The following is a 72,089-nucleotide window of genomic DNA, read 5'->3' as shown; positions in this document are numbered from 1 at the left end:
ACATGTGACTAGTTAAGTATTTTTGTGAGAATTTAGCGAGGGGGACCATAGATTGAAGTTCAGTCGAGCACTTGCCATGAAAATAGCGATAGAGCAGAGAAGCTGCGAGGGAAGAGAAAAAGGCATCACCTACTAAGTTTGGAAGCCGGTTTTGAACTCCATCAAGGCAGATTAGAATTCGCCGAACAGCTCATGCCCAGATGTGACAACAGAACTCCATTAGGATGCACACGGTTTTTATACAGAGACGATTGCATAGACAGTGAAATACCTATTAGAGCAGTAGAATGACCCAACTATTTTTCCTGCAATCCTGGAAACAAATTTGATGTAGGTGTTCCATTTGAGATCAGGAGTGAATGTCAGCCCTAGAAGATTGTCAAGACACGAAGCTTTCTCGAAACGAGAGCCATATAGTTCAAGTGGAGTGTGATAAAGGCCAGAGCGATTATGATGAAAGGAGAGATGCTTAATTTGCGATGTATTCAAATTAACCAGCGACTTTTTACCCATTGCACGACGTTCTCAAGATGAAAAGAAAGGAAATCAAATATATCTTTGTTATTGCTGGCCTTTGAAGTGTTGCCATAGATTGTGATGTCGTCCGTATGAATGTCAATGAATGATCTAAGAATGTTGGTTGGTTGTTTTTATTTTACGGCATATCAACCCTTTTCAGATTATTTAATGCCGAATCAGGTGATTTTGAAGAACAATTTTTAATAGAGTATATTTGTTTGCTTTTTTTTTAAAAGTTAGTTTCTATTTAACCCATAGTTGGGACCCTAACATGTACTATCAGTTCGGGTCAGTGTGGACCTGGGAGCAATGGCAATTAAAGGGTGGCTCCACACTCCCCAAACCCTCGCAAGCTGGGGCCCTCACCATCGGATATAGTTTAAGGTCATATCTAGGACCAGTCTAAGAATGTGATTTGAGAGATCATTGATGAACATCAAGAAAAGGATTGGACCTAAAATGAGGGATGCCAGAGTTCAGAAATTTCCCATTTATTGCATTGTGATAACCTTCTGACACTTTTGTATATAAATATAATGAAATATAAATTTTGACGAATCTTTATTTTCTCGGAATTATTCAGTTTCGAAATCCCAGATATGATTTTGAAACAATTATCAGACTTAAAAAGAACGTTTGATTAAGGCAACCCGAATCATAGTGGTATACCTCGCCATCAACTATCTGTATTTCTTTCTAATATAACAGCCTTGAGAGTGTTAGGTAGAAAACCTCTTTTCTTTTGAAGAATAAAACGAAGTAACCGTCCTTTTTCTCACGTGTCAATCGGAAATTGTAGAAAAAAATATTGTTGTTTTGAAGTTGACGAAAAGTAAAATGAACACACCATAAAAGTCAGGTATTGGTTAATTGGTAAGCACACTAGATTTGCTCTAAAAATCGCTAAACATGTATTGCCTTACCTGTTTCATTATAACAAAATTCATATATGGGTTCGTATATAGTACATTTGATTATTTAACATAATAATATAATTTGCTAAAAAACGCATATTTAGAATATATATATATATATATATATATATATATATATATATATACACACAGATATATATATATATATATATATATATATATATATATATATATATATATAAGAATCATAGAATGCTATACAATGGGAGAAGTGCAAATATATTGATTGGTGTTAAGAAAAAGGTTTTTAAAACATGTTTACATTTTTATTAATTGCTGTTAACAAATGAACTGTCTAAAATGCTAATGTGTGCAACCGTATATTATAATGTATTTCGAGGTAAAACCACTTTATCGAGTGGGAAGTACTATGTTTCTATTAAAGTAGCGTTTATGTCCACAGCATTTGCATAAAATCTGATACACGTAAACTTTGATACACCGTGACTTTAATAAGGAGTCTTACCTCCAAACATATGGAACACGAGTGTACTGACAGCACCTTAACTCTTGGTTTCCTTATGTTGTCTTTTAGTTCTCACATTCCATATGCGCTGTGTCTGACAAAGGGAGAAGCTTTGCTGTTTTGCCGCAGCGTATATTATGATTATCGTCCTACAACATCGCTGTTTATTAGATCTATACTCGTAGTAATTTTTTTTTCTGCTTTTGCTATTAAAAACTTCACTTTCTATTCATTTAAAAAGAAAATACAACTTTGTTATATATGGGTCATTGAATTGCATTCGTTTGCAAAAGATCTAGCTAATTTGCATATTCTTTTAAACATTCAATTTGATCAATTCCCTACTAATTTTTTAGGTTTTCTTATGGGATGATCATTTTTAGTTAATTATTATTATATTCATGCAGATATTCTACATGATTTATACTTGCGTAATATTTGCATAAAAAGCTCATAATAAACACAGATATCCGTCTATATATCTTTATGTATGTATGTATATTACTTTAAATATATTGCCTACCAAACACCTCTGTCCGTTTTTTGTCTGCAGACATGAAACTTTATATATAGGGTATTCGAATCTATGCGATACTTTATATATGGGTTTTAGCAGGGGGAAATTGGTGCAAAAGTGTGAAAATAAAAAAAAAAATTGAATTTACCAAGCGAAGGTCGAACGACGTTATTACGAATATGCATGCGCAACGTAATAGCTATTGGTTCATTTTTTCTTTTTAGCATTGCAGCAAACATGTCCACATAGCTCAGACATTAACGTCAAAGGAAAAAGGAAATCGTAAGCTAAAGATTTTGATTTCGATTCTTGTTGGTTGCGCAACTTTTTAAAAACTTTTAAAATCATTACTATATATTGAGTTCAGTATCATATTATGATAAAATACGAAGTCGGCATTAATGAAAATATATTTAAGCGTATTTTACGACCGAGCAATGTCGGATGGCCTGCTAGTTTATGTATATTTGTAATGATCTAATAAAAACTGTTTCATTACTGTGTAATTTCGCAGAAACAAGCAAATACGACATAAATGGGAAAGGAACATAAAATCCGACTCGACTTTCTTTTTCTTGTTTTAGCAAAATACATTTATTGCCATTACTTTCCAAACAATGCAAACCGGAAATATGCTACACGTCTAAATACCCTATATACTAAATTTCAACTTTGTAGACCAAATATTCAAATAAAAGTTTGGTAAAGACTTTTCTCGCAGAATCTTTTTAATTCTTTATTTTATCAAATCAACAAAACAGCAACTTCATCTCCTCTTGTTTTTGTTTTGTTGCGGTATATATTGGGAAGCCACACATAATGGGGACTCATAACAAAAAGGATACCATTTATATAGATTAATCACACGACGACGATTGTGATGATTCTTGGGGACTTCATATTATTACGGAGCTGGGACTTTTATACAGTTCTTATTTACACAGAGGAGGGGACTCATTACTTGGAAGGGGATTTATACAAGAGTTCGCTTATAGATAAATATACAAAACACATTTACCTTTTCAGTTAGTTGTATGGACGACACGAATACTACACTTACAAATTATAGATAATTTCTTTATTCCTCAACCGGCCGATTAGGATGTCAGGAATTCAAACTTGCATAACTACATGGTCTCTCTCTTTTACCCTTCGCCTCTTAGGGGCTCCCCGCCTCCAACTGATTCTATCACTGTGCGTGATTGTGATCATCTCTTGATTATCTCTAACTTCGAACCCTCGATTCAATATATTGAGTAATTACTTTTTTTATGACGTCAGAAGTCTACTGTCGACCAACGTAACAATTTTCATGTGTATTTTGCATATGTCTGTCCAAACACATTTTTGGCAAACAAAGAAAACTCCAATTTTAATTGTTCAATATCTAATCTATTTTTAATTCATGAATTAGCATTGTCCATTCTTTTAACTGACCTATTTAATGCCCAGTTATTCTAAAAGAATGGACAATCGCTCTTTTTCTAATCTAAATAATATTTAGTTATTTCTAAAAGAATTAACACTCGAATATATTCCTAGGATTTCAATTATCCATTATCTTTTAACACTTGCCTACAGGGTTCGATTCTAGCCTTTTCCTAATATAATTTTCACTTATCTAGTCTGTCTTCTTACTTACATGAGAAGGAGACAGCCCTTCACATGTAGCAGTTATGCAATTCCATGCTTTCTCGACGCCAGCGTAAAGTCTCTCGCTTTCACCACGGGGTCACTAATCCGTCACGCATTTTACTTTTTCCTTCTGGCGACGTGGTGTATTTTTCTATCGCTGCACACGAATAAAGAACAAAACAAAACAAACAAAAAAACAAAACAAAACCGTCAGATCACCTGCTTTGCTCGACCGCATGCTGTTCTTTTTTTCTTGTTTTTCTTATGACGGCTTTAACGGCTGTTGTTGCTAATACCTTCGCTAGCCAGCTCCCTCGGCTGCAGCTGATATTTTCTCACACAGGCACATACTCGCTCTGTTACACATGCGGCAGAACTCAGAATCCAAACAAAAACTATACTTGTTTGACCGGATCTGTCCATCCTTGTAAAATCTCAGATGTTGTGATAATCTCAATTTTTTAATTTACTAAAAAATATCTATTTACATTTAATTTATTTATATGTTATTTTGTAATTTATTTTATTTTTACTTGAATTTAATTTTCTGTATTTCTGTTTTTAAAAGTTTATTTTCTTTTGCTTTTTTCAATTATGCGATTTTCTAAACTGGCAACCCCTCCCCTCTCTACATCATGGCTAAAGTCCACACCAACGTCGATGTAGTTCGGAGTCGGACAGTCGAAAGATATTCGCCTGCGCAGAATAGTGATGAATCGTAAAAACTTTGGCGGATTGCCTGGCAGAAAAATCTATCATTGTATATCATAACGTCTAGTACGGACAAAGTGCCGTGAATGTGAGCGTTTGATGAGACGGACGCGGAGGGCGGAGTTGAAGCAACGAAAATTACGAGCAGGTAAGGGTATTGGGGGTGCAGGGATTGTTGTTGTTGCAGCGGGTGGCGATCGCAGTAAGAAATAAGAGGCTGTCGAGTTTTTAGATGAGGAGGTACATTATACAAACGGTCGGTAGAGTACAATAGTCATCGGAGTCAACCGATCGAAAAAGTAAAAAAAAAAAAAGAAAAAAAAAAGAAAGAAGAGAAACTCCCAGTACGCAATACTAGCCAACTTATCTTGGTTTACTGAGCAAGAAAGTTTGTCCTCGGCGTCTTCGTTCAGAATTTTACTTTGACTTTTCTTGTTTTTATTCTACAGCCTGTTTTATTTCCAAGCCAATGTCGGCAGATTATCATTTTATATAACAGGGAGTTTTTCCTTTGCGTAAATGTTTAAGCAAAATTTTAAAATTTTAGCTGCGTGTTCAATCGTTTCTTTCTGTTTCGTACGTTTCTTTTTTACAAAGGATTCACCACATATCAAGTCCCGGGTGTCACTAAAGGATATGGGTTAATGTGTGTATTGTCATTATGACAGTAGTGTAGTAATCGTTTGTGGTAGAAGAACTTGTTTACGCTGGACTTGAAGAAGACAATATTATAGTCAGATGGAAAGCATACCAGCAGAACAGAGATCCACAGACGGGCGGTTCTAGGAAATAAGCTTTGTTAATGGGATCCACGATTATATTAAGGCATCGGTAGAGAGTGGGGAAATTTATTGGAGTGTTTTTAGCTAGACGAGTATTTTATGTGAGAGATTTGACAAGGGGACGCTATATATTGGCGCTCAGTCGAACACTTGCCATAAAAATGAGGATAGAACAATACTTCTTCCGACGTAATCATTTCGCTTGCATAAAAACTATAACGGATGAGACTGGTCGCAGGCCACCAAAGAGTCAGCATGACCTTTGGTGCAACTCCGGCTTTGGGAAGTATCGTGGAGCACTGTCGGCGTCTAACCACTGAGCTAGGCGTCGCCGGTTGTCGTAAATAACCCACCTTTCATCGCAAGTCACAACTCGGTCGAGAAACCGGTCGTTCTCGTTGCGTTAAAGAAGGAAATATTGCACGTTATAACGACGTGCACTTTGATTTTCGTTCAAGTCATAAAACATCAATTTATCAAGGCTTTGGGTCTTTCCAATCTCTATCAAGTAGTCAGAAATCATTGTATTCGTTAGGTCTAATTCAGAAGCTAGTTGTCGAACACTTGTGCGTGGTTTGACTTCTAAGACTTTTAATTCTTCGTTGTCAACATCCTATGGCCGACCGCTACGCTCATAATATTCCAAACCGTCGTCTTCGCCACGAAATTTCTTAAAGCACCACTGTCCTGTGCATTCAGTAGTGGTTTCTAGGCCAAACACTTTGGTGATATCGCCAGTTGTTTTAGAGATTTGTGTGTAAATTTATTTTTTTCAATCTTATATTCAACGTTCTGAAACGAAGACACAATTGTTTTAAAACGATTGTTACTAGATAAAGCGAAAAACGCTTTTTACAATGATATATAAAGTAAAACTATTATCACGAAAACTTATTTGAAAATACCTCATTTGAAATAAAAATTAAAAATTGCGCAAGAATATGCTTGCCCTCCTTATATTATTATAGAATAACCCCTCCATTTATTATCTATAATATAAATCTCACATGTCTGTTTAAATGTATGTATGTATGTATGTATGTATGTATGTATGTATGTATGTCTCTCGAAAACTTTTGACAGAGGCGACGGATCCTGACAAGATCGGTATCATTTGGGAGCTCGACGTCTCGGACGACAAATATCGAAAAATTGAGCAAAAAAAAAAAAACTAATTCCCTCACTAAAAACTCGGCCGTTATGTACAAGGAGGGGTCGACTCTTTTCGCCGACATTTTAGCAGGTCATCATCATCATTGGATTTACTTTGATTAATTTCAACGCTTTTGACTTCCGGTCGCGTCATGAAGACATCGGGTTCTAGTCTGCCTGCTACAATTTTTTCCTGCCCAACACACACTTTCAAACACCCGGACAACACTGGAACCCAGGCTAGTTATATAATACGAGGAATAATTTGTACAATGAACTTACTCGCAAAAAAAAAAAAATAAATAAATAAGAATAATTTCGTTCATCAGATTACGTCTGTATTGCATCAGCTGAGATTTGAGCTTGACTATTGATGAACTTGTCACTTCTGATTAATATTTAGTTTTAAAATATGCTAATAAAGAAATGATTTGCGGCGACTTTAAATTATACCTCACCCTTTATCGTAAATTGAACTCATTAATAAGAAAAAATATAATAAAATGGTGATGTAACAAGAGCTGGACCTGTCAATCTTTAGACAAATGCTTTACCACTAAACTATAGATTATAATATAACTGTTGTTTTTTTTAAGAAAAATAATTTGCTAAACTTTTAATATTTTCCGTGCCGATGTTACGTAAAATTATTTTTCTTATCTATAAAGGAGAAAAGCTGTCTTTAATATCGGATTTTTTTGATTTTTGGTACTTATTGGATGGATGTCTGTACAAATCCTATCTAAGAACACTGTCAGACATGTAAATTAGTTTTGTGTGAAATTTGCAAAAGATACGCTCAGCGGTTTTGGAATAGATGAGGAAGAAACTCACAGACACAGACAAACACACAGTGACTTTAATATAAGAGTAGAGATATAGTAATGACTTGGGTGCTATCCGCTAGAATCGAAACTGAAGCGTTTAGGACTCAAACCGTCGACGTTATCTATCGTACCCATATCGACAGACGGATAGAATAGTATAAAACTTTAAGCGAAGAGTATTTTGCTTCATGCGCAAAAGCAACATCATAAATAAAATATTTTATTCGGCTTATTTCTACTAAACAATTGATCACGTAGAAGTTATTTTTACAGGCTAAAAACGAAACTGTTCCTCAAGTATAACTCCCTTACACATATCAAATTTAAAGTTTAAGGACCAAAGATTATGAGAGGAGTTAGGTAACAAACTCATATATATATATATATATATATATATATATATATATATATGTGTGTGTGTGTGTATATATATATATATATATGTATATATATATATATATATATATATATTACAGAAAAAAAGGGCTGTCCCTTTTCCTGTAAGAAGAACATTAGATAAGTGGAAAATGAGATTAGGATAGACCGGAATTCGAACTTTGTAAGCATAGTTCAGAAATAGATTCAGAAAATGGAATGTAAAAATTTCGCATTGTAAATTTCATATAAAATACTTAGATATGTTTGTATTGTAAAAAGAATTTAATTGTGCATTTTTTCATAGAAAGCGAATTAAAAGGTCAGCTAAAAAATAATGAACAATACAATTAAAACATATTGAAAAATAAGTTAGGTTGAAAAATAGGTTAGTGAGAATTCTTTGTTGCAGAAGTGTGTTTTTGAAATGTATGTTTAAGCCACGTAAGTCGATCATGTTTTGAGAGCACACGTCTGACGTCATACCAAAAATGAATTATCAATATAGTCGAGAAGATAAGAGGGAGTTGAGTCCGGATCGAACAATCAGCATAGTCGGTCGAATGAGCTGACATGATCAGAAGAGGACCCCTTTATTGTATTTTAACGCCAGGAATTCAAAGTTATAATTAAGGAGGTACATTAAAATGGAAAGAAACATGACATAGGAAAATAAAATGAAACGTTAATTGAGACAGATGGTTGGCCTAGAATTTTGTTAGAATTTTAGAGAGGGGACAAAATAGAAAATTACGTAAACGGGTATTTTGAGAGATTTTCAGATGTGATAAGCCAAAAGAAGGAAATTTCCTTTTTGATATTTGCTTTTTGTTATTTTTTAAATGTCCATAAACATTTTTCGTAAAATGTGTAGCTTGCCAGGTAAGCATTAGAAATGCCCTATTAGAAAAATAATGGATCCGGCGGAATAGGGTGCTTATAAAGCATACCGCAAGTGATGGCACCAAGCAGAGTGATAAGTCTTGGCTAAATAAATTAAAAAGGAAGGCGGTGAAGGATACGAGAATTCCTTAGGGTACCAAAAGGATTATAAGAGTCAGTCCCACAGGAAAATCACATATAGCATCAAAAGGGAGAGAAAAGTAAAATATACAGTAAGTACGTAGGAAGATATAACCTTATATTTTTTTTAGAGATGCATGAATGCGGGATATCTCTGCCGGATCTTGGACGCTCTGATGAAAAAAAAGAAGAAAAATCACAGAAATCTGGCCATAGTTAGAATTTAGTGCGCAAATAGCAATTTTTGGCGCAATAGATGAGGATTATTTAGTTACGAGTGATGTTTTCTAAGTCTTTATCGAAGTTCCAAGAGTCCAAGCAAGAAAATCTGAGTGGCGAAAAGGTATATTTATAATTAGAAGCCAACCACAAAGATTTAAGTAAATGAGCCTTGGGTATGTCCCCAAAGAAATAAGATAGTTAGAAAATGAAACAAAGCTCTAATTAGTTTTGTAGCTTAATGACCAATTAGTAACTAGCGCTACAAGAATATATACAAAATCTGCATGAATTAAAATACTATATTTAAGCGTATTTTACGATTAGGCAAAGCTAGATTGCGTGATAGTACATATATATGTATATATATATATGTGTGTATGTATGTGTATGTGCATATATACATGCATATATATACACATATATATATGCATATATATATGCATATATACACATATATATATATATGTGTGTGTGTGTGTGTGTGTGTGTGTGTGTGTGGAACCATGTCTACAAAACTACTCCATCAATTTTTAACATCTATTAATCGGACCACAGAAAGAAATGCACTTAGTTTTTACCTGGTAAAAATGTTTCTAAGGGGTTCAATGGGAAAAAATGTGTAGGGATAGTTCGACGTCATTTATACGCTCAACGCATTCGCAAATATACATGTATACTTTTCACTGCAATAATTTGTAAAACAATAATATACATGTTTCGTTAACTCTAATGGTAGAGAAATAAAAGTTTTGGCTCTGGTTCTAACTACCCAACCATTTTACTTTGAACTGCTATTGGGTACAATATAACAATTAGTTGATGATTTGCTCTACAATAATAAAAACGAAATCGGCATAAGTTAAAAGATCACATTTAAGCGTATTTTACGACCAAGGTACAGCGTACTAATATATATATATATATATATATATATATATATATATATGTGTGTGTGTGTGTGTGTGTGTGTGTGTTATTTGACGTGCAAGTTGTTGCGGAATTTTTAATTTTGATTTAAAATAAAATAGTTTGCGTATAGTATCCTTACTTTACACATCATTTTAAAGAGCGTTTTTCGACTTTTCGAATCGTGTAAATGACAATCGTTTTAAAAAATGTCTTCTTTTCAGAAAGTTTATAAAAAGATGGACAAACCAAATTCGCACACTTTGCTTATTTTAATTACAGCTAGGCTGAAAATCTGCTGAAACTGATCGCGGTATCAACGAAGCGTTTGGTCTAGGAACCCCTACAGCGTGCACAGAACAATAGTAGTTTAAGAAATCTCGTGGCGGCGACGAGAGTTCTTAAGATAATGCACGTAGTTAACGGCCATCGGATGTTGCAACGATTAATTAAGAGCCTTAGGGGAAGCCAATCCACAGAAACTGTTCGATGACTTGCTCCTGAATTAGACGATTTCTAACCACTTGAGAAAGACAATAATACTTTATAAATGTATTCCTCACGAATTGAACGACAGCCAAAAGAAACTCCATTATGAAGTGTCATCTTTGATACTTTTACGCAGCAAGAACGACCCGTCTCTTGACCGAGTTGTTACTTGTGGTCAAGGTTGGTTCTTTACGATAATCGGCGACGCTCAGCTCAGTCGTTAGACGCTTCACAGCACTTTCTGAAGCCAGAATTGAACAAAAAGGCCATGCTGACTCATCCATTACTGTTTTTGCATGCAAGCGAAACCATTACGGCGGGGAAGTACTGTCAACAAATGGATGTAATGCATCAGAAACAGACTACAGTATTATTCAACAGAAAAAAAGCATGATTCTTGTCCACGACAGTATCCGACGTACGTTACAAACTGACTCTGCAGAACTTGAAGGAATTGAACTACGAAATTCTTCCTCATCCACTATACTCCCTAGACCTCAAACCTACCGACTACCATATTTGTAACAACTTCCTGCGTGAGAAATGCTTAAAAAACGTAAGCGATATCAAAAACGTGTTCAACGACTTTACATTACTGGTATGAATATATTTGTTTTGCGTTGGTAAAAGAATGTTGATTCTGATAGTGTTTATTTTGATTAAGAAATTTTTCTCTTAGCCGAGATATGTTCATCTGAATTTAAAAGATAAAAACCAGATCCTTTCGTGAACTTAGTATATATACATATACATATGTACACACACACACACACACACACACACACACACACACACACATATATATATAGTATGTTCTGTATGCACCAGGATTTATCGGAATTTGATTGTAAATTATTGGAACTTTGAAATTCGATCTGTACAAGAAAATGGAAGTAATCCGATACAATCGAACGAAACCGATGCAATTCGTCTTTGGTAGGAATATTCCATTAATCTTCTTTTAGCTGCAAATCCAAGAATAACGAAGACAGAACAAGAAAGAAACTTTGTATCTCAAAGAGTAACCTTTGATTTTTATCATTGTTACAAAGTACAGTATATATTTATAGCTATTGCGATTTCTCGAACGAAGCTGAACCTAAAAATTAGTAAAAGTAAGTTTAACCTTGGCAGATCGACTTCGCAAACTAGTGGGAGATTATCTTTTTTTATACCTTGTAAACATTTTGTTACAGAAGAGACGTTGCCGGTCCTTTCCTTCTTTGACAGGATTTCCATGGTAGATGCTCAACTCAGCTTAAAGATATGGTTTCCGACTCTCGTAAAACTCTTTCAGCAAGAACTTGTAATACTACAAACATCCTCTCCCTTCCTCTTAATATATATATATATATATATATATATATATATATATATATATATATATATATATGTATATATATATATATATCTCAAAGAGAGTTTCTTCCAGGAATTTTCAACCCGTGGAACACGTTACTGTAGGAATGTTTCTTTACAGACTATAACATGGTATTAGTATTATTTCTATTCTCTGTCCTACTATTCTCATTCTCAGTGCTATTTTCACAAAGTTTCTGACAATGTAATCTCTGACCTTCTACAGGTGTGTTCTGTCGAACTCGGGAATCAAGATATACTTGAAGAAGGTCGGAGATTACATAGGCAGAAACGCAAAAATAACACTCAAGATGAGAATACTAAACCAACGAATTCGAATAACACGAGTCTAATGTAAACAAATATCTGTCGATTCGTGCAGTGAATTAATCATAGTTTGAAATCATTTTATAGTATTTATCCACCATTAAACTGAAAATCTCAGTAGCACTTTCTTGAGTTACTTGTGACCTTAGTATTTGGTGGAGCATTACAACATATAAAGTACTTGGTAATCTCCCACTGCAAGAACTATGACATCAGGGTCGGAAAATTGAATTATTCAAGTCAGCACTTCACAGGAGGGGAACTCTTTCTTTCCAAAAAGTGCCAAGCAGACCGATCGGTATTCCTGTTATGGGCGCATCCAGTGATTAGCAATAAATAAAATAGCACAGGAGAATGGACCTCCTAGAACTGCACATAACCAGAATTACACCGCAATCTACAGAGACCAAGTCATTACAGGAATCGTCTAATCTGTTGATTTTGTGACTGAGAATAAAACTCGTCTAATCTGGATTGCCACATAGAAATAAAGTGCGTAAATGTATTCGATCCTTCTGTTGTTTCAAATGGAAAAAAAACTAGTTTTAACGATTGCTTACAAAAGATTTTCGATTTTCCCGTTATTTTTAATATCTTTATTCCTCTTTGCCTGTTTGTATGTGTGTTTGTATGTCTGTTGTTCTGCCAGTTCCACTTTTTCTCGGAAACCACTGGGCCGTTCAGTTCGATACACAGTTAGAGATTAATAGGGGTTTATACGGATTTATGGTCACTGCAACACCACATTTACTTTAGACGTTTTCTCAGCTACTACTGAGCCAATCTAGTTGTAATTAGTGGCATCTTTGTTATAATTAAGTGCAGCAAACTAAGTATTATGGTATCATTTTGCTGCACAGTTTGGACTTAATAGAGTTTAGTATTTAATGAAAACGCGAATCATATTTAACCATCAATTTAGTTTAAACTCTAATCAAAGTGCGCTAACATTTAACCGTGTTTAACGGACTAAAATCACACACACACACACACGCACACACACACACACACATATATATAGATAAATAGATAGATAGAAAGAGAGAGAAAGAGAGAGAGAGAGAGAGAATGTTAACTTAGAAAACAGGGAATCTGTCAATGAAAAAAGAACAAAGCCATCCTAATCTACCCGATTAAGCGAAGCAAGTTATAAAAAAGACAAGGAGATAAGAATTAAAGTTGTAATTAAAACCTTATTACACTATACCGCCAATAAGGTTAAAGACGATTACAATAAGTAAAGTGGAAATTAGGAGAAATATCTTCTTTAGTCCATGACATTTCAAAGCTAAATGCTTCTCCTCAGACGAGGAGAAAATCAGAATTATACTAAAATATGGGCAAATTAAATAACACCGATTTAAAATACAATTTAGATTTTAAATAGAGAAATTAGGGGAATATACGATGGAAGGGGAGCAAGGTGAGAGTATTTGAAAGGAACGGAGTTAGGTAGAAAATATTTCATAAAATAAAAAAAAAATGTAAAGCATTGCTAGGTAAAAAGAAGGAATAAAATGGGGAATAGAAAAGCATTTAGCTTTGAAATGGTGTGGACCAAAGATATTTTTCTTCTGTATATTACCGAAGTTAAGCAATGTTAATTCTTGTTAGTACCGGGTGAGTGAACATTTTAGAATACCAGGCGTTATATGGAGGACGTCGTCACCTTGCAAGCACCGCAAAACTTCCTGCTGATTTATCCCTTTTCAGTTTATACATAAGACTGAGCTCGTCACTTGTATATTAGATATTCCCTAGACGTTTACTGCTTCGAAGCATCTCGGTTTAACTAGTTGTATTTTTGTATTGTTGTTACAAGGAAAGGTCCCGTTTTCTTGTAAGTAAGAAAAACATGAGATAAGTAAAAATGAGATGAGCTAGACTGAGATTCGAACCTTGTAAGCAAGGTTCGGAAATAGGTTCAGAAATGGAATGTAGAATTCGCATTGTTCAATTTAATACAGAATAGTAGATATGTTTGAATAAAAGTAATTTTGATTGTTCAATTTTTTTTTATGAAAACTGAATTAAAATAAGGTCAGTTAGAAGAACGAACAATAGCAAATTTAAATATGTTGAAAATGAAGTTAGGTCAAAAAATAGGCTAGGAACATTCTTTATTGGCAGAAGTGTGTTTTGGAAATGTATGTTTAAGCCACGTGAGTCCAGGCCACGTGGTTCAGCACGTTTGAAGTCATACATGACGTCATACCAGAACATGAGTTCTCAATATAGTATGCTAGTTTTAGATAGACAGGGACCGAGTTGGACAGACGGGAGACAGAGCTGACATTGTTCAGAAGAGGGTCCCCCTTTAGAAGCGAAGGGTTAGAAAGTTTTAATCATGTAGTCGACTTTGAATTCTTGGATGTCATCATCACTGCAACAGGCCAAATGTAAAAGAACATTTTTGTTTTTATTTTGTAACTGCGTCATCGTGTTGTGTCATTCTTCAACAATTAAAGGTAATGTGAAACATCCTTTATATGGACACAGTGTCCACTCATCGTTATAATGAATTTTGTGTATACACCATCTAAGTAATGTGTCCCCCTCTCTATCATAAGTAATGACAGTCCCCTCCTGTGTTATAAGAACGGATAGCCCTCCTCTCTTAATATATGATATGAGAACCACAGACTGTAAAATGTATAACTGTCTCCCTCACTCCTCTCTCTTCTCCCCCTCATCAATATACATGTCCTCCTCCCTCTACTCCCCCTCATCAATATACATGTCCTCCTCTCTCTACTCCCCCTCATCAATATACATGTCCGCCATCTCTAGTAAATATGAATGTCCCCATCCGACTCTCTCTCTCTAATAATGTCAACCTATGCAACATTGTTTATACCCTTTCTATGCTTATCCATTGTCTCTTAAAACAGAAAAGAATCCGTATGTCCATTATCCACTACATCTAAAACAAAAATACTGCACAATTAAGTTGCCTCTCTAAGGAGATAAGACTGAAAAACATGGACGAGGCATTGTTAGCCGCGTCATCAAATGGGATTTTTTTCTCCCTGAGGAGACACTGGATAGTCGAAACTCAAAATGTCGAACCACCAGAAGAAAGGGATAAACGGTTTAGTACGTTTTTCGTTAAGATGGTGGTTAGACAACAAGCCTGCGTTTTCGTACGGTTTCTTTTCAATTGATGTAAATAGCAGTTGATGTCATTATCGACGAGGAGAATTCTCCGGTGGTGGGACGATTGAAGACGATCATGCTGTTGTAATTGCTCTTGACAAAGCAAACAAACACATTTTGGGGTTCTTTAATCGACAAAGTTGGTAAAATGATTGGCGCTGAGATTTTATATGAGATGAGCACGACGAAATCGATGAGCAATTCCGAAGGCGCAACGTTTCATCTGTTATGTTAATAAACAACAACGATGCACGGTAATAAGGATGTTTAAATCTATCTATCTATCTATCTATCTATCTATCTATTTTTATCTCTTTCTCTCTATATATACGTAAAAAATAATCATTTCTTTTATACATACAGACTCTAATATTTCATGCTTACGCAATCGTCGGTGTAGGTGTCAATTCTACCGATCGAGAGATTCAGATCCAGCCACAAAGCCACCTTTGATTCAATTTGATAAGCCTTTATCTTCGGCAGGGTATACCCGAGCCAGCTTAGATATCGTTTGCAGATTATTTAGAATTTTACCTGTTGCTAAATGCTTTCTTTGGTTTCTTGTTTATTTGTTAGATCCGTCCATTTGATCGATACAATATTTCTACAGGATGGAACGATAAAATTGTCGCCCTGAAAAAGACATCCTGATTCCATTTCAGTTTGATGAAAACCGGTTTTCTTTTTTTGTTGGAGACCATCTACTAGTTGGCCAGTTGGGTACAATGCTCAGTGAGCGATATCGGAGATGCGCCGCTATACAACTCATACACTCTACCGATCCAAGTTATGACAACAGGACCATTGCCAGCACCCTCAAAATGCATCGCTGGATTGCCAGAAATAACGTGGACATGTCTAGGGTAATGAAAAACAAGGTGCGACCACGGTTATTGTCTTTGATGTGGTTTCAAGTGAGATCCACATCATGCCACTTCATATCTTCGAAATCGACTTGAAAGTCAACATCAAAATTGCAAATGGATGTGCAACTGCTGGCAGCCCAAGGCGTGGCAGTAGGACTCAGCGCCGGCCCACAAGTCCAAAGATACTCAGAAGGACTGCTAGCTACAGCTGTGCACCCTTCTCTCACTGGCCTCTCTTTTCCTCCGACTTGAACCCGATGGACTACTTTGTTTGGACATATCTTGAAAACATCACCAATATGACCTCCCACAACACCAAAACAAACCTGGTCCTCGCTATCTACCGAGTATTCGCCGAACTGCCGCAGGCGCTTGTTGAAAAGGCATGCTCGTAGTTTCGGACCCGTATCAAGGCGGTAATGTAGGCTGAAAGCGACTACATTGAATAGATGTCATCTCTACTACATAATCAAGTTACCTGACTTGTCTTTTTTAATAAAAGTTTGGAAATAAAGCTGTGTTTTTAGGGCAACAAATTTATCGTTGCATCATGTATGACACTGAGAATCAAACGCATCTAATTTCTTGGCTGATTTTGAGTCTTACGTTTATATAACAATGTGGACAACCTGTTGATGATGTAAAATCCTAATTTAGATCTAAGGGTGATGGTTTGTAACTGTAAATCTTGCAAAGCTGGTTAAATGCTGCTGAGGCTCCAGAAGATATCTCACTACTGATGCAATTCTCTATCTATATAAAAGCCAAGTACGCCCAAGGATGGAATACTGTTGCCATATCTGGGCAGGAGCTGCTAAAAACAGCCTATCCTGCCTTGACAGAGTACAAAATAGACTTCGTGGCTTAGTGGGGGATGCCCTTTTCTCTACCCTGCAACCTCTCTCCCACAGAAGAGACGTTGCGAGCCTATCCTTGTTTTATCGTTATTTCCATGGCAGGTGCTCATCTGAACTCCAATCTCTGGTCCCCCCTCGCCAATCTTTCACGAAAAACACCCGTCTAGCTGAATCCACTGTGAAAAATTTCCCCCACTCTATATCTGTGCCTAAATCAAAACGCGGATTCCATGAACAAAGCTTCTTTCTTAGAACTGCACGCCTGTGTAACTCTGTTCCGTCTGCCTGCTTCCCACCGGACTACAACTTGGATGTCTTCAAGTCCAACGTTCACAAATGCCTAATGAACCGCCCCCTTAAGTAAACACTTCATCAAATCTCAACACTAACGTAATGTACTTGCAATAACCCTTATCCCTGAGTGGCTTCCGGGCCTTGATAACTCATGGCCCAAATATATTCCTTGTTTGTACAGATTCCTTAGTAGTTGATAAGTGGTAACTCCAAATAAAAAATAAGTAAAACATTGTGCATCTAAAATTGCCTAAGAAACGATTTTCTATTGGAATTAATTAAAATTTGCAAATAAAAGCCAACATCTATTACACAGCACTTGGAATGAAACGTATCTAACTAAAGATAGGTGACCCTTATCCTCGAGTAGCCTTTGTGCCTGAATAAGTAGTGACTCCCTTTAAAAAGATAGGCGTGTTGCTATTCATATAATGAATTAGATTCCCCCCGGCTCCATATACTGGCCCGAACGGACATGTGACATGATAGATCCGCAAGTTTTGAGATGCTATTAGCGAAAGTGGATTTTCGGGGAAATGTTTTTGATAAATGCCTTCACTTATTTGCAATATGTCAAGAGAAAGTCAGTTTGATGTCAAAGTTAATGTAAGCCCCCAAATGCATCAACGTTTATAAGGAGCAACTGTAGCAGTAAAAATATATCTTACCGTTTTTCATTTCTGGTTTTTGTCGCGGGGAGCATCATGTAATCTTTTATTTGATAAAATGTCAAAACATGTTTTGGGAGACGGCAAGTCGAAATAAGACATATTGAGATCATCTCAGTTATTTTTGGTTTATCTTAGACTAGCATTTCAGCCCGGCGTTGCCCTGGTGTTTGGATGTGTATGTTGAGCATAAAAAGCGGTAAATTATTTTTTAATTTGACCTCTATTATGAGCCCTTAACACTTATTGTTTTGAGCTTAAATCAAGTTATTAAGTTTGATCCATGTCAAATCTTTTTACTTTGACCCCTTAACAGCCAAATTTCTGACCGACCAAGGATTACAAAGATTTTCCCAAATCTCACTACCCTGTATATACAAATTTCGAGTCTGTAAACTGAAAATTGACAGAGTTATTGCGTAGGAAAATGTACACAGACAAACACACAGACACGTCCACTTTTATAGATTAGCAAAAATATATAAGTACTTGCATGAGTGCCCGGCGTTGCACGGGTATTTGGAGTTGTATGTTGAGCAAAAAAAAAAAAAAAGCGGTCAATTTTTAAAAAACCTTTGACCCCTATTGTGCCCCCTTAAAATTTACTATTTAAGCCTCTAATAAAGTGATTAAGTTAGATCCGTGTCCAAGGAACTTATATCTAAAATTTCAAGTGTGTAGACCCAAAACTGTCGGAGGAGTTTGGTAGAGTTCTCAAACGTCAAATCGTAGAACTTTGACCCCTTAATCGCCAAATGTCTGGCCAAAAACCGATCATCTCGATTTTCCCAAATCTCAGTACCCAGTATATCAAATTTCGAGTCTGTAGACTAAAGACTGACAGAGTTATTGCATAGGGAAATGTACACACACAGACACACATACACACACAGACATACACTTTCACTTTTATAGATATATAGAGTTGGTATTTGTCTGTCTGAAGCATACACTATTAAATTATCATATTTTAGATCGGTGTAACCGTTTTAGTCGATTAAAAATTCAATCTTGAAAATGGCAAATTGTGACAATTTTTATTTCAATTTTCAATTCAATGTAGCCCTTAGTTCTGTTGTCCCGAAACTGTCCTCGTATGAGTTATTTTTATTTCAAGGCATAGTCTAATATCTATTGCATTATCGCAAAACAAAACTTAAACATTGCCTCCTTCTTAAGAGGCTACATCGGCATAAATATGCGACCGCTGGTGTTTCTAATATTTCTACCAGTACAACATGACTGGGGTGTGATTTATGGCATAGGCAGTTACTCTTCTTTCCAAACACCAAACTAGATCCTCTTTTAAACATGATTGGCTATCTGTAACGAATTACGTAAGATCATAAACATTTTACAAATACACTTTGTAGATATTCGCTAGAAGATTTTGAACTTTTGTTTCAGACTAGCAGTGCTATCAGGCGTTTCCAAGGGCAACATTTTAAAGTATTTTTATTAAAATTTATATCGTCACCTTTATTTTTTCTGTTATCATTTCCAACACTGTATTTCTCTTTTGCTCAACCAATTTCTATCTAACTAGGCATCCACATACTCGTAGGCAGATATACTTTATAATATAGAGTTCTCGAGGTAGCATTTTCGTTTAAATTAGTATATAATGACACTGAAGCACTGACCCCTTATGTTTAAACTTACCCCTGTTGAAGTCTAAAAATATATGATTTTTTTTTAAAATTAGATATAATCTATCCAGGGCAACGCCAATCATAAATATACCAACTTTGTGGGTGTTTGATTTGTAGTTTTAATATTTCGCTGATATTTCGCTGCACACACAAATATATATACACACAGACAATTGCATCTTATGGAATAGCTGTTCGCTCAATCTTTGTTTACAAAAAGTGACTTTTGATCAGCATAATAATATTTCTAATCTTTGGTGATGTCCTGAAGAGTACGAAACGCGTTAGAATGTCTTTTTTATTTTTCAGTAATTTATCTTTTGTATATATATACTAGCCTGTGTGCCCGGGGTTGCCCGGATGTTTGGAGGTGTGTGTTGAAACAAAAGTTAGTAGTAGGCAGGCAGGCTGGAACCTGTACCGGGAAGGAGGAAAAGAACGTGAAAAAAAGTGACATCATTGCTATTGCGCCAATCGCTAAACCGGAAGTGATGAATGTTTAAATTATGTCTAGACAATCGAAAAACGGGAATGACTTTCGAAAATATCGGCGAAAAAAAAGCGATCCCTCCTTATAGAAAAGTGCCCAGATGAAGGAAGTAATGTTTTTAGTCAATTTTTCGATATTTGTCGTCCGAGGGGTCGAGCTTCAAAACGATACCAATTTTTTAAAAGTCTGTCGCTTCTGTCGAAAGTTTTAGGCATACGTACATACCTACATTCAAACAGACAGAGGAGATATATATTTTTGATGTCATAAATTCTCCAATTCCTCATTCCTTTCCATCTCAATAATCCTCATAGCGGCTAATCCATTTCCCATTGTGTATTTCATCGAACTCGTAGTGTTTGAATACACTTAGTAGAGCTTCATACTACGAAAAGTTTTCGTACAAAAATCGGCTCAAGATTCAATTATTTATTAAAATGAGCAGGACCTGTGGAAATTCCCCAACTGAGTCTTTCATATGTAATATATTACTGTTGGACATATTGTAGACGTTCTGTGTGATTGTGACTACTACGATATTATTGTAGCCCTTTTATTAAAACTGTAAAAATACTTATCTAAGTAATCTGGTTTATGTAGTGTCAGAATATATCTGGTTATTACGGTTTATCGTCAATATACTTATAAGAGTTTGTGACATATTTCCATTGTATGGACGCCTGGCGTAAACGGAAACCGCACGACATCATTATGCCAGCTTTAGACAGCACATATACTGCCCTTGGATCCTAGCCAGAAGTAAAAAGCAGTAAAACAAAGGCGCCATCATTTGTTTTTATTTGATTATTTTATATTGTGTCTTTCGCGATCGGGAGATCCTATTTATTAAAAAGAAGAGTAGAAGGCGACAACATTCTATGAACATTAAATTAACACATCTATATATTAATCTAATGTTCGTAGTATGTTATAACTTTGTTGTCTCCTTTTTAATAATAATAATAATAATAATAATAATATATATATATATATATATATATATATATATATATATATATATATATATGTATATATATATCATGTAGTCCGTCAATCTTGACGATGTCTAGTTGGCGCCTCAGTGTTTTATCCCTCGGTATTGGCGTAGTCTCACTCCATCGCCACAGGACTTCCCACCTTGGATCTAAACTTGCTTGCGCAGTTTAGGTGCAGTATCTGTTGCGCATCCGATAGACACCCTCTGAACCTCCAATGCTCATGTCCAGTAGAGAGAACCAGCGACGACTGGCAGAAGAGGAGGCCGCAGCTTCTGTCCGAAAGTAATCTCAGGGAGGTAAACAGTCGCCCTTTCGTGTCCGCTACTCCGCCTTTGCTTTCTGAATGAGGTTCCATAGCCTTTTAAGGAAAACTGCAAGGCAGCAGTAGGATTTGAAGTCAGAGTTCCCGTCTCTTAGACTTTTGCTATGATAAGGCCCACAAGGCAGTGGTGTTTGATTTTGGGGTTGGTTCCCCTAGTCTTCGCCCAACCAAGGGCACCCACAAGACAGTGGGGTAGGGGTTGGTAGTGTGCTAGGGCATGTCCACACATCGGTGGGCCATAACGCATTACCTCTGAGGTCCCCTACTACTCCAAGATCTCCTACAAGTTTAGCATGGGGCCAAAAGGCACCCAGTCACCGTGTGTGGCCAACGTAGAGGTACTGTCGGAGTCTTGATGATGGAGAGGCTATGTACTGGCAGGGAAGACTTATGCATAGCTGCTCCCTTTTCACCATGAGGTTAGGCAGCGGTGTTAGCTGGATGCGAGAAGGCATGCAATCATTAACTTAACACTAACTTATACCTAACACACAGACGCATCGCACATCCCTACTGGATAAAAAATCCAGATGCACACACACACACACACACACACACACATATATGTTTACACTAATACGAAAGATTGCCTTTCACTTATCTGATACAGGAATAAAATTGTGACGAAAAGTAGAAAAACGGTTGTCCAGAACAGAACATAAATTAAAGACAATCAGTTTATTCATATCTCTTATCCATCTCATTAGGACAGGAAGTGACTCACTATGTTAGTCAATAAACACACTCACGTATTAAGCAACTACCAACGTCTTGCTGATTTTTTTTACGAACGAATATTAGTCGGTTTCTCATGCACACTGAATTCAGGCAAATATTTTCTCCATCGTCCTTTATTTTACTTTTTTTTTGGGGGGGGGGTTACTGTTTATCAACGCCAGTGGGCAACTGTATGTTAAGCTTTAATGAGTGTTAGGTAGATGGTGTGACAACAGTGATGATTAGTAATGCTGCATCTTGGTTAAAGTTAAACAATATAAGAGGATGATTTAACAAGAACTTATTTGCATTAGACTTGTACACGACCATGTTGTTGTCAGCTGGGAAGCAGCTTCATGGTATTGTGTTCCAGAGAATCATAATTCGAGCAAAGAAACTTTTCTCATGGGATTTTCGTTTAGTTTTAGGCACGGATAGAAAGTAAGAGCACATTGTTGACAATTGTTGAAACTAGAAAAGTATATGTTTCGAATGTTTACGGTGATGTGCCAGAGGTAGAAGCTCAGTCGAGCACCTACCATAAAAGTAGGGATGAAGTAGAAACAGACGCGAAACGTATTTTCTGTGAGAAAGATAAAGAAAGTAGGGAGGCAATAATGTCCATGCTCACAAGATTTTGTATGCTGTCAATGAGATAAGCGGACTCTCTGTCTAGATGTCCAATCGCTCTGCCTAGATGTGGAGAGCGAGTGCTACATTGAAGGACATATTTGGCTCTTGTACAGGCTAAGGGTTGCGTCTGGAATGAAAGACTTTCTTGAACTTTAAGAATGATGCAATCATTTTTACAGCGATTTCAGCAACTGATCTGATGTAGATCTTCCATGTCAGGTAATTGCGTATACAGTGATTTTTCTGTTTTCACCGCAACACATCTTATATGAATATTGCATTATTATTTAAACGTGTATTTGTGTTGGATGATCCTAACTATGCCCCCCCCACAAAGACGCAGACGCCATTTATACGATATATGTAACTTTCAACATCGAACTATCCCAAGCAGCTTCAGAACGCCGCCGATCAGGAAGAAAAAGAGAGTTTATGAATCATTTAAGTATCGATCCACAAAGGTGAGAGGGGTGCTATGGGAACTTATCTATTCACTAGTAATGGGCTCTTCTGATCATTATAAACCATCTCAAGTCTAATACTACTGGATAATTTTCACGACTGGACGCGAGACTACAGACTGTTTAACAAATAGTCCAGAAAATACCTACAACCTTTTCTTTGTATTCACTTTCTATGTTTTGACTTATTTACAACACATATTGGACGTAAGGGGCTACTACTTGGGACTATGGCTAAGAATGATTAAGATGTTTGTTTCCGTTACATTTGAACTTCTGCATATCAGTACACTTTGAGAAGCAGATGGCAGGAAGGGAATTCCAAAGTCTAGCCGTTTTAGGAAAGAAGCTATTAGAGTAGAAAACTTTCTGACATTTAGGGAGATAAACAATGAAGAGGTGTGATTTTGCTGCTAAGCGGGGTTGTTGGGTATATATACGTCTAAACATTTAAAATCTTACATAAAGTGTATTCACACGTAGGGCAAGTTATGAACATAGGGCCCGAGCAAAGCCGGGCTGAACTGCTAGTATATATTTACAAAGGCATAAATGATTGCAGTCATTAGAAGTTTTCTAATACAGTAGAAAGAGCAAACCTGATTCGACCGTATTTTAAATGTGATAAAATATTTTGATTCTATTTTATTACGCATTTATTTTCCCATGATTTTTGAATCGATTATGTCTGACTGAATTAATTAAATTCGATTAATTGATCTGTGATTTCTATTATTCATAATGAATTCATTATTACATCTTAATATTATATATAGATTAGGTATTTTCAACTAATCGATGCTTTATTATATAACATAATTTTACGCCATCCATCCCCTTTTTAAAGAAGATAGCGAAAACGTCGAATATATTTAAATCATACGTACGACATATAAACATGGGAGCAAAAAAAAAAAACAAAGTTGTAAAATATTTTTGGATTCGTCGGACTAATGTCCTCATTTGGATTAATGTTTTCAAAACGTTGTCAACCCCACAATGTTTCTATCAGACTCGGGAATGTTTCCGACGAACTCGATAATGTTTTTGTCGAATTCGGAAAAGTTTCTGTTGAACTCAAGAATGTTTTCTACGAACTCGATAATGTTTCTGCCGATCTTGAGAATGTTTTTGTCGAATTCGGGAATATTTTTTGTGATAATCAAAAATGCTAATGTCGAAGTCGAGAATGTTTATTTCGAACTCAAGAATGTTTTGTCGAACGCAAGAATGTTTTGTTGAACTCAAAAATGTTTGTATAGAAATCAAAAAAGGTTTTTGTAGAACTCGAAAATGTTTTTGTAGAACTCGAGAATGTTTTTGTAGAACTCGAGAATGTTCCTGTCGAATCCAAAAATATTTCCTTCAAACTCGAGAATGTTGCAGTTAAACTCAATAATGTTCGTGTCGAACTTGAGAATGTTTCTTTGGAAATGTTTCTGTCGAATTGAAATGTTTCTGTCGAATTGAAAATGTTTCTATCGAACTCGAGAATGTTTCTGTTAACCACGATAATGTCTCTTGAAAATGAATATCACAAAATCTTATAGAACATTGATATACAAACGGATAAATCCATTGTAGATTTTACTGTTTTACAGAGCACAAACTGAAAATTAAGACGGAGCAAATACACTGAACTGGACAGTGAGCTCAAAGGAACCTGGAAAATAAAGAAAGTCATGATAACATCACTTATAGTTGGAGTGCTAGGAACAAAACCGAAAAACTTTGAAAAAAATTGGAGAGATTGGAATCAGAGGGATGGCTGTTAAGATACAGCAAATAGCAATAATGAACACTGCTGAAATGTCAAAGAAAACCCCTTGAATGCGGAGACTAATACACATGACCTACAGGCACAAACTGGACATGCAGAAAATGCTATTGCTTTAAAATCATGAAACTGAAAGTGTATATTTGTAAGTAAGCCTCTACTTTCCCTTGATTTTTTAATGAATTTATTTTAATTTATTTTTATTTTTTTATTTAGTTTTTTCTCAAGTGTGTGTGTCATGAAAAAATGCCGCCATACTACATAAGCGAGGAAGGTCGAGGAAGATGGAAAGACTGAAAGAAGAAAGCACATTGGATTAGTACAAAGAAGAATGGAACCGTCGGGGAGGCTTTTTGCCACCCAAATTCCAGTGAAGGCGAACGATCGCCGGACACAGAAAATCAACTGTAAGCGGCTGTTATGATAACGTAAATCTACCTGCAATGGTTATCGAAAGAGGGGGAGCGTACTAGAAATCTGGGGAGACTTGTTTTCACTCAGATTTCAGGGAATTTCACAAGTTGTTCTCAAAGAGAAATCTTTGATGATAGCCTGTGTGACTACTCCTAGTGAGTAAATATTATTATTATTATTATTATTATTATTATTATTATTATTATTAAATTTTTGTTTAGAAATTTTATCAATAATAATAATAATAATAATAATAATAATAATAATAATAATAATAATAATAATAAATAAGAGTCAGTGGACAAGGAAAAACTTGCCGATGGTTGTCAAAATGTGGCGTGATGGTCGGGACAAAAGCCTTAATATCTGCCGCTCAGGATGAATTATGTGAAATATTACATTGATAAAACGTCAGAAAACCCACTATGTTGACAATGTATACAGAAAGGTGAACATGTATAAAACGTTGTCATTATTTGTGAAAAGTTAGCTCAAAAGGAATACAAGAGACAACATGACAATACTGCGAGAAAGGCCAATTGAAATATATGCAAGAAAACAGGATTGGAATGCACTGAAAAATGGTATGAGCATGTTCCAGAAAGAAAGGGTAGTTGAGTGAAAATGTGAAATTATTGTGGGATATGAATATCCAATTCGATAATGTGATTGAATTAAGGAGACAGATTTAGTTTCGTCGAAGAAAAAGAGGCTCAAGTCAATAATAATTGACATAGCAGTATCATATGATGAGGAAAAAAGAAAAAGAGAGGATTGAAAAGTACCAAGAGTTAAAAAAAGAGACAAAATGATTGTAGAAATTGAAGAAGGTAGAAGTTGTATCTTTTGTGATGGGAGTTCTGAGGAGTGTAACAAAAGGATTTGATAGACGAATATAGAAAATTTGGATCCATTTTAATGTTGGAGTACTTTAAAGGCCATAAATATTATTATTCAATCACTAGCAGTTTTCACACAGGTTAATATCAATAGTTTTTCTTTGAGAACAACCTGTGCTGATCACTAGAGTCTGATTAAAAACAAACGACACCAGATTTTAAGGACTCACCACCGCTTTCGATAACATTTGAAAATTCGTTTCCGCAATAGCCGTTTACCATTGACTTCTCGTTGGTAACCATCATTGGTACTCACTGGAATTTGGGTGGCAATAAGACTCCCCAAGGACCCAGTTCTCTTTGCACCCATCCCATGGGTTTCTCTCCTCGGTTTTTCCAGCCTCTTTGTTCCTCCTCAATTATTTGATGTTGTGTCAGCACACAACAAAGACCTGGGAGGGAAGTGTACAAGTGGACTTCACTTACAATGATACAGTTTCAGTTTTAATGATCCCATGCGATGTTTCTTTCATTATTATTATTATTATTATTATTATTATTATTATTATTATTATTGTACTGGTGATAAAAAGAGGAGTAACGGTTTATTCGAGCTTGAATAGTGCTGCTAAATGGAGAAATCATTAAAGAAATAGAAGATACAGGATATAAGTATTTGGGAGTATTGGAGGGTGTAGGCATCATGAACACAGAAATGAAGGAGAAAGTCAGGAAGGAGTATCTTAGAAGAGTGAAACTAATTGCAAAGTCGAAACTTGTAACCTAATGAAAGCAGTGGACGCATGGGCAGTCAGTTTTTGAGATACAGTGCTGGAATTTTAGAATCGTCTTACAAGGATTTGCATGTCATAGATATCAAAAAATAAAAGTTTGAGCAATGTTTGGTACATTTCACATTCGAAGTACCGTAGCAAGGATGTATGAAAAGGAAAGACGGTGGGAGAGGATTGAAAAGTGTAAAAGATTGTGTTAGAACCGAGGAGATGTCGTTGAAGGAGCATGTGGTTAGAAGTGTGGGGTGGAGTTATGTGAGACCAACGCTGATTATGTGAAACGTATGGATAGAGAAAGGGCAGAGGAACTGGCTAGGAAGAAAATGCGTGGAAGGTTCTTCCAGGATATAACAGAAGTGGTTAATGAAAGATCATGGCAATGGCTTAGAGTTGAGTATCTGGTTAAAAGTACTGAAGCTTTTGTTTGTGCAGCGCAAGAGCTGGCATTAGGAACACGATTGTTCAAAAAAGTGGTTCTAGAAGAGGAAGTTGCTGCAGAATGCTGGATTTGTGGTAAGATCTCAGAGTCAATTGCGCACCTTGCAGCAGGGTGTAGTATACTGGCCCAGAGAGAGTACCGCAAAAGACACGATCGCATGAGACTCCGGATATATTGGGAGGTGTGTAAGAGGGTTGGGATGAAGTGTGCTGGAAAATGGTTTGAGGAGGTGTCTGATGAAGTGAGGACAAGTGAGGATGGCAAGGTAGAGGTATGGTGGGACAAAAGTGTCATAACGACCAAGCAATTTGAACATAATCGTCCGGATTTGGTCGTCATTGACAAGGTCTCAAAAAATGGCAGATTGTCGACTTTTCAGTTCCCTGAGACAGAAATGTGTGAGAGAAGGAGAATTAGAAGTAGAGCAATTATGCTTCATTGACTTTGTAGATAAGGCGTATACACGGGGTTAAAACACAAATAATCCCGGTCATAGTTGGTACATTAGGAGTAGTATCAAGTCGTCTGGAATAACAATTGAAAAAAAAAACTACAGATCCCCGATGTTTTAGGCGGCCTTCAGACCTCTGCAATTGTAGGTACCACCAACATCCTTAGGAAAACCCTTGATCTTTGAAGCTCCTGGTTTGAAGCCAAGATTAAGGGAAATTTTCTTGAAATGAATCCCATCCCTTTCCAGAGAGATGTTGATGAACGAAATCAGAATTATTATTATTATTATTATTATTATTATTATTATTATTATTATTATTATTATTATAAATATGCGTTAAATCTGGATGCATTACATGCATCTAGATTATATATTTAATCACAGTTTTCAAACATGCATTGTGAAATTAAACGAATATTTGACGAAAATTTAAAAATGATACAATAAATAAAAAAACATTATTTATGATTTTTTTCTTGCACTTTTGTGTATTATGAACAATTAAAAAGAAATGAACACTATCGCCGTCCGTCTTTTCATTCGTGGCTAACAGAACAAGAATACCGCTTGTGGATTAAATAAAGGCCCCTGTTCGAAATTCTGTGCAGATTCCCGAATTTGGCTGAAAGATTCTCGAGTTCAACAGAAACATTTCTGGCTTTGACAAGATACACCTGAAGAAAGTCGGGGGTTACATCGGCTAAATCGTTAAACAATAACACTTAAACTGAATATAGAAATCCAAATAATCAAAATAATTATCAAACATCATCAAATTCCAAAAATCTAAACAAGACAAAAAATCGAAAATTGATTCAATGCAGATATAAAAAAATATGAGAAAATCAATAAATATCTAAGAACTTATTTCTATTTTTTTAAAGTTAATTCATGGAATGCAATCGACGTCATTAAAAAAATAAATACAATTTTCTCTTTTCTTAATAAAATCGATGAGACGTCTAATATGCATTCTTTAACCCTTATCCTAGCGTGACCTCTCGGCCTTGATAAATGGTCATTCCTTTGTAAAATAAAAAAAATTAAAAAAATATTGAAATCTAAATCATACAAATCATTTCATAGCGAAATAAACACGATACAAAATATATAAGTAAAATTATACAACAAAAATCCCTATGTTGAGCGATCGACGTTTCGACAACGTTAATTGTTCGATTATTGAACACATGAGGAGATAACGTTGTGAAAGCGTTATTTCCATGACAGGTGCTCGTCTGAACTCTAATCTCTGGTCCTCCTCACCAATCTTTCACGAAAAACACCCGTCTAGCTGAATCCACTGTGGAAAATTTCCCCCACTCTATATCTGTGCCTAAATCAAAACGCGGATTCCATGAACAAAGCTTCTTTCTTAGAACTGCACACCTGTGGAACTCTGTTCCGTCTGCCTGCTTCCCACCGGACTACAACTTGGATGTCTTCAAGTCCAACGTTAACAAATTCCTAATGAACCGCCCCCTTAAGTAAACACTTCATTAAATCTCCACACTAACGTAATGTACTTGCAATAACCCTTATCCCTGAGTGGCTTCCGGGCCTTGATAAGTGGTGATCACTGTGTAAAAAAAAAGACTGGTAAACGCATAGATTTTCTGATTATTATATAATTTTACTTATAAAAGCTCTACATATGTATTGAGCACTTTTGAAAAAAAAACACGTTTTTAGTGCAATACATTTGAACTTATTTAATAATATATATGTTGAATGTGAAATGTAGAGGATTGTTTTATCCGGCTCATTGAATTCAATCGAATATGGCCGAACGACATTTTGTTGAGTGCAATATGTTAACCGACCGTTCACAGTAAAGATTCATAGCAATTGCAAAACAAAGGACACGCATATATACGAAGTGCCTTCAATAAGTTTCCGGACGTTCTTTTTTTATTACTAAAAGGCATTCAAAATCGTCGTAGACACTTGAAAATTCAGTATGTTACTGCTATACATCTAATAAGATGACTGGGCAATTTTTATGATTACAGGTTCAGATGAACAGCTACGGCATACATCCCACTAAAGCCTGATTGTCACAACTGGTGAATTTCCAAAATTAAAACTGGACAGAAAGACAATTTAGAAGAACGATATGCAATATAATTTTTTCTTTAATCTTGGAAAAATATACTACAGCAACATATGGAATTATCAGACTGCTTTTAGATCATCTTGCATGAATCAAACATCAGTTTTTGAGTGGCATAAGAGATTCAAGAAATGCAGGATGTCTTTGAGGGATGATGAGAGGTGTGGGAGGAGTAAAGAACCAAAACACAAGAGTTGATTTACCAAATAAATAATTACATCGATAAGGAATGTTTATAAAGATAATAAGTGAAGTTTGATGTCAGTGTGGGAACCGTAATCCGACATGATCATGTTTGACGCAGCGATTCCTGTCAGATCATCGAAGTTAAGCAACGATGAGGCTGGCAAGTACAAGATGGGTGATAATGTGGTACTTTCATATGCTGTAGGTGCTCTCAGCTTATCTCGGCATTTCTTCCAGTCGTCCTGGACTTCTCATTGCGACTAGACTCAAGCTGTGCCGATCCAGGAGAATTGTGGCTGGGATTGCGCTACATTTGGCACACAATTATACACGCAGTTGCCTCTACAGGGGGTATCCTTTGTCTTTTGAAACTGAACGGAGGTATTGAATGGAAACTGTACACACAATTATTCGCAAAGAACTGAAGATGCAAAAGATGCGAAGTTTGTGCCAAGAGTTCTTGTGTCACATCTTGTTTCATGGAAAACAAATAAATAACCAGCCGATTTCCGGTACTCGTACTGGAGTTGTGACTGAAGTGTGGTATCTGCTTAGATGCTGCACTCAAATTAATTGCCTTTAGTCGATGGCGGCTCAAACCCTTCTATACTAAGGCAATTTTATTTTTGCAGAATTCCCCTTTGGGGGAAGCTGGTTATCTCCCATATTAAACCGATCTTGTGTGACATTACCAGTTGTTCACCGAATACGATGAACAACCCCATATTGTATGCTTTACAATACATGCTGTTAATTCATTTTGGCTTTTTCGTTTTCTTTGTAACCCTTCACAGGGCTCTAACAGTGGCAACGTCAGATTTCGAACACAGAGGGCACGCGAATCAAAATGCCCCCACTATTCCAAAGAACTCCCGACGGAAAGCTGAATTTAAATTTTAAGTTTTAAAAGAGTTTTCAAAAAACACCGAGGGAAGGAGAATAATAGGAAATCGCGAAAGCCAAATAAGTCCGTACATAAACATTTGAATTGCAAACTCGTGGAAAGTAAAAATGATTTAATATTCTTTTTTTTTTCTCTTTTCTTGGTGTTGTCTCGACATCTTGGCTTTTTACCCATTTTTGTAAAAAAATGTGAAATATGAGTCATTCGTTTTTTTTTCTCTCGCGTCATTAAATAAGTTTATCAGCAAACATTTTTACTTATAAAAAAGTAAATACGGTTTTCAGCCTTTTCGTCACGCTCAACATTTTTGTCTGCTCTATGGAAAAAAACATTTACTTTGAAAAATATTGAATATTTCTGTCAACGTATATATTTTTGTCGTCTCTGGAAAAGGTATTCTTTTGTAAGATCTATTATTTCTAAGGAATTTAAAAGTATGTTTAGCGTTCATTTTCAAATAAATTAAAAAAGCGAAATACTCTTCTTCCTCAAGTAGTTTTAAAATACTAAGACATATTTAATATGAACACAGTTTTGGAACATTTCTGTATATTCAGTATCTCACTCATCATAGAGAAATGGACATTTTACAAAGTACATTGGAACAATTATTAAAACTGCAAATTGAACAACAATATAAACAACAATTATTTGAACACTAGACGCGATCAGTCGAAATAAAACAAGAACAACTAATGAGGCTAAATGCGCAGCAATATAAAATATAAAATATAAAAATACTAGCAGGGGTACCCGGCGTTGCCCGAGTGTTTGTTTCCGGGACGGGGGGGGGGGGAGTTTTAAAAAATGTTATGGTAGGTAAGTAGGAAGGATCAAACCCGGAGTCATGAGTAAAAGTAGGAAAATAAAGTGTGAAAAAAAACCAAAAAAACATCTGCAACGTTAACAGTTCGGCCACCAAGAAAAGTCCATTCCAGTTGTTAAAAAAAAAAAAAAACGACTACGGTAGGTCGGCGCGAACGTGAAAATATAATGTGAATTGTCCAGCACGCTAACCATTACGCCACAGAGCACTGCAGCTTAGTTTAGTGATTTTAAATAACTTCACATGAAAGAACTACGAAGCCAAACCGGTGTTCTCTTCTCAACTGTTCCTTGTGAACGATCCCCAAACGGTGTTAAGTGGTGGCAGGGGGAGGAGGAATTTATTAGAGAGAAAATATTTTACCACTTCCATTGATCTTAACCGATTTTGGCCGTGACTTCTCAGCAGAAAAAGTATAGAAATCTAAGATTATCGAGGAATTTGAGAAATAATAAGCCTATAACACACCTCAGATATTGTCCTGCCGTTTGTGCATATTATATTTGCATGAAATATCTTGATTTTTAATCCTATTAATGTCAAAATCATACGGGAAAAAATGAGTTCATTTTATTTATATAGAATAGATAGACTAGCAGGGGTACCCGGCGTTGCCCGAGTGTTTGTTTCCGGGACGGGGGGGGAGTTTTAAAAAATGTTATGGTAGGTAAGTAGGAAGGATCAAACCCGGAGTCATGAGTAAAAGTAGGAAAATAAAGTGTGAAAAAAAACCAAAAAAACATCTGCAACGTTAACAGTTCGGCCACCAAGAAAAGTCCATTCCAGTTGTTAAAAAAAAAAAAAAAACGACTACGGTAGGTCGGCGCGAACGTGAAAATATAATGTGAATTGTCCAGCACGCTAACCATTACGCCACAGAGCACTGCAGCTTAGTTTAGTGATTTTAAATAACTTCACATGAAAGAACTACGAAGCCAAACCGGTGTTCTCTTCTCAACTGTTCCTTGTGAACGATCCCCAAACGGTGTTAAGTGGTGGCAGGGGGAGGAGGAATTTATTAGAGAGAAAATATTTTACCACTTCCATTGATCTTAACCGATTTTGGCCGTGACTTCTCAGCAGAAAAAGTATAGAAATCTAAGATTATCGAGGAATTTGAGAAATAATAAGCCTATAACACACCTCAGATATTGTTCTGCCGTTTGTGCATATTATATTTGCATGAAATATCTTGATTTTTAATCCTATTAATGTCAAAATCAGACGGGAAAAAATGAGTTCATTTTATTTATATAGATAGATAGACTAGCAGGGGTACCCGGCGTTGCCCGAGTGTTTGTTTCCGGGACGGGGGGGGGGAGTTTTAAAAAATGTTATGGTAGGTAAGTAGGAAGGATCAAACCCGGAGTCATGAGTAAAAGTAGGAAAATAAAGTGTGAAAAAAAACCAAAAAAACATCTGCAACGTTAACAGTTCGGCCACCAAGAAAAGTCCATTCCAGTTGTTAAAAAAAAAAAAAACGACTACGGTAGGTCGGCGCGAACGTGAAAATATAATGTGAATTGTCCAGCACGCTAACCATTACGCCACAGAGCACTGCAGCTTAGTTTAGTGATTTTAAATAACTTCACATGAAAGAACTACGAAGCCAAACCGGTGTTCTCTTCTCAACTGTTCCTTGTGAACGATCCCCAAACGGTGTTAAGTGGTGGCAGGGGGAGGAGGAATTTATTAGAGAGAAAATATTTTACCACTTCCATTGATCTTAACCGATTTTGGCCGTGACTTCTCAGCAGAAAAAGTATAGAAATCTAAGATTATCGAGGAATTTGAGAAATAATAAGCCTATAACACACCTCAGATATTGTTCTGCCGTTTGTGCATATTATATTTGCATGAAATATCTTGATTTTTAATCCTATTAATGTCAAAATCATACGGGAAAAAATGAGTTCATTTTATTTATATAGATAGATAGACTAGCAGGGGTACCCGGCGTTGCCCGAGTGTTTGTTTCCGGGACGGGGGGGAGTTTTAAAAAATGTTATGGTAGGTAAGTAGGAAGGATCAAACCCGGAGTCATGAGTAAAAGTAGGAAAATAAAGTGTGAAAAAAAACCAAAAAAACATCTGCAACGTTAACAGTTCGGCCACCAAGAAAAGTCCATTCCAGTTGTTAAAAAAAAAAAAAAACGACTACGGTAGGTCGGCGCGAACGTGAAAATATAATGTGAATTGTCCAGCACGCTAACCATTACGCCACAGAGCACTGCAGCTTAGTTTAGTGATTTTTAATAACTTCACATGAAAGAACTACGAAGCCAAACCGGTGTTCTCTTCTCAACTGTTCCTTGTGAACGATCCCCAAACGGTGTTAAGTGGTGGCAGGGGGAGGAGGAATTTATTAGAGAGAAAATATTTTACCACTTCCATTGATCTTAACCGATTTTGGCCGTGACTTCTCAGCAGAAAAAGTATAGAAATCTAAGATTATCGAGGAATTTGAGAAATAATAAGCCTATAACACACCTCAGATATTGTTCTGCCGTTTGTGCATATTATATTTGCATGAAATATCTTGATTTTTAATCCTATTAATGTCAAAATCAGACGTGAAAAAATGAGTTCATTTTATTTATATAGATAGAAGATAGAAGATAGATAGAATAGAATAGAAGAGATAAAATATAAAAATCAACAGTGCATGAAAAAGCTGCTTACCTAAATCATAAAAAATACATCCATTGATAATAATACCGCATTTTCACAAGATTAAATATGGAATACGAAGAAAATGAATCCTTTGAAGCTTATTTTTGTCTGAAGATATTCAGTATCAACTATAATAGAGGTCGGACCAGACAACGGTTCGTTTATAATGACGGAAACTAGAGGTAGTCGAGCATAAAAAGTTTGTGGATTTTATTTTACCTCGGAAAACGCCGGGAATAACTTTGATCCATGTATGAATGTGCTGTGATCATCAAGTTATTTTTGTCGTATAAACGAAAAGTTATTTTCGTTTTAAAATGAATACGCGACATCAAAATAAAAAAACAACTAACATCAGAGCGCGGTGGAGGTTAGTGCAGAATGTGCGTTGCAGGACTCTGTGTCGAGCTGTACTTTTCGTTTTGTGTCTCTCTCTTTCTTTCCTCTCTTCTTATTTTGACCCGATGGCCTTTCCCTCGCCAACTTTGTTTATTGTTTCGCAAACTCTCAAGGTCAGAGTTTCTGTCGATGGAACTGATTGCCTTATTTTCGCCAGCTTTGTTTATTGTACTTTAGCTGGTTTGGGTCTAACCCATTTACATATCGGTTAGCTTTTCTGACCGATTGACGCCATATTAACGCATTCCAGGCACCATGAATACAGATCACTTAACTCGCGGGATTGTCTCATTGTGTTTTGGCGATTCCCAGACACCTCTCCGTAACATTATTACAAGTTAGCTTATTCCTAGGATTGACTAGTTGTGTTCTGGCGATTTCCGGACACCTCTCCATAACACTATCACAGGCCCCCTTATTCCTGGGAATGACTCATTGTGTTCCGGCGATTCCCAGACACCTCTCCGTAACAACGTTCGCTGAGATGGTGGAACATTTTGCAGAACTATTCGACCCGAAATTCTTTTTATTCCATAAGCGTTTGTCATGTCTGAATTTGCAGAAAAATGAGAAAGATGATTTTACAACGTACGCAGCCATAGTAAATAAAACCGTGTTACAAATTCAAACAATTTAGATTATTAGTTTTTGCGCAAGGACTGATTTCTGGTTGAGATGCGAAAATTAGAATGCGTGTCCTAACAAAATTAGAAAATGTACCAAACCTAACCCACCAAATGTTAACGGAAGCCTGCCAGAAAATGGAAATTATTTAAAAATATTCCATGGATATCGAAGCTGGGGTCGCGCAGACAAAAAAAAGTAGACACACAGTTAAAAAACACACACACATAAAAATAAAACCCAAGTTATAGAAAAAGGACACGCATAGCTAAGAAACAATTTGAAGAAAAAAAATCCCGTCTTTGTGTAATCGATGTAGTAATTTGCATTGGGTTAAGGACTATCTCTATTAATCAAGAAAATTTTTGACATGTAAATATATACGACACAAAGGTACTCATTGCAGAAATAAAATTAAGTATAAAACCCGAGTGTGTTTGGCAAAAATGTGACTATTAAAATTCATGATAAAGAATTTAAAATGCAATTCGATTCTGGTTCAGACCGTTCGCTAGTAAATTTAAATACCTGGACAAAATTGAATAAGCCCACAATGCTAAGAACACGCAAATCAGCAAAATCTGTCAACGGTACGCAAATTAACTTCGAAAGTGAACTTTTAGCGAACGTCACATTATTGGGAAAGACGAAAAAAATTAACAGCTTATGAATAAAGGAATACCCCTAATATTCTGGGCTCAGACTGGATTCATGAATTTAAATTATGGAACCAGCCAAATCATCAATAATTTTTGCAAAACGAAAATAAAAAGTACAACTGACGCCCATGCCTTGAAAAACAAACTAAAAGGAAGCTTTTCTTTATCTAGGCCACGAGAAGCCAATCAGAACACAAAAGGCGCAAACAAACCTATATTACTGTAGAACGAACAAAAGTAGCTCTAAACGAGGACAGCGACTGACCACAACCAACAAACCAAGATCAGTACTTTATCGCTAGTCCTAAAGTAATAACACACTCGTCAACTGACCCAGTCGTAAATGTCTATGCGACCGCAGGCGATGTTTCACTGGATACGAAACTTTAGCTACACTGCAACACTGCAACAAGTACGAGTGGCAACTCTATTTCCCCATTATTGGAACATTATTTACCGAAAGTCAACGTCACTCAAAAATATTACGTGCAGGAAATTAAAAGCACTCAAACTGTTTTCCCACAATATAGAACAGCTGCCGAACTGTTTTACCTGGCATCCTCTCCAAATAAACAGTTCATTAGGTTAACAATACCAGTGGAACACCTGAAACAATATGGCCACTTTTCTGATTGATTATTAAAAGCAGGGTCCTAGGTGAGGTTTATTAACCTTAATTAATAGTGAAGTCTGCCTGCGCAAATAACCAATTGTTTTATTAAATTCCCGCGATTAATACATAAGAAAATGGTAATAAAACGTTTTGTGCAGGTTAAAAGAAATTTCGCCGTGAATAATGAATCCCACAAGCAGTAGAAAGTTGTTGAAACCGTCTTCGACACACTTTTTATTGAACTTCTCCAAATCACACCAGAACCACAACGTTCGGACAGGAAATGTAAAATCACAGAGACGTTCCTAGTCCTTTAAAAGAGGAAAATACTGATACACCTCCGGAGTTATCAGCTTCGGAGGGGGGAACTAACCTATGTTACCTACTAATAGATATTATAATCTCAATAAATACCGGAAAACTAAGTCATAAGGTCGATATCCGGTGAACCCACGTTCGTCGGCCTTGACCAATAACCAACCTATTGTATGCTTTTCAATACATATTATTTTATTTTGAGATTATGTTTTCATTTGTAACCTTGCAGCACGGATATAATGTATATTTATTTATATTATGCACTAAAATTAAACGCGCAAATGTTATCTGTTTCGATGTTGCCTTTTTTCTTTTATGAAAAATGTTGACTGATGCTGGGATTCGTTAATTAAAATTACGAATACTGGATTTTTTTTTAGAGGCGGAAAATTTTTGATTGATAATTCTATTTTTGTTATTTGCAGATGTATGAACGCTGTTATCTGGAGTTTAGCTTGGTTTGGCCAGAAACTGTGACCTGAACAACGTTACAAATGTATTTTAAATTCAGTTTGGAATATTTGAACGATTACTTCAAGACATGACAATGTCAATGAACCATTTTGTTGGTTGGATTTAAACCTATGATATTTTATAGTAGACATGAAAAGTTCTATATCTACGCTGACAAACTAGACAAAAAAGACCACTTGGAAGACAAAATTCGACGCGTTATTGTCGAAATACAGTATATTTTACGTAAAACTAATAAAAATTGAACTTCTAGATTACCCTATATACATGCGGGGTTATATGCTCAGATTTATATTAAAATTATAAATACCAAAAAATTATCTTTTGAATGAACCACATCTGTGATTTATATTAAAGTTCGCAGTTTCTATATATATGTATACCATGTGCCTGATTATATATTTTTATTTGTAGCATAGAACGCTCTATAAAATACACCTCATTTGGATTCTCCGGACTATTGTTCTCATCTTAAGTGTTATTTTCACAACGATTTGGGCGATTTTACTTCCGAAATTTTTAGTGGTATCCCGTTGAACTCCAGAATCTTTCTGTCAAATTCAGGAATCTTCCTGTCGAATTCTGGAATTTACACGGAATTTAAAACTGAACTCTTTATTTAATCCACGGGTTTATCATGCACTCATTCTGTCAGTAGTGACTAACTTTCAACCTCTAGAAGAGTGTAAATTTACAACCGAATTTACTAACTATTATAACTACTACGCCATGCTCACACCTCCTAAGAATTGTATAAAACACGTTGAAACAAATAAATTTCATGTTTTTCTGCGCTTTTTTTTTAGTTTTACATATTTCTCTAGTTTTCTTTATAAACCAATTAACATCTGTGTTTGTGGACGCTAAAAGAAATGCGAATAATAGAAAAAAAGAAACAAAATTAGTTGTAAAGATGGATAAAAAAACGCAATTGATGCAGATAATCCGCAATAAACGGAAAATAGTAAAAATCATATTGCGATAACGACATTTAAAGCTATAAAATTACGAAGAAAAAACATTGAAAGAGACACGCAGGAATACCAAATAAAAATGCTTCTTAACAAAAACAGATTAAAATGGAAAGAAAAGCTAAGGACTAAATAAACAGTTGAAAAACTGATCTATGAATAAAAGTATTTTTAACGCTGTATCCACTGAAACGGTTATAAACGTGTTAGCCTCTGTTGAGGGCAGCTATTGCATGTGTTTTCACACGTTATATGTTAAAAATGTTTCATATATCAAACAGCATTACGCACGAGAATTACATTATCTCTAATGTGATTACACCTTTATACAACTATAACTATACAAATAAGATGTGGTATAATGCTGGGATTAAATATTTATATTTGTAATCTTTAGTATACAATATAATCGCCTTATAACACCGAGACGTGTTCGATCACAAAAGTTAAGCACATTTGAATCTAGTCAATACTAGAATGGGTAACCATTTGTGATTACCAAGTGCTGTATACGCACTTTGCTTATCTCAGCATTGCTTCCAGTTGTCCTAGACTACTCCTTGACACCGGGACCAAGCAGTGTCGACTTAGGAAAGATGAGGTTACGAATTGCGCAACCTTTGCTTCACAATCCAACGGTTTTTCCGACAGTCGAACAAACAACATTCATAACATTTCACGCTCTATTGAATACGTTGAAATAGATACAATTTGATATATTTTTCTACTCTCATTATGAATAATTTAACATGGATATGTGTTTGTGAACATTAAAAGAAATACGAATAATAGAACAAAAAGAACATAAATTATTTGTAAACAATTAATGCGAATGGCAGCATAGAAATAGTATAAATGATATTACGCAAAAACATTTTTTAAAAGATGCAATTATAAGAGAAAAAAGTACAAGAGAAATGGAAAAAAGCAAATAAAAAAAACAGTTAAAAACTAAAATAGGAAAATAGCAAAATAAAAAAAATAAATAAATAAAAACTAAAATGGTGTGACCGATAAAATCGCAGAGAAAAACGTAAACTAAAAAAAAACTTGAAAAAAAAAAAAAAAAATGGCCGACAAATGAAAGCTTGTTTTGCGCTGACGTCTCCCGTTCAAGAAATTAGCATCTGCGCATTCACAATCCGGTTATTGGCGGCCATTGTATTCATTTTTTAAAAAAATTCCTCTTTATGGTTGCAAGTTTTATTCCTTTGTTGAAGTGCGTATCATCTTTTTTTAAAAAGGCTCAGGCCGTCGGTCCCTATAGCGATTAACTTATAAATACCATTTCTATAAGTCTATTGCGATTGAATTAAATGGGTGACCATTTAAAATAGTCTTTTTGTTGGTCTGCCACAATTAACTTTGAAGTAATGATTATACTGGTCTATTACGCTAGAGTTTAAACTAGCATTTCCTTGGTCTGTCATGCTTAAACTTGAAATAGAATTTTCGTTTGTCTGTCACACTTAACTTCGGAGTAGTATTTATGCTGGCCAGTCATGCTTAAGTTTTAAATAGCGTTCTCTATTATCTCTTCCGCCCAACTTGCATTTTCATCGTTTTGTAACGATTCAAGTTTCAAGTAGTATTTACTCGGGTCTGTCATGGTTATGTTCATTGGTCTGTCAAAATTAAGTCTGAAATGATATTTATGTTGGTCTCTCATGCTAAAGTTTGAAATATATGTTTATTTGTCACGTTTAACTTTTAATTAGTATTCACGCCAGTCTATCAAGCTTTTGTTGAAATAGCATTGTCTCTAGTCTGTCAGGTTTAACTTTTGATTAGTATTTACGTCATCCTATCAAGTTTGTTGGAATATCATTTTAATAAGTCTGTCATTGTTTATTTTTATTAAGCATCTTTTCGGTCCCACGCAAAACTTTGAAATTGTGCAAATCCTGGTCTGTCACACCGAGTTGAAAAATAGAATTCACCTCTCTCTAAAATATTCACAAAAACTTGTCTAACTATAAAAACTGTAAATTATTTATCTTGCTTTTTCTAGGTACATGAAATAGAATCTGTTGAAAACAATACTATGTGGTTGCATTCCATCTAGCTACAACATAATTACCATCAAGTCTAAGGTTGAGAAATTCCTGTCTAACAATCGTTTCAAATGAAAGCATATCCAGTTTAAATCATTGTCTCTAATGTTGAGCGTGCTTGTCTTACAGTCTACCGCATGAATTCATGAAAACTTTATCCTCGAGTTGTTTTGGGGCTTTGATAAACAGTGTCACATTAGTATAAAACATGTGTTTGTCACACTTCGATTTAAAAACGCGCATCTCTGCTGTTATACGAAAGAAACTTTGTCTATGTATCTGTGTGGGTTCGTTACTTATAGACTTGAAAACGGCTGAGTCAATTTTCTCAAATTGCACAAGAAGGTACTTTATATGTCTGGCAGTGTTCTTAGATAGAATTTGTGTCGGAATGTTTTCGATAAGTATTGATAATCGAAATAATTCCATGAAATGAGAAACAAGCGATTTTAACCAAAGTTAACACCTTACACAGCTTATCATCAGAAGTGCATTTGAGAAGTTTTATTACCACACAAGTCGAAAGGCCTAACATATAAAATCAACAGTAGGTTCTTTTATATGACAGAGGCTCGCCCGAAACGAATGCTTCTGTTTAGTCTACAATTGAAACATAATATTTGGCTTTTGCATTTTAGACCTTAATGCCAGCCATTATAAAGAAAATGTTACTAAGTCAACATAAGATTCGCTACAGTGCAATGTAGACTACAATATATTGTGAACTCAGTCATGAAAATGTCTCCAAGTGCACCGCGATCAATCTCCAATCAATCGATTTAATTGAAAAATGGGCCATTTCATCGATTTCGATGACAATAAAAATATGAGAGTGTGAAACATTTGTTGATCATAATTGAATCCCGGGAAACGTCGGATCACCCTGCTAGAATTTAATAAATCTACCTCATGCATTTTCAGTCCTTGTCATAAACGCCCGAATATGAGCCTTCACGCATCTGCCAATGTGTTACGATTGAATTATAACATGGATTTTCGTTCATTTTTCACAAATGTTCGTAATAGAATTATTGTCAGCGAGTAACATCTATGTTTTACATCATATCCTATTTTGTCGGTCACGTTCTAATTTTCAAAACGTATGCATTGAATGGACGCATTTTGAGCATAACGGTTCAGGATTTTTAATATTTCGTTTAAGCTGCAACGATTTCTTTAAAAGACTTCATTTTATCTTTATTCAAATCATTGTTTTCTCTTGAAATTACATCTCAGGCAACGGAAGTTTTTTTTAACGCATTACAGTAGCATATCTTATAAAAATTAAAGATGAAAGCGAATCCTTTTTATTTTGTTTCAATTTTAATTCGTTCTATCTTGCTGAAATAATGGTAATTGAATTATTTCTTTCAAAGCGATTTTCAATCTTTCCTTCATTAAAAAAAGAAGAATGCCAATTTTTTAATTCTTATTTCGTTTAATTCAGAACTAAAACATCAACGTACTCGGGGGATTATTTATTGCAAAAACGAACAATAATATCCATGAGTTAAAAATAGCATAAAAACTAGTGATAACAAGTAACTGTTGTTTTGTTTTACGACATATCAATTCTGTTCGTGTGATTTGATGTCTGATGTAGCCATTCTGGTAGAAGTTTTTGTACTATTTCTTCACAGTGTTTAATATGTTTGATTTATATAAGTGTGTCTTGTCTTGTATACGTGTTGGCTCGTGTATTGTCTAGTGGTAATAATGTGCTATTCTTGTATGTATGAGCTTGTGTCTCTGTAGTATTTAATAAACGTATGTGTTTTATAGATAATCGAAAACAATTACATAATTCAAAGAGGACAATATATTTTAGATACGGTTTTAAGGAACGAGAGAGAATAACCAGCATTGTCTGCTTGGAACACCAGACAAGGTAGACATACCTTCTTGCATAGTTCTTTTTCCTATCGGTTATTTTTTCATGAATTCTTGTCATTGAAAACACTTTTCTCCGAAGGAAAAAAATAAGTTGTATTTTTATATGATCTTTATTCCTTTCTATGTACGAGGTGTCTTCAATAAGCTTTCAGATGTTTTTGGTCGTATGGGTACTTTCATTGACAGTACACACATGAAACTCTACACCACTTCGAAGTAATATCCTTCGGCTGCAACGCCCTTGTTTTACCGTTCCAACACCTTCTGGAAAGCCCCATGGAAGTCCTTTTTGTGAGTGTGTAAATGACTTTCGTCACAACTTCTTTCATCTCCTTAATTGCCGGATAACGACAGACTTTAAGTTTTTCCTTGATCTTAGAGAATAACCAAAAAATCACAGGGAGCAATGAACTATAAGAAGGATAAAAAAATCATCTTTTTTACCATCTTGGTCAAATATTCTTTGACGCGGACAGAGTTGTGAACTAGTGCATTCGCGCAAATCTTCAACATTTTTAGTTCCTTGCGAATACTTGTGTCTACAATTCTCATACTGGCATAAAACTGTGGACTCATTGTCTTTATAAACACACGTCGGTTCTTATCCATGAAATCATTTATTTGGCCAATCAACTCTTGTGTTCTGACTTCCTTATTCCTCTTACACTTCTTACCACCCTTCACAGACTTCCTGAATTTCCACTCAAAAACTTATGATCGATTCATTCAAGGCGGTTCTAAAGCAGTCTGAAGCATTCCATACGTTACGGTGGAATTTCTCCAAGTTTAAAAACTAATTTTATTTCATAACCTTTTTATAACGGATTACATTTTGAAATTCACCAACTGTAACAAGCAGGCTCTGGACTCTGTATTTCAATTCTTGCTGTAGCTTTTTATTTGAACCTGAAATCATTAGTCAGTCATCTTATTAAATGTATAGCAATAAAATACTGAATTTTCACAAGTCTACAGTCATGTTAAATATCTGTAAAAAACACTTGAAACCTATTGAAGGTATCTCGTATGATCCGTTTTCTCCAAGTTGGCACGCTGTATCTCTACATTTTATTTTGTGTGTCCACTGAAATACTTTGGTGAACTTCACCGTCAGTTCGCTTCAATTGGTTAGCTCCAACTCACTGACTAACTAACTTCGTGTATATTCGTCAGCATAGCAGACCAAATCACGTGCCATTCACGTAAACAAAATCCTTGTTACTTAATCAACCAAATCCCAATCGACTTTAAAATTCCTAAATTTATTATGTCTATAATATTTGCCTGAGTTAAAATTTCTAGCTAAACATTCCAACATGACAACAGATAATTGTTTTTCTATCAAATATTTATTTGCATAGACATTACATTACCGTGCTTTTCAAGACCCTCGACGTTTCCCCGGCACCCTAATATGATACTATACTTTATATCTTCAAATAATTTTGGGGTGGTTGTTTTAATTTAATGTCTCTCACTATCTTTGTAATATTTAATGTCAAATATGGTAATTTCAGAATCCGCTTTTATACATCAGGTTCTTTATATCCTAAAATATTTATTCATAGTGATTAATTTTGTTCATTTATTGTAGACTCTTTTATATTGTTATGACCTTGTAATAAGATATAGATGCGATTCGGATGAACGCCAAAATGCGATTAGCTCTAATAACGACTTTTTTTCATCGCTTATTTGAAATACGTTCTCCTCTTTATTTTTCAAAGCAAATTAAACTAAACTGGTATCAACAAATGAGGATAGTATTAAACCCAAAATATTACAAACCGACATGAATATAGAAATCCCTATTAATAGGAGCAAATAATCAATCTAAATAGAGCCCCCCGCCACCCGAGTTCTATTGGTGCACCGAAAAAACCAAGAACCTACGCCCAAAACAGTTCAATGTATTTATTTAAGATAATATTGCTCGGTAATGCTATGCTGTGGAGTTTGAAAAAAGAATTTTTAGGTAGAGTGATATTTGTCATGGATATTGGTGATTAGAAGGCGTTTGTAATTATAAAAAGGAAAGAAGCTTAGTCTTACTAGCATTAAATGTTACCATCCATTTTCTCCCTAGTCCACTGTGGTCTGGAGGTCATTTTCTAACGAATCTGCCATTTTCTTAGTTTTATATACATCCATTTCTCCCTTGTGCATTTTATAGAGCGTTGTATCATCAGCAAATATACCCATCTCGGACACAGTATAATCAGGGAGGCCGTTAATGGACATCAGGAATAATAGTGATCGAACGATCGACCACCGAGGCAATCCGCATTAATGTTATCCTGTTTGGATGTACGTCCATAAATAACAATCTAGATGGCTTTATTGTTTAAGAAGGATATTTGGTATACGTCCAGTTATACTGTAGAATTTAATTTTTATTAGCAGCCCTTCGTGCCAGGCATTCTTTTTAAGACAATGATGGCAAATACACTGAGAACATTGCGAAGGCTGCTGCAAAGAATGTAGGTTCCCTTTATCAAGCTAGAAGACTACACACACCGGAGAATATACTGTACCTCTACAAGGCCACCATTTACCTATGGATGGAGTATCATTGCCACATCTGGGCTGGTGCATCTACCACTTGTCTCTCCCTCTTGGATAGGGTTCAAAATAGAGTTTTCAATCTAATAGGTTCCACTTTGTGAACTAAGCTCCAACCCCTGTCGCATCGCCGTAATGTTGCATCCCTGAGCCTGTCTTACGAGTATTTTAATGGAATGTGCTCTGATGAACTCATTGCATAGTGCCCCCTCGACGTACATATTCTTGATAAACCCGCTTAGCAACAAAATCTCACCCCTTCACTGTTAATGTCCCTTAATGCCAGAAGGCTTTCTACTCTATAGTTTCCTTCCTCGAACTATTAGACTTTGGGACACCATTCCTGCTACCTACGGCACTGACTGTACTGACATGCAGAAGTTTAAATGTAATGTAAACCAACATCTTGTTAATGTTTCTTAGGCATTGCCCGAAATAGTAGGCCCTTACACTCAAGTGGCGATATTGTTAGGGATGAACATGAGTAAAAAAAAGCGAACAAACAAACAAACAAGTAAAAAAAGCGAACAAACAAACAAACAAGTAAAAAAAAAGCGAACAAACAAACAAACAAGAAAAAAAGCGAACAAACAAACAAACAAGTAAAAAAAGCGAACAAACAAACAAACAAGTAAAAAAAAGCGAACAAACAAACAAACAAGTAAAAAAAGCGAACAAACAAACAAACAAGTAAAAAAAGCGAACAAACAAACATACAAGTAAAAAAAAGCGAACAAACAAACAAACAAGTAAAAAAAGCGAACAAACAAACAAACAAGTAAAAAAAAGCGAACAAACAAACAAACAAGTAAAAAAAAGCGAACAAACAAACAAACAAGTAAAAAAAAGCGAACAAACAAACAAACAAGAAAAAAAGCGAACAAACAAACAAACAAGTAAAAAAAGCGAACAAACAAACAAACAAGTAAAAAAAAGCGAACAAACAAACAAACAAGTAAAAAAAGGCGAACAAACAAACAAACAAGTAAAAAAAAGCGAACAAACAAACAAACAAAAAATCCTTTGGTCAAGTTTCATCTTCTCGTGCATATCTTACCACGCCACAAGAACATCTTCCTAGAAACTCCTTTTTATTTTGGAAATAATTGAATTTGTTATCATCTGCCATTATACCAGTATTACAGACGATAAAAAATATGTAATCAGAAGAAACATATTTTTTGTTACTTTTAAATTATAAAAAAAAAAACATTCGTTGGTTGATGCACAGAAGAATAACATTTGGAAACCCGCTACTTTCGTTAACATCTATTTTTTTTATTATACATTTCCAATGTATTTGTTGATCGATTCTTTATACAATTCTACGTTGTGAATACACGCTGCCAATTTGACTGTTTTCCACAAACATTAGTGACTTAACGTACAAACCTCCTCCTCCTCTCCCGTTTATTTTCTGAAGAAAAAGAAAATGATACGTTATTTTGCAGTTGTGTTATCATTTGTGTTCTTAGTAAGGTCGTTTGTGCGTGGGGAAGTTACACCCCTCTTACCCCCCTTTCTCCCTCATACCTCTCTCTCTCTCCTACATCTCTCTCTCCTCCTCTCTTTCCTACCCCCTCTCTCTCTCCTTCAACTCTCTCCTCCACCTTCTCGTCTCCCTTTCTCTCATCCGTTGTCTTTTCATAATGGATTGACACGTTGTCGTCAAAGTCAGTTAATTTGCGTTTTCGTCATTCTTCTAACTGGAACCATTTTGCTCGTGCAGCTATCGCTTCAAACTCGCGAACTATAATTAACGACTACTTTAACAACAAAAAGAGCAAAAAGAAAATTAATGATTTTGTCAGTAATTAGGAGAAAATAATGGAATCCGAACAACAAATGCAGCGTAAAAAAAAACGCGTTGACTGTGACGCTTATAATGATGAAGAAATTCTTGATTGAAAAAACAGCTTGATGCAACCAGTAAGAATACTAGAAAAAATAACTGTCATTATTATATAACGAAGCAGATGTCTGTGTGCATGTGTGTTTTTATGTCCAACAAAAATCCAAAATTGAGCACCAAAGGCTCATAAAAGTTAAAAACTAACACGGCATAATCATATTAACACACTGGTTCTCATTAGATCACCGTTCAGTCTGGTTAGTACCAGATGGGCGAGCATTTAGGAATATCAGGCGCTGTATGTAGGAGGACGTCGACACCTCACTGCAAAAGCTGCAAAAACCAAACGTCGTCATTTCTCCTGACGGGGATATACATGCAACTGTGGACTGCTTGTGGAATTTATACTCCGATGAAACTTTCACCTTCGAAGGAAACCGGTTTAACCCACCGAGTGTTAGTGTTGCTTCAGTATGGTTTAGTAGAATAAAACTACTAACCAAAGACCCATAAAGCTTCTATTTTCTTGATCGGCAATGTCTCAGATGTATAAAATCTAAAACCTGGAAAAAATATTTACATTTAAAAGCGATAACTATAGTAAAACAATTACATTATTTCTTTCCATATATTTAGGCGGGGGTGAATTAGGAGGGTTATTGAGCAAGATCAAAAATGGGGGAGAGGGAGAAAAGAGAGAACGATAAAGAGACGACAACTAATAGGCAGAGAAAAGGGAGAGATAGGTTTTAATAGAAATGACACACTATTTTAATGCTATTTAGTTATTATGGCCCCAGACAACACTGTTAACCGTGCTTGTCTATTATATAAATGGTAGTTTTATGTGTGTTTGTATCTTACTATGCCCAGCTAAAAGTTTAAAAGCACTTAATAAACTCCTAAATAAAAAGATATATTTTAATCGGTCTAGTAAAAATATCTAAAACTTAGAAAAAAGATTAATTATTTTGGAGGCAAATTATCAATTATGTTATCAAGAAATAAACACAATGTTATATATAGGTTGGGGTTGGGCAATAAAAACTTTAATTTTTCTACGAGAGAAAGGGGCATGCTTCCACTGGGCAACGCCAGTCAACGGGCCCTGCTAGTATTACTATACAGCTGTGGCAATGAGTAATAACATTTGTATACATTTTTTAAAATATAGAGTGTTTATTATTTTATTGGAAGTTATTATTGAGAGGAGTATTGTTTATTAATTTTATTTATTGCGGACTATTATCCTCATCTTTTCTTAGTTGCTTCACGACGTTTCGGCCAACTATTCCTCTGGCCTTCATCAGATGGTAACCACGAAACGTCGCGGAACAACTAAGAAAAGATAAATATAATAGTCCGCAATAAATAAAATTAATAAATAATACTTATCTCAATAATGAATTCTAATTAAATAATATATACCATTCGGTAGGGACCCGATCATAGAAGATCAGATAATAAATAAAATTAATTATTTTGGAGGCCAATAATCAATTATATTATCAAGAAATCAACACAATGTTATATATAGGTTGCGAGTTGGGCAAAAATAAACCTTAATTTGTCTACAAAAGGAGGGGGGCGTGCTTCCATCGGGCAACACCGGTTAACGGGTCACCCTAGTATATAAATAGATCCGTGGCAATGAGTTAGAACATTTGTTTACATTTAACGACACTATCTTCAGATATAATTCATCGTTTCTTAATTATTTTTTTATTTATTTTATTTTTACGTAGGAAATAATAGGAAAATAACTTTAAGTTTGTCTTTGAAGGAACATTTAATATTTTGTCGCTATCAGTAGCGCTCTGAAGGCCTACGAATTTATATTTTTCAGCCCTCACATACAAATGGAATTTCCTTTCTGGAGGGGGAAAACCTTACACTATTTGATATCTTTTATTTGTTTTTCTTGCACCCAGGTCACGCCGCGCAGTCTTGCTAGTTTATAAATATAAAAGCGAAAATGTTTACGTGTGTATGTGTGTATGTGTGTGTGTGTGAGCGCGTTTTCGTGTATGGCCAACAAAGGGTTTTTTTGTCCGAGAACCGATCTGTCGCCTCAAAACTTCTTAAAACTTTTCATATCGCGCCTAAATGATAATATCTAACACGTAACAACGGTGTTCGCTTCTCTATTTAATTTGCCAGACTTTTAAAACAAAAATATTCAACAATTTTCGATCGCCGCATGTGCATTAAGCTTTTTCGTATAAAAATAACAAGCGAACAGACTCGCGATAAATAACACACTGTCCCGCACCCAAAGTTTACGTTAAACGTCGCACGTTTTTTTTTTCACAGTTTATTATTTTTCAACTGCACGTGAAGGCTTCGTTTTTAAAAAAAAAACAAACACCCGGGACACCCACCCAACGATGTTTCTTTTCATTTACCCATAAACACAAACACCCGGGCAGCGCCGGGTACCCCCTCGATAGTAATAATATAAAGTTTCGTATCCCAATTCGTTCAACTATTGCCATATTTCTGTGCGCGTGAGTCGTGCACACTAACTGCGATCCCAGAGAAAAAAATACACTCTATAACAAGGAATTACTCTTAAAACATACTCAACCCCACAGAGGCGTCCGCAATATGCAGCTCAGACCATTACATTCTTGGACCGTCTCGTACTGCTTCCCGAAGGCACTGACGAGAAATCCTCTGTTCTCACTCTTGAACACGTAACGTAATTTCTATCGGCATATCGTTCGACACCTGCATTTCTAGCGCGTTTATTTTAGGGAGGTGATTTTTTGGTCCCCGCTAAAATCACCTTACCTGTCGTAAAATACATTTCCATTTGTCGCTACGTTACTCTGACATGTACTAATGTGACCCTCAACAAAATTCATATTAGCTAACTTAATCGCTATCAACATATTTTTGCCAACACAAATATATGTATTTATGCCAGTAACGTAAAAATCTTACGTTCTGGAGATGATGAAGTTGCTAAAGGTGTTTTTGATATCGCTAAGATTTTGAAGCATTTCTAACGCAAAAAGTTATCGAGATTCTTGAAAAAGTTGTAGTCGGAAGGTAAGATATCTGGAGAGTATGGCTGTTACATGATAAGGGCTGTCCCCTTTTCATGTAAGTATAAAAATAGAGAGATTACTTAAAATGAAAATAAAATGAGAGAAACAGAAATCGAACTTTGGATATAAGTTTTAAAGAACAATAGGTTTAAATGGAATGTCCAGTAAATTGTTAATTCTGATGAAATAAATAATAAATAAACTATTCAATTGTTATAAAGAATGTGGATAATAAAATATGGGTTAAATGGATTAGATATGTAGGTTGAATTCCTTTGTAAAAACATCAAAGAAAAAATAGGTTATTGGGAAATAAAAATGTCGGAAACGTGCAAAGTCGCGCATGTTGAAACACGTGAATTTTGCTCACGAGGCCGGATATGCATGGATTTATCAATATAGGAAGTGAGAGTTAGTTAGTTATTTAGGGAGACAGTCAGTGAGAAACTCAGAGAGAGTCTGGAGTTTGAAATTCGAACGTCTAGAAGCGAGACGATCACTTTTAAACTTAATATGTGAAGCTTTGAATTCTTGATGAGAAAACCACGGCCGGTCGTGAAGAAATAAACCCATCATGTGTTTTGATAAAAGCTCGTCTTTGTGTTTGTGATTCTTACAAAAAGTTAAAGTGAATTGTTATTATATGTCTGTGTTATAAAATGTCGTGACATACACATCTCATATCCACAATGTGAATCTACATCTCATATCTACACTAAGACTGTCTGAACACTATCTCCTCACTCTAAGAGCTTCACATAGCAACACATCTATTAACCTAAGACTTTCTTCTTCTACACGTCTAACTAAGAATGAACATATTTTTAATATATATGAATCGTCATAACACGAACACGGAACGAACAATCTCTCTAAGTCTCTCACAACATCCCTCTCTAGAACTTCATCTCTCTCTTCTAAGACTGCGCTTGTAACAAGACTCTTTCTAAGCATCACTTATAATAAGACTCTCTCAATTAAACTCTCAAAATATAACATGGCGGATGAGGCAGAGTTTCTTATCCCAATTCGTTCAACTATTGCAGTGTTGGTTTAGCAACATGAGGTCGGGCATTTCTCTAGAGGAAAATTGGGCATTTTCTGTTGACTAAAGCTGGGTGTTGTTTTCGAAGTTTCTGGTGTATTTCCTCCATTTGAGACCAGTCGCAGACCACCAAACAGTCAGCATTTCTTTTGGTGCAATACTGGCTTCGGGAAGTGTCTTCTTTTGGTGCAATACTGGCTTCGGGAAGTGTCGTGAAGCTTTTTCGGCGACTAATCACAGAGCCGAACGTCGCCGTTTGTCGTAAAGAACCAACTTTCCATCGCAAGTTACAAAAATTGTACTTCATAACAGCGTTTCTCTTGGTATTCATTCAATTCGTGAGGCACCTATTTATTAAGCTTTTTTTGACTTTCTAATCTTCTCTCAAGTGGTTGGAAATCGTCGTATACGTTAGTCTAATTCAGAAGCAACTTCTCAAACAGTTGTATGTGAATTGGCTTTGACTAAGGCTCTTAATTGATATTTGTCAACATTCGATGAGGCAAAGATGTTTATTTGTCGCTTATTTGTGGTTATATGTGAACATACACAAGAATAAATTGTTTTATTAAATTTTGAAAACTAGGCGATCACACGTAAATACGTGTATAAAAAACAGGCACACATTCAATAAGACAAAATTTACACACACGTTTACATAATATCTACACTCTCTACATGCTATACTGAATCCACGTACAATACAACATATAAAAGTTTGGTGCCGTTTAAAAACCCTATATATCACATATCCCACTTTTTGATACCCGACTATCCAACATTGATTCAAATGCAAATTACAGCACATATTAAAATAACAGTATTTGTTGACTGAAATTTAAATATGATGGGTCGAACTATTGAGGTTAATACATGTTACGGATAAAAGATGACGCACTTAGCAGATAGCTTAAATGAAATATGCAAATTCATGTCACATGGAAATCCACATGATTATGTTCATGAAAGAGAAGCGCGAATACAGAGAAAGTGGATTTAGCGTTGATGGAAGACAAACTTGATTGGGTGCCATTGTACTTTGAACCAAAATAGACGCCCATAATTGAAGATAAGAGTGTTCGCAATGATTATAAGTTATAGTCGTAGCAAGTTGCAACAATTACTGGTCGTGTGTTTCTCTTTTCCCTTATCCAGTGATCTCTACTGCTTGCAGCTCACACACACACACACACACACACGCACACACACACACACATATATATATGCATACATACACACACATATATATATACACATAGACGTATATATATACATACAGACACATAAATATATAGACACATTCACACACATATATACATACAGACACATACACACACACTCACACACACACATATATATATATATATATATATGTAATTTGAGAAGGAAAACCGAGAATTAATAAAATAGTAATCAACGTTTCGTCCCTATTTCAGGGGACATCCTCAGGATTTCGTAGGAAAAATGTAGAAGAAAACGATTACAGACCACATGCGCGTGAAAAAAGGAAAAAAAATCCTAAAGTCCTTCCCATTCTATAAATGTGCGAAACGTTCATTACTATTTTATTAATTCTCAGTTTTCCTTCTCAAATAACATAACATCAACCATCGCTCGTATTACTCATATGTATATATAATGTAAAATTTTGTTGAAAATTCAAAGACCCACGTTTTCTTTTTTATAACCTTCGTTTATTTACTGGATTTTTTCCATACAGCTGTTTCATTAATGTGTAGGCAATTTTACGATTCATTTATCCATAAAATATCCTGTTCCCACCAACTTCTTCAGATATTTATCAATTAGATTTTTACAAGTATATTTTTAATATGTTGAACATCGTATTCGGGTAAAAAGGTTTCCAAAGCTATGCCTCCTCACTTCCTCCATCTTTTGGTGTTATATAGCTGGTTGCGATGACTACGTCTCTTGTTCAGTAAGAAGTAGGTACAACTCATTGTCGGATTTCGCCACGGTTTGCTTGATCTGTGTCAGTTAGTAGGATTTTAATGTGTGTATGGTGCGTTTGCTCGGTTGGCAGAGTACTCGTCTCGCATGCAATAGGCTTGTGTTTCAAATCCCGAGTTCGGATGTGATTAACTGATGAGCCTAAAATGGGGGCGACACTAGAGTGTTAGACTTCCAGTTTGATGACTGTCATAAATTTTGTGAGCTGCGACGTTGTTTGGCTGTGGAAATAATTATATATTCTCTCAGATTCTGAATATATATATATATATATATATACTAAAATAGAAAAATGCGAGCATGAAAAGTAATATGGTTTAGCTTAAATATGGAAAAGTAAAGAACTAGTTGTTTAACCTGGGAAAGAAAAGGACAAAATATTCTAGTAAAAAATATAAATTTATAACTTAAAATATTACAGTATTAATAATGGATTATATAATGTTATAATTTGAAGTTTTTAAAATTCATGCTCGAATTTTTCTATTGTAATCCATGATTTTTCCAGGCTTCCAATAAATTCACTTGGTCTTTGTTTAATTTCAGTCTTATTTTTGCCCCATAAACACATATGTAATAACAATGTACGGCACTCGTCTACTTACAATAAAATCCCCTTAATTATCTCCCTTCCATTATTTCATTCTCTCTGTTTCACTTGTCATTTCCCTTTTCGCTAGAGCGGTGAACTGGTAGCAACAGTAGTTGCTGAAGTGTCTATTGAAACCGTACACCTCCTTAAGTTTTTATTTACGATTTTGAACACCAGTAAATTCATCATAACTGTTGTTTTACTGAACGAAAATTGAAAATGTTTTTCATAATATACCTGAGATTGTGATCTATGAACTGTAATAATTGTTTAAAATTTGGTTGAAAAATGAGTGAGCGGTAGGGCTTTAAAGCAGTTGTACATGACTACAACTGCCACTTACCCGTATATTTAAACATTACTGTGTTTGAATGATATATATAGTATTTATTTAGGATAATTATTCCACATTTGATCAAAATCTAAACATTATTTTGATTTAAAAAAATGGTCGAAAAAGCGAAGTCTGCTACTCGAGGCCATCTTAACTTCTCTATGTATGTTTTCATAAATGATATAGACAATATCTACCATATGTCCTTTTTTGATTTGCAGAGATGGCAAACTTTCAGATAGTGCAAAGTGTACCAATAGCGTGCCTTTGCGGATTTGAACAAATCGAAGTCTATATAAATTATTTTCCGTCTCTCTGAGTTTTTGCAAAGAAAATAAATCGTTATTATGGTGTATTTTTTAGGAAAAAGTTTAATAAAATTAGCTAAATAGAAGTGGGATAATCTACTTCGTCAATGGATCTCGATGTCGGAGTAAATAATTCTCGATTTCAATGCACAACATCAATAAAAATAGGCGTAGACATCTGCTTACAAAAATGTAACACGTACAAAATAAAATAAAAAATGCCTTAGCACAACATCGTTAACACTGTTTTGTCCTTTTAAAATTTGAAGTCTAATTAATATTCATAAAAAATGTTATTTAAAAAAATAATTTAAATGAAATTCGCAATCTTTACAGGATCTTATCCCGCACCGACTTAAAATATTTTAAAAAAATATTAAAAAATAACAAAACAAACAAACAAACAAACAAACAAACAAAAACACACACAAAAAAAAAACAGAATTTACACAGGAAAAGGAATAAAAATTATTATTATTATTATTATTATTATTATTATTATTATTATTATTATAACCAATGATGAAATAATAATAATTATATTCACATGATTTTAATTATTAACATTATTATTGTTTTAATTAATATTATTATTAATATTAATATTATTATAATATTATTATTGGTATTATAACCTTCCTAATCTTCTTTTCTATTTCTACACCTTTCTTCTTTTTATTCTTCTTATCACCATGACCTGAAAGTTAATAAAAAATATTACCATAACGAAGCATTAATAAGCCAAGTAAAAATTCTCTTTGATAAAATAATTTGGCTTGCAATCGATATGCGCCAAATGTTCATTTTTGAAAAAAAAAAAAATTGGAATTCTGTAGAGACAATGAACAAGTCCTGCTAAAAAAGAACTTAACATTTCACACGTACAAAATACAGAAAGAGAACATAAAATTTCAAGGCGTGATCATTATTTATTATTAAACAATTACAACATCATCAGCCACCGATTGCCATGGCAACACTATATCCGAGCGCGCATCCTTCAAACCTCACGTTTACCTTCTTATCAGTAACAGGCAACATAAATAAACATAAATACATTGAGGACATTGCCAACGCTGCTGCAAAAAGGTAGAAACCCTCTACCGTGATAGAAAAGTACTCACACCAAGGTGTATCTATAATAACTACAATAACATTAGTAAAATAACAAGGAATACTGTACTGATTAATATATATATATATATATATATATATATATATATATATATATATATATATATAGTAAGTTATAGAAATATATATGGTAATTAAGCTACACAAAATATTCCGCGTTTGGCTATACCTCCTCCTCCTCCTTCCTTTTCCTTTCGAAAATTATGTACTTGTAAATAATGTTTTTTAATTGTTTTTAATAATATTATTTTGCATTTCTGCACGTCACCAATAGAAACGAATAAAGAAAAATTATAAGCTTTTATACTTTTCGTATTCGTTTTTATACATTTTCATATTTTTTTTTTTTTTTACATTTTCACCCCAAACAAGGCGCATTGCCACTTTGGTGTAGGGGGCTACTATCAGGGGCAACACTACTGGGGTACTATGTAGGGATTTGGGCAGCAAGGTGTCGGTTCACGTTACACTTGAACTTCTGCACATCAGTACTGTTGGGGAAGCAGGGACCTGGAATGGAATTCCAGAGTCTAGCGGTTCTGGGGAAGAAACTATTGGAGTAAAAAGATCTTTTACATCTAGGGATCTCTACAGTATGGGGGTGGGATTTAGCAGCCTGTTAGGTTTGTCGAGGGTGCTCACGTCGTGGGGGCACAAGTGATTGCAGTTCGTCAGAGCATTCACCACTAAAATACTTGTAGAAAAGGCAGAGGGATGCAACATTTCGTCGATGGGACAGAGGCTGAAGCTTAGATGCCAGTTTAGGGCCTATCAGGTTTGCGACTCTCTTTTGAACCTTGTCAAGGAGCGAGAGACTAGTAGCAGATGCACCAGCCCAGATGTGGCAGCAATACTCCATACATGGGCGAATGGTGGCCTTATAGAGGTACAGGATACTTTCGGGTGTTAGTAGTTTTCTATTCATATATAAATATATATATATAAGTATTGTTTTTTTTTTTAAATATAATTATCCACTGACATGTGTTCCGTCGTCTACGACTCATCAAAGTGGCTGAGTCTAGCGAGATGAATATATATATACATATATATATACATATATATATGTATATATATATATATATATATGTATATATATATATATATATATATATATCGTTGAGAGAATTTGTTAGTTGAAGTTTATTGATCGGCAAAAAAACAGTCTATTATTGTAAGATTCGTGTTATTCATTCCGACCTGTCTATACTTTTAAAGTGGCTTCCAATTAAGTAAATGGCCTTTGCGAGAGTGCGACTTTTCTTTAAACACAAGACACGAGATTTCAACCCGGAAATTGGAACCGTTACTTACGTAATGATACGCAAATCGACATTGGTCTTTTCTGTACCGTCGGTTCGTCACTTTTCGTCTTGGAATATAATTTATATCTACTTTTAAATTAAATAAAACACTTCTTTATCAGTCTCTCCGTACGTCACGTTTGAGTTTTAAATATCATTTTTAGGTCTGTCAGTTTTAATTTTGAAATAGAATTTTAATAATTAGTCTGACAAATTTTATGACAATGTCATAACGATAGTAATGCTTGTTTTATTTTGTTAACCAGAATCAACAAAATAATACGTATATTTAAGATATTCAGTTCCTTCCTAGTCAGTAGAAAAATCTAAGATGTCCACAATGGCTGTACTTCGAAACAACATAATAGTAATACAGATGCGCCCGCACCCCGGACCCTCACTTGGTCGTTTATTATTCCCGAGATTCATATACGATTTCCATGATAAAATTGTACCCGAGATGGGTATATTTGATAATGACATCACTATAGAAATAAGAAGGGAAAATGTAGACATACCCATAGCAATAACAGAAACAACTTTTAGGCTATAAAGGAAAAGGGGCAGAAGTAGAAACACCTGATGCTACTAAGCCTAAGCGTCTTTCCCTTGACAACTCCAAACTCCTTACCAACGATAGATAGCCCAGACAAATAACAACTTACCAGAGCTCATCGTTGAAACTCTTTGGTTAACTTTCTCATGGCACATTAATTTGAACAAATATATCTCAGAGATTTCCAAGACTGCTGTAAAAATTGTAGGTTGCCTCTGCCGTGTTTTAAATTAATTCACATCTAAAAGTATCCTATATCTTTCAAAGTCAAAATTCTCGCATACTCGGAGTATTATTAGTACATTTTAGCTGATTAATCTACCACTAATTTCTCACTCTTTGGCAGTAGTCTGAAAATAATCTGTAATCGAATAGATACTGCACTATCTACCTAGACTAAACTTCTGCCCTCTAGCAATGATGACTCACTGTCTGTCTTACAAGTTATTTAATAGTATATGCTCTCGATTAACCAAACACATAAAAATTCAACTGCTTACGGGTAAAGGTCCCCACATGAAGGAAGGCCCTAAAATGTAATAGTCTTTGTTTCTATCGGAGTACTAGACTTCATGGTTAACTCCATGTTTTCTGCTTTCCTGACTGTTTTAATCTGGAGAAGTTTTAATTAATGTTACCACATATCTCACTGCAATCCCATGCAACACACAATCTTAAATTGTGCCCCCTCACATCCAAATAACAGTACACCTTATTTATTGTGGTTTGGTTGTTTTTGTTTTACGGCATATCAACCCTTTTCAGGTTATTTAATGCCGAATCCAAAGATTTTGAAGAAAACTTTTTTAATTAGAATATATTTGTTTTTAAGTCGGTTTCTATTTAACCTATAGTTGGGACCTCAACAGGTACTACCACTCCGGGTCAGAGTGGACGTGGGAGCAATGGTAATTAAAGAGTGGCTCTACACTCCCCAAAGCCCGCAAGCTGGGGCCTCACCACTGGATATAGTTTAAGGTCATATCCAGGACCTATTTATTGTCGACATGAGTAATAAAATCAATTCTTATATCAATACTCTTAATTATCCTTTCTTTAAACATGGCTTCTCACAGATGAGACTACGTGAATGTTGCAAACTTACTTTGGTAGAAAATGGAACAGTATATTAAAGTTGACTTTTTAATAAACAACAACTAATTATATTTTATATAAGACTTTTTACAAAAACACAAATAAGTTACTGCGTATCAAGTCCTTAACCCGGCTCGAGGATAAAGTTCAATGTGGTTGTCTGTTGGAGATTTTGTTATGATTTATTCTTTTGCCTATGGCTTAACACAAATTGTTAACGAATCCCTTCACGTAGCCGATGCTGATTGGCAATAAGCATGTTTCTAGTTTGGTTTTTCCTAACAACATAACCTGAACTGTGCTCATTTTCAGTTCTGTCTCTATGTAAATCTTCTGATCACTAGTTGACCCAATAAAGATAAAAACAAAGCATAACAAAACCCTATGCACCCCTCTTTATCGAACAGTAATATTCGATACTCGATGACTGATTGAGACGGTTTTAGAACGTTCAGATTAGAACGAAACCTAAGTTCTACGTTGAAAAACGAATGTGCTCGATTTAGCGTCCGACTTAAATGTTTAGTTAAAAATCGACCGAGACAACTATATACCTTCCCAGAAACTCCAACAAAAACCGAACCGTCAGCTATTGTTGACCCTGAATACTCTTCTCCATTATACACAGAACCACTACTTCAATTGTTTTAAAGATAATAGATGTTTTAAAACTAAAGACGCCTTTAGAACTGCCAGCCATCACCACAAAACGAAAACGAGAGTCATATGTTTAGTTCATTAATTTCAAAGTAGAACAAGACAGGTTTGGTTCCAATAAGTTTTGGCGAATAAGAAACAAAATCATTAACAGATGTGTTGGGGACAGGACGATCTGCAGTGTGTTAGATGATCCCGTCCCCATGTATATAATGGTGAATGGATGTATTTAATGGTAGAGGAATTGAAAAGACTAAAGGTCGCATAATGAAGACGAAAATATACCGTTATATATCAACGAAACAAATGCAATTTATTTGCATTAAATATACAGGAAAGAATGATGGAAAGAATCAGAGTTCATGAAAGATGAGTAACGGTTGACTGGCTAGTCAGGACGCGGTAGTGGCTCATGGCTCCACCGGAGCGGTGTTTGTCACATCTTGACTGGTCGAGCGTTCAGCGGAAAAGAGGGTGAAATATGAGAAACAGGAAGTGACTTAGCTAGGTCGCTCTTCTGAGTTAAAGGGCGACAATCGATTTAGGCTGAGAGTGTTCAACTCCCACAATACTCCCTTCCTAGTTAGCTGGAAGCTAGAGAAAAGAAAATTGGAGAAAAAGCATGCATATATATGTTTGCGTGTTTGTCCACTGTATAGAGAGCGAGGAAGAATTTTTATTTATTAAGTAGAGGGTGTAAAGATAGAGTTGCGACGTTGAAGAATATCAGGAAAAAGTGTTCAAACTTGTACTACTGTGGGATGGTCATAGGAATGACGTTATGAGTTTGAGTGCAAGTGTTGCGGTCATAGACTGTTATGGTATGGAGTCTATGAAGCGTGCGCAAGGGTCAGCACGGTGGGTTGAAGTTGGTTCGCGTTGTTCGCGAATGTGTCGACTACACGCTTACGGTCACAAGTGAGTCTGCGAGGAAATTTTTCCGTCCGTAGAGAGCGGTGTCAACGTTGTTTAGGTGCTCGGGCGTACTTAGTGGGTCGGTACGGTCTGAACGTCCAGGATGAGTGTATCAGTGTGCATGATGCAGCTTACTCATGTTAGCTGGAGAACTTCGATGAGGTGAGGTGAATCGTTATGAAATCCAGGAGTGTACAGTGTTTGGTGAACATCTTTGTGTTGGTTGTCGCGTTTGTTGCTAAAAAAGGTTGATATCCTGTGAGGTGTTGCTGGAAAGGGTTGATATGCCGTGAAGAGGCTTGATACGCGTAACATGACGCTGGAGAGGCTTGTTGTCGCTTTTTCCTTTCCATAATTGTGGAAAACTGGAGTTGAAATAGCGTGAGAGTTGCTATTTGAGTTTTGCAGTGGGCTTGTTGCCACAGGTTCTCCATGATGAAATTGAAAGCTGAAATATTTTTTTTTTATATTAGCACATGGCAAAAAAAAATATTTCGGTAAAGTGAAGTAAGTAATTTTCGTTCGTTATAGCAGTGGATGCATGTCGCTGGAGTTACGTCTGTGCTATAGTGTGACGTTACATGTGCGTAATCATGTCTCTTCGTCGAAGTGTTTCTCGACTGAGGTAAACAAGAACTGGTACTCGGAAAATAGTTTTGTTGTAAAAACTGATTATTAAGAATGAAGGCAACAGGAAAATTTGACCTTTCAGGTTCTCGAGGTCATATTTTTCTTCGATTATGACGGAGAACAGAATAAAAAAGTTTGAGTTAAATGACGCGAAAAGACCGTCTAAGAATATTTCAGGGAGAGCGTTATATTCAGGACGTCATTAAAATTATTTTCTCGATTGGATTATAACGGAAATGTGCATCGTTTGCGAGAAAAATCGAAATGTTCGTGAAAATAGTAGTCCGTTGGTATCGTCGAAATTTCAACAGACATCGTTGTTCAAAAATACGGTTGGTCATAAAAATGTGAAGAAGATAATAATGTCTATATTTTTTTTTTAAATGCGTGAATATAGATAAAACTTATTGTTCTCTTTTTATTATTATTTAAGCTGCGACGCAAATTTTTTATTTTATTTCGATGTGATGTGTTTACATGTATCTGTCCACGAGTAGTAATAAAAAGATGGCGGACGATAGATAATTGACGCACGTGTGTTTAGACATTACATTGAAAATGCAACGAAAAAGTTTTTTCTCCTTATTTTTTGAAATTGCGTTTTTTGTTTTGTTTTTTCTTTCTTTTTTGAGTATATTTCGCTGATTATTTAACGATATAACGGTATGTTTCATTGCGACAGTGAGGACGTTTTAAAAATGTTTTGGAACGTTGATTGTTAAGCTTTTATGAGAATGTTCGTTAAGTCACCATTTTGAAAAAGATCACGTCAGGAGTCTACCAATCTGTTGGGGACAGGACGGTCTGCCGTGTTTTAGACGATCCCGTTCCCATGTGTGTAATGGTGACTGTATATATTTAATGGTAGAGGAATTGAAAAGACTAAAGGTCGCATAATGAAGACGAAAATATACCGTTATATATCAACGAAACAAATGCAATTCATTTGCGTAAATATATACAGGAAAGAGTAATAGAAAGAATCAGAGGTCATGAAAGATGAGTAACGTTACTTGCGGTTGACTGGCTAGTCAGGACGCGGTGGTGGCTCATGGCCCCCACCGGAGCGATGTTTGTCACATCTTGACTGGTCGAGCGTTCAACGGAAAAGAGGGTGAAAGTGTTCAACTCCCACAGATGCGTGCCCTCTATCCGACCATCATCAACGGGTCTGGAGTGATTTCGTCAGTGTGTGACGAAGCAAAACACTTCTCCAAGAACCTTACAGTAAACTCAACCCTATGCTATAAGGGCAACCTACCTCCTGCATTCCCCTGAAGACCCAAAATAATCCGAACGACATCCACATATCTATCCATAATGTTGTCACCCTCATTGATGGCAGTAAAGAAATATTCCAGTTACAGTTACTAAAAAAAACTGCAACGGGAACTAGCGTCCACTCTTGCAAAGCTGTTCAATTAGTGCCTACAGTAGTAATGCTTCCTACCACACTGAAAATGCCCATTAGTTCTCCCAGGATTTCAAAATAGTAATAAGCGGTCTCCTACATCTCATTAAAGATTAATACATCTTCTGTGTGTCATAAGTAAGTTGCTGGTATCTGTGCTAAATAGAGAAGCTGTCAATCATCGCAGCGACAAGCAGTATGGTTTCCGCTATGCGAGGTCTAGAGCTGATGTACTGACTGTAATTTATCATAGTGAATCAATGAATCTATCGAAGGTCATTTCACCTCAAGAAGAATAGTTATTTGCATATCTAAGGCATTCTATAGGGTTTGACATGACGTCAGAGGCATTTCCAGCTGTAGAATATCTGGAAATATCTTCTCAAGTATCGAATCATTTTCTACGATAGGGTTTTACACGCAGTCGTTGCTAGGCAGAAATCGGAACATTAAGATGTCAAAGCTGATTTACCTCAAGGATCTCCACTTGACCTCTACTGAGATAAATGACTCTCGTCTCCAAAAAAAATCACTACTTTGACAAGCTTTGGGATATGACTTTTACAACTGATCTGAAATGGAAAACTTACATCAAATTTGTTGCCAAGGTACTCGGAATAATGGTTGTGTCATATTCATTCCCAAAAGGTATGTAAATTTCGACACAATTCTCTACTTGTGTAAAAGCCAGATCCGTCTAAAAATGGAATAGTGTTACCACATCTGGGCAGGAGTTGCTCGGAGCACCTTACCATGACTTAATCGGCCTCAAAATCTAGTAGGTTATGCCCTTCATTTTTCTTGTAATCGCTTTCCCACAGAAGAGACGTTGCGAACTGTTTTTTTTTGTTAACATTGAAGTTTTAAAAGACAATGTTGTACTCAGCTAGGGAAGCAGCAACACGTTTTTGGAAACACACCCTCTTTAATACAGTTCGATCGTTATAGGTGCACAGAAAATAGAAAAAATACAGTCGTTTACGATGAATTATTGCTTGGGAAGTTTTATAGAGATTGCCTATAGATTGGAACTCAGTCGAACACATCATGAAAATAATGATAGAGCAGAAAAGCCATAATTGAGTGGAAATTAGATAAGAGGTCATCAGCTAATATATTTTGAAGAGATTTTTTTGGCGGTAGCTCCCCAAATGTAGCCAGATAATCCATGTATAGGTTTTGGACAGGTATTTTCTGGAGCGGAAGGAAACATCTCATTATTTTTTCCCTGCAATCTTTGCAATTGGTTTAGTGTAAATAATCAGTTTCAGGTCTAGAGTGAATTTTAGTTCTGTGAACATCAAAGCTTCTTTAAAGATAATGTCATTCCTTTTACTTCGTGAAAATGTAACGAAGCAATTGGCACTTACGCAACATGATCGGAGGAAGAGGAAAATATATAATAGAGGAAAAAGCACGTAACAGAGAGAGAGGGAGAGAGAGAGGGGGAAGAGGGAGAGAGACTTTTAAACACATATCGATACAACACATTCCTTTTAGCCATGTACGACACAACAGCCATTTTTAAGCAAGATGCAAGACTTATTTGCCCTCAAAACTTTTATCAAGATTTTCAGAATCCCGTAGACAGAGGAACGAATTACAACCATAACGGCTGGTTATAACTGCAGATTAAGTAACTGTTTATTGACCCCTAGGGAATTACCAGAAAATCGATAATAATTTCACTGGCTTGGAAAATACGTGTTATGCGGTTTGGTGTAGAAACAACAGGTTATAAATGCCTTTTCTTTCAATTGACACAAACAATAAAAAAAACACTCCTGTCAGATTTATTTTTCTTTGTTTCTTTGCGAGAAGTTCATACACAACATCGGGTTAAAATGTCATTATTACGTCATTAAAATGTAATTATTACGTTATACAAAATGAAATTATCACGTTATTAAAATGTAATTATTACGTTATTAAAATGTAATTACGTTATACAAAATGCAAATCTAGCGATTATGATAAAAGGAGAGAAGCTTGGTTCTAGCAATAATAAAAGAAACGCAGCATTGTCTCTCTAGTACGCTACGTGGAAAGAGGAATATTCGGAATACCAACAATTCTCTTGTGACACGATTACTTACTGAAGAGCTTTACTTGGAAAAGCTATTACACTCTGGATTCATATCCCGGGTATAAAACGATGGACAAATATCATATATCAAAGGTTTTATATGACGACTAATACGTTTGTTTTACGAGTTTTTCAAGTTCCCAACGTGATTTTCTCCATGAACTAATTTTCTCCAGAGAATTATCCACACGTCGACCGTGGTGCTGGAATTGAAAACGTGTAAACATTATAGTCATAAAGAAGCAACGTATGTATTTTTTTATAAAAATAAATTCTTTCTATTCCACATCTAAGCAGAAGCATTTTTAAGAATTCGATAATTGCGACTGACACTCCGACTGACATTCCCTTAAACTGAAATACAAATATTATCTCGTGGTGGAAAACAAGAGAGAGAGAGAGAGAGAGAGAGAGAGAGAGAGAGAGAGAGAGAGAGAGAGAGAGAGAGAGAGAGTGTGTGTGTGTATGTGAGTATATGAGAGAGACAGAGAGAGACAGAAAGAGAGAGAGAGAGAGAGAAAGAGAGAGAAAGAGGCATATTTAGAGCAAACAGACCGAAATATTGTCATGAAATTTCAATAGATTATTCTCAATTTTAACAGGTTTCGGTCAACATTAATATGATCTTTCTCAATCCGACTGCTTTCGTGTTTATTCAACAAATTACGCGAATAATCAAACAAAGGGAAGTAATATCCGCCATGTTTTTCATAATGCATTTTCAGTTAAACTCGTCTCCCTCTGAAGGACGGGAAAGTGGAATACAATTCTTTCAAATGTGGGAATTTCTGATCCTGAAAAATGATGCATTATCATTGTAACACTGTTGCAGATTAGCACACCCGGGGTATTTCTGAATTACCTGAGCCAGAAGATTATTACTTTATCATTGTGATACATTGTTTGGATTGTTGCCGTAGATGGTTTTATTTTATTCGTAGATGTCAACGAATAATCACAGAATATGACATTCACCCTTTTTTCTTCTCTTTTTATCGTCGAACGTTTTATTTCCTCTTTTATCTCCTTATTTTCTCTTGCTTCAATATCGTCTTCGTTGTTGTTGTCGTTCTTCTTCTCCTTCTTCTTCTTCATGTTTCCATTCTTAGTTTAGTTCTCCCTTTTTCTCTTCACCATTTTCTCTTACTATATCGTCTTATATTTCTTCGATTTTTCTCCTCAATAAACATTTCTCATTTAACAATATTGATTTTCTTTTTCTTTCTATAAACTTCTTTCTAGGCTTGTACTTTTTTCATAATTGTAGCAACATCAGTTTGTTAAGGGCATTTCAATTTCATTGGTTCACGTCACTCGTTTGCCCAAAATCTCCCGGGCTACAAAATCCCATTTTCTGAGATGCCAATACCGCAACGAATAATGGCAACCATTCTGCACCTTTGCCCCTCGCAGAGTAAACGTGTCTTCGAATGACTCGGAGGAATCACATTGGACAGAGCAGAGGTTTTGAAAATGAGTTATTTTATATTTTTCATATCCCAAAGTAAGAAAGATTCAAGCTGTTGACCTGAAACGCACGCGCGCACACACACACACAAACACACGCACACACACACACACACACACACACACATCAGCTTCTCTATAATGAAAAAGATATGCGTATTTAAGTGTACATAAATATAAAATCATCTCGTCACATAAAATTTAGCAATTAAAAAGATAAGTATTTATAGATTTCAGAGAAAATATAACGGGCTTTGAGGGATAACGAAAACGCAAATATCAAATGAGACAATCGTCGTCTGAGATGAATTCGAACAAGAAATCTTCACTTTGCAGAAAGAAGACAACCGTGGAAATGATTTATTGAGTTTCTCAAGCCCAGACGCAATTCTGTGGTTTTATAATAATAGTAGACTACCCGTGACCCGTTGGGTCACTTTGGTATATTAGCTATGGAATTCATGTATGAGCGTGACACTTGTGACGTAAAGAAAATAGTTTTTTTTTGAGATAACAGAAACATTTCTATGAAAGTATATTAAAATGGAAAATCACGGACGGATCACTCAAACATGAAAACAAAATCCTCCCCATTCGTGTAAAGTTACCTATTTTTCAGAATAATCGCTCAAAAATCGAAAATTAAACATGATTTTCCTACGAATCGAACGCAGACGAAAGTCATTTAGCAGCAAAAACGCACATGAACCTACCGATGAGAAATGTAAGAATGAGAAACCCATATTGGAATCCTTCAACCAAGTTATAGAAACTTAAAATCTAAAAAAAAAAACAAAAAACAAATTAATAAAACCTGAAGCAAAAAAATAAAACCTAAATAAATAAAATAAAATAACAAATAATATTGAAACAGATTAATAAATTTGTTAACAAATTCGCCGTTCTCATACAACTATTTTGTATCTAGAAATGTAAACAAAAAATAAAAAAGGAGGAAGGAAGGAAGGAAGGAAGGAAGGAAAAAGGACGGATAGAGAGTAGTAGTAGTAGTGGTGGTCTTGGCTTTACTACAATTGTTCTTATGTTTGTCAACGGGTTAAAGTTGTTTAGTTGTAAGAAAATAGCGACATTATAGTTGTAATAAAGAATAGTTGCAAAACATCCCCACTCTTCCAATGTTAAATAATAATTTCGAAATAATAACGTTAATATTTCAGTGTGCAGGTCAAAATCTGCAAAAGAAGCTATTTGTGTTTATTTGTTTACGTTGTTATGGGTTAATGTTTATACACGCATGCGCAACCGGATGTCGTAAACCGGAAAGTGGGTTACATCACTCGTTACAAGGTTATTTGAGTTTTATAATTATATAGATTAGTATGAACACTGGCGAGGCAAAATCCTTTCTCGTCATGACAGACGATTTACACTCAACTTCACTCACTACATACGCACACAGACAATATATATATATATATATATATATATATATAGAGAGAGAGAGAGAGAGATGTGTATATATATATATATTAGGTTGAGAAGAAGTTGTTACGGAATTTGGAATTTCGATTTAAAATGATGTATTTTCAAATAAGTTTTAGTAATAATACCTTTATATTTAGACCTGCAATAATACATAGAGGGGGTTGCAAAAATGAGTTGTGGTGTGAGGAGAAATACAAACTGACTGAAATAGAGAGAAGGAGAATTTTTAAATATAATCTTAAAAAAGATAAGATACAAGTTAGAAAAACATTTCATCCAAGGCATGAAAATTGTTAAACAAAATGTTTTACTATAGGCTTTAAAAATAAAGGTACAAGATTCAATTTGAAATTTATTTATCTGCACTTTTATAAATTTTACAAAGTAAAGTATAAAAATTTAATTAAAACTGAATAAAAAATACCTTGGATTTATTTTATGTAATGTGTATTCTGTTGCACTTTAAAAAACATTGAAAATTTTATATCTATATCATTAATTGCTAGATGAAAGATAATGTTTTTAAATTGCAACAAAATGTACATTACATAAAATAAATCCAAGGTAATTTTTTGATTAAATCAAAATTAAATTTTTATACATTACTTTGTAAAATTTATAAAAGTGCACTTTGAAAATAAATAAATTTCAAATTGAATTTTGTAACTTTATTTTTAAAGTCTAGAGTAAAACATTTTGTTTAACAATTTTCATGCCTTGGATGAAATGCTTTTCTAACTTGTATCTCATCTTTTTAAGATTATATTTTAAATTTCTCCTTCTCACTATTTCAGTTTGTATTTCTCCTCACACCACAACTCATTTTTTGCAACTCCTTCTTTGTAATACAGGTCTGAATAATGAGAAAATCTGAATTTAAAAAAAAAAACTTTAAAATACCTTTTTAGATTAAATTTTTTAAAACTTATTTCTGAATAGAATTTTTTTTTAAATTTAATAAGGAACATATTTCATATAGGTTTCATTAACAAATATTCAGTACATAACGAGAAAAATAAAGATGAAAATTTCAAAAGGACTGTATAACTGGTTACGGTCAATAGTAGTCCTTGCCAGCGAAAGCTTTTGTTATTGTTATTCTATTATTATTTAAAAACATTTTGTGTCCTGCTCTTTCGCGCGAGACCTAATTACATATAATTTTACAATTACAACCGCATTAAAAAAATATTTCTTCTTTTCATAACGTTGCATATAAGATGAAAAAAATCGTACAAATTTCTTATTTCAATTCCTGCATGGACCCAGCGTCCCTACTTTTTTAACAACGTCAGCGATCACGAATCTTCAAATTATAGAGGAATTGTAATATTGGGGAGGCAAGTAAAGTCGGCAGTTTCTCGTTGCTTTCCGTCTTAATATGGGTATACCTCCTCCCAGCAGTAAAACGCGCTCCCAGATACCAACCTGGAGATTTCTACGACTCGGCGCCGTACATACAGCGCCTAGTTTTCCCAAATGGTAACGCATCTGGTACTGGTCAGACTCAATATTGCTTAACTTTGGTGATCATGCGAGAACCGGTGCATCAACGTAATTGTGCACAATATTTCAATCAACGGGAATACAAATTTATCATTTGGTTTTTGTCTAAACTGAAAAGATACTGCTTTATCTGTCCCTATTTCTGTTACCTGGAAAGAATCACGTGATAAGGTTATGATAAAGCTCACCATAGCCAGGTTTAAAGTTGGCTTGGATGAACATTTAGTCGATATAAACGAGGTTGCATCTCTCTGCTTGTTTTACAAGTATTTTAATGGTAGATGATTCGACAAACTAAAAGCCCTTGTACTCTCTCGATGTAAATACCCTCGACAAACCCAACAAGCAGCAAAATCCCACCCCTACACAGTACAGATCCCCAGATGCCAAAAAGGCTTCTACTCTAATAGTTTCTTCCCCAGAACTGCTAGACTTTTGAATTCACTTCCGGGTTCCTGTTTCCCCGACTGTGCTGACATGCAGATATCCAAGTAATGTAAACAGACCTATTGCTGCTCAACTCCCTTCATAGAATCCCTTCAATTATGTCCCAGATAGTAGCCCCTACATAAAGTGGCACTATTGCTTGTTTGGGGTAAAAATGCAATTAGAAATGTAAAAAAGAAAAAATACTTTTTGGGTATGAACACTTTTATAGAAAATACGAACATGAAACTCTAGTCCCCTTCGAATAATCTCCTCCGGTTGCAATGCACTTGTTGTAACGTTTCATCAACTTCTGGAGGGCCCCATTTAAGTCCTCTTGTGTGGGCGTCGTTAATATCCACCGATACAGCCTCTACTTTAGAGAATAACCAAATGCCACAATGAGCAACGTCTGGACTATTGGAAAGATAAGAAACTGTCTCCATTTTTCAGGACAACGTTTTTCTTTCCGATCATCTCTAAACAGTCTTGAGACTAACTACGCTCAAATTTTTCGCATCTTCAGATCATTACAAATAATTATGTACACAGTTCCTACACTGACATCAACCTGTGCACGTATTGTCTCTATACATACACAATGGTCCTTATCCATGAAATTCTTTATTTGGCGAATAAACTCTGATGTTCTGACTTCTTTTCTTCTCCCCCACCTCCTATCATCGATTGGATACTTCCTTGAATCATTTATGCCACTCAAAAACTGATGCTTGATTCATGCAAGATTGTCCAAAAGCAGCCTAAAATATTCCATACGTTTCTGGTGGCATTTTTTCTTCATGTTTTCATCAGAGTTCTGTTGCATATCGCTTCTTTGAAGTGTCGTCACGTCCAGTTGCATTTTCGAAATTCACCAGCGGTGACAATCAGGCTTTAGTAGAGTGTATTTCAATTCCTTCTGTAGCTGTTAATTTGAACCTGAAATCAAAAGAAAATTGGTCAGCTATCTCATAAGATGCATAGCAAAAACATACTAAATTTTCAAGAGTCTACAAAAATTTTAAATGCCTGCACAAAAAGGTGTGACAACTTATCAAAACCACCTTGTAGATGCAATATGTTCTCTCTTTTGCCAAGGCTTGCTGCACGTGGCTCGGTTTTCTAAATGAAATTGATTGATTTGTCGGTGTGACTCTGGCTTGATATCACAAACGCTGAGACGTTACTTGAAATGAGACTTAATAGCGACTAAGTAACAATGTAAACGCTGCCAAGATAAAACGCCCGTCTCCTAAAAAGGCAGCGCTCTATTTCCTCTTATCTTTTGCGGAACTGATGCAGACGCCATTAAAACGTACTATTCCAATGATAATTTTGACAGACCAACTAAAATATTATGTAAACAAAAGCCTGGCAGTGTGAGAAAAAATCTATTGAAAAATAAGCGTGACAGGCCAAGAAAATACTATTTTTTATAAATGTGACAAAATTTAAAATATATCCAATTAAACGTACGAAAATCCTATGTAAAATATATGTGACAAATTTTGAATGTGGCAGACTAACAAAAATGGCAATTCCAATATAATTGTAAGAGAAAAAAAGCAATTTCTAATTAAAAGCTTAAGAAACTAACAAAAAAATGGAATTAAAACATAAGCGTGACAGACCAACGGAAGCTCATTCAAATATGAACGCTAGAGAAATTGCAGTAAAAATATGAGCGTGAAAGTACGGCACGGTCACGTTTGACACATCGGTTCCGGCTGGATCACCGAAGTTAAGCAACCTTGAACTTGATCATTACGAAATGGGTGATCATTTGAGACTTCCAGGTGCTGTATGTGCTATCCGCTTATCTTGGCATTGTTTACAGCCGTTATTCACTTTCCTATCCACTGGACTCAAATAGTTCCCATTCAGCAGAAGTGTGGTTGGAGATTACTCAACCCCTGTCTCACAATTATATGCGCAGCTATCTTTACAGGGGTATTCATTGTCTTTCGAGGCTGTACGGAAGCATCGATATGAGCTTGACAGACCAACGAAAATGCAATGGAAAATATAAGCGTGATAGCACAGCTACAATGCTATTAACCAATTCAGCATGATAGTCTCTTGTCGAGATCCATAGACGCATTTGAGAATTCACTTTTGAAACTTGAACTGTAGAGACAGACAAATATTCAATTGTAAATATAAGTGTGACTAAACATGGACCCACGAACATGTTGCTGTACATGCCATTATAGGACTTTAATGCTAAAACCTATATACGCTTGATAGACTGTCAAAAATGCTGCTTAATACGTTATTATCAAGACCATATTGATATGAAAGTACTATTGATGTTTACAAGTGACATTTTTTATTTACTTTTTATTCAATTTTCACCCCAAACAAGGCACAGTGCCACTTTGAAGCAGGGGGCTACTATCAGGGACTTAATTAGCAGGGTCATTATGAAGGGATATGAGTAGAAAGATGTTTGTTCACATTACACTTGAACTTCTGCATATTAGTACAGTTGGGAAAGCAGAATCCCGGAAGGGAGTTCCAAAGACTCGCAGTTCTGGGGAAGAAACTATTGGAGTAAAAGGCTTTCTTGCACCTAGGGATCTCTACTGTAAAGGGATGAGACTTAGTAGCTTGTCGGGTTTGTCAGGGGTAGTTACGTCGGGGAGGGACAAGCGTTTGCAGTTCGTCAGAGCATTCACCATTAAAGTATTTTTAGAACAGGCAGAGGGATGCAACATCTCGTCGATGGGACAGAGGCTGAAGCCTAGATGACAGTTCAGGACCTATCAGGTTGGCGACTCTCTTTTGAACCCTGTCCAGGAGCGAGAGACAAGCAGCAGATGCACCAGCCCAGATGTGACAACAGTACTTCATACATGGGCGAATGGTTTCCTTATAGAGGTATAGGATACTGTCAGGCGTAAGTAGTTTTCTAGCACGGTAGAGGGAGTCAACCTTCCTTGCAGCAGCCTTGGCAA

Source organism: Euprymna scolopes, chromosome 29 (assembly GCF_053919585.1).
Source record: "Euprymna scolopes isolate OS-2025 chromosome 29, ASM5391958v1, whole genome shotgun sequence".
Taxonomy (NCBI): Eukaryota; Metazoa; Mollusca; class Cephalopoda; order Sepiida; family Sepiolidae; genus Euprymna; species Euprymna scolopes.
Note: the sequence above shows the minus strand (reverse complement) of the source record.